Below are 66538 nucleotides of genomic sequence, written 5' to 3' on the forward strand. Positions count from 1 at the left end.
AGGTTTTTCATATTTTTAGTTTTGTAGGGATCATAATACAGACATACTTTTCTTACGGATCAACAGCTTCGTCAACCGCCATGTATTGGTAATAAACCCTTAGTATTACTAATACAGATCGCTTGTTCTAATGAATCGTTTCCACAGTCCTCGACCATATTAAGGTTTCATGAATATAGAAATATGGGTTTGCAGAGGGGAAGGGATTTTCATGTTTTCACTCGTGGCTAAGTGGGTAATAAACCCTATGTGTGGTTGAGAATACAGACTTATTTTTCTTAAGAATGAACAGCGTCCTCAACAATCATTATTGCTAATACATATCGCTCAAAGACTGGACGACCATTGCTTCCTTAATACATATCGCTTGTTCTTACGAAAGGCTTATTGAGTCCTCTACCTTTTTATGTTTTCATGAAACCTAACATAAAGTTCTGTGGAAGGAGGGGCTTTGAACCCGAGATAACAGGAAATTTTCATCCCTACTCTTTGTTCTCGGCCTCCGTCTCCTGAAAAAAAAGGTCGAGATATGCACCAACTCGGCTGCAACCTTCTTAGACGAGAAAGCAAGCCTATTTAAATCCATACCAACTACAAACTCCTTATAATCATCGGAATACCCGAAACTCCGGCTTCTATTCTACCTTTCTGGTCTTTCAATCTGGCGTTATCCGGCCCGTTTTTTCTACATGAATAGTATTTCTTGGTTGTTTTCTTGGTTTCCTATTCTTTCTCCTCGTCCAAGCGATTTTCCTCCCGAGAGAACAGGAATGAATCACGCCCTGTCTTTCTGCCTCCGCGAATTGTGCGTGAAATTGATAGTTTACATTGATCGCAATCCTCTGACACGAGGAAGCAAGCCCATCTAAATTTCTATCAACGACATATCAGCTTTCTCCTCATCGAAAAACCTGTGGTTTACGGCAAAAATGGCGGAGGACTGGTCGGAACTCCCACATTCTCTAGTGGGCTACGTCGCCGGAAAACTAAGCGAGGTCGACCAGGCTCGCATGGCGTCGGTCTGCAAGAACTCTCGCTCGGCCATGGACAGCTTCTATCGCCCACCGGCAGTCCCCTCTCTCTGGATTCTTCTTCCACACTGCGGCGAGAACGCAAACTACGAAAACCGCCGCGACTTCCCGAGCTTCTCGGAGAGCATGTCGCGCACTTATTCGTTCATGATGGACCATTCAGCCGTGCCTGGACGACGGAAGCCTACGTTTTGGGGTCTTTGAGAGGCTGGCTTATCCTGGACGACGCCCTCAGCCGACTCCATGTCTTCAACCCCATCACGAGGAAGACCCTCTCCTTCCCCTCGTCCTGTCCCTGCCCCTGCAGACTTTACAGGAAGGCCATCTTCGTCCACACAGAAGAAGAGAGAGGCCGGTCTCCGTTGCTTCCCATGGGGTACGCCATCTCTCTTTTGTTGGGGAAGAAGAGTGGACCGAGATCGCGCCACCCAACCCCGCCATTCAGTTCCGAGACATCGTCTACCGCGATGGATGTCTTTGTCTTGGACGTAGGCGACGAGGTCTGAGTTTACAGGCTTGAGCAGCACTTCAAAGCTCTTGTAATTTCTCAGACCCACGTTCCCCACAGCAGCAGCACTCCTTCTGTGAACGCTATAACACTCAAATTCCTGTTCAAGAGGACGCTGCATGGACCTCGCAGGAGGAATAGGTACGTACGCGGTAATGTCACGGCATTTGCTGTGAAGGCCTTTGGCGGTTAGCAGATGAAGAAGAAGCCAGACGGACGGCGATGGAGGACGGCGGCCGAGGCTGCCCATGGAGAAAACCGCCTGAAAGAAATCACTGTCGCTCAAGAACAAGAAGATATGAGGGGAAAATGAAGAAGATTGGGAGAAGGGAGAAAGCCACCGGAATCGGTTAAGATCGTCCATTTAACATTGGGTTCGTCTGTTTTTTATAATGTATGGATTAAACGTTTTTCTGGTAAGTTTCTAACTTAACCTCAGTTGTTGTAACTAAATATAAGGGCCATGTTACCTGAATATATTTTTTGTTTTGTAACTCCACGGAACATTTTGGAGATTGATTGATAAAATTAGAAATCATTCTCGCTCAACAACAAGAAGCAGTTAGTTCTTAATAAGAGAAGGAAGAAAGACCACAAAATCGGTTAAGATCGTTGTATTTTCACAAGAGATTGGACGTTGGTTATTTTGTATTTATAATGTATGTAGTTGCCGTTTTAATTTGAAGTTACTAACTTAATCTTAGTTGTTGTAACCAGAATATAACGTATTTATTAAGATATAAACCTATCCGTTAAAATATGTTGTATGGGATGAGAACTGGGTCCTCGCTGATGATAAGGATATGGAGAGAAATGAATAAATAAATTTCCGTACACTTTTGCGCAACAACAAAAGAATGAGTTATTCCCTATTCTGTGGGTCTGAAATTATTGAATGCGAATTAGGTTGTCCAGAATGAAGAAGACAGGCCATATTATGGGTTCAATGAACGAACGGGACGAAGTTAATGATTCATTTCTCGCGCGTTTCTTGGCAATAAAAATGCGATTATTTTCTGAGGCTGAAGTTTTCCGTATTATGGTTAACTTGGGATTTCACTGATTCACCTTGATTTCTCTGTGTGGTTAAGAATTTTCTTGGGCCATTTATTCAGCATTTGTAACTATGAAACGCTACCTTCTTTCCAGAGGGACAGCCAGAACACATGATTTGAATATATGTTGAGAAGTTATGTATCTTCACCGTTATTTTGACTTTATCTAAGACAATGACGGTTATTTTGTATTTATAATGTATGTAGTTGCCGTTTTAATTTGAAGTTACTAACTTAATCTTAGTTGTTGTACAAAATAACTAACTTAATCTTAATCTTAATCTTAGTCGTTGTATTTTCACAAGAGATTGGACGTTGGTTATTTTGTATTTATAATGTATGAAGTTGCCGTTTTACTTGTAAGTTACTAACTTAAACTCAGTTGTCAGCTCTCTGAACTGCGTCACAGGCAGCGCCACCAGCCCGTCGTTTCCGAGCAGGAGGGCGTGCCCGTTGAGACTCTTTGTGTTCGCCCACTGCGCCTGCCCCCGCGGGCTCCTCACCATGTGCAGCACTTCGAAGCTCTTCCTGTGCCTTTTCATTCCCACGTTTCCCCGAAGCAGCAGGACTCCGTCTTTGCCGCTACTGCCGGGCAGTCAAGTAATGTACTTTACCCAACTGTAGTGAGTTGCGGGCGCCACCTTGATCACTTTCTCCGCCGCGGAGAAGGGCGGCGGCCGGTAAATGCGGTCGACGCCGATGTCGTCGATGGCGCAGAGATAGCCGTCGCGGTAGGCGATGTCGAAGAAATGGGCGGTGTAGCCGAGCGCCGAGAGCTCGGTCCAGTCTGAAGACGAAGCAAATAGAGTGACAACGGAAACTCGCCAAGCAGCTTGTAGGGACATTAATAAAGATTAGCGAATAGTAAAAGAAACACGTAACATATGCTCGTTAGAGATTCGAGAAATAGGAAAATATAAGGTTAAAGATAAATAGGATGAAATATAGAAAGGGCACACACAGATAGGATCTAACGCCTACGACTTAATCAGGACATAGCCGTTATACTAGTTATTGCGGCTATGATTAAAACGGATTGAACGATCTAAACCGTTCGATCCATAGCCATTATAATAAGGGGTTATATCACGGTGTGGCCCGAATTTTTTCGAAAATTCGAGTTACAGCCCTTACGTTTTTTTTGCCGCGACACAGCCCGAAGTCCCATTTGGTCCACAGCTTGTGACGTGGAGTCTACGTGGCTGCCAGGTGGAGTTCCGGCGGAGTCCACCTAGGCGGAATCCACGTGGCAGCCGCGTGGATTCCACGTCACTGCGCGATTTGAAGAAAGAATGATTTTAGCCCGCCCAATGTGAGTCACCCGGGAGAGAGCTGAGAAAGGCGACGAAGGAGAAGGAGACGGTGGAGAAGGAGGAAGAAAGGGCGCGAGGGAGAAGGGGCTTCCGCGCAGATCAACGTCGTTGGCGCCGGAATCGTTGCGAGCACGCCCTCACCCTCGCCCTCCTCGATCGGCTGAAGCGGCCGCCCTACTCTGTCGCGTCGACGGTCCTCACCTACAACACCGTCATCAACGCCTGCTCTCGGGCCACGGAGGTGCCCTGGGATAAAGAGGAGATGGGCGAGCTAAATTCATGCTCTTCCATACCCATTCGTTCATTTGCGCTTGCTGTTCTAGGGTTCATTGAAATTTGATCTTCAATTCTTCTTCCTCGCCGATTCTTTTTTGCTTTGGGAAGAACACTGACTTCCGATAATGATGTCAAAGTGGCATCATCTGTTGATAATTTTGTTAGTAGCAGCGAAGAACCTAGAGAAATTTCAGAAATGACAAGGACATCATCTGACGAATCTGATCCCAAAGAGGGCAATGCTCCCCAACAAGATAAGGAGATCTATGACCAAGATAACTCAAATGTTGGCCAAGATAACTTGGAGGTGGATCAGGGGAAAAAAGAAAGCGTCTGGAAAGGGAAGGATAATGATCATGCATCTGAGCCGGTGGATACTTCAGGCACCAATAAGATACATGACCATAAAAGTGACAGAATGCCTGAGAAATTGCTTGAACAGCTTGACGAGGTTCGTTTATCTCTTTCCGTTTGTTGGCATTGGAATTTGAATGATTAAATGAATTCATGGATGATTCTAAAATGAACTTTAAATTGTATTTAAAATGCTGTTATTCGATTCTAGATTCAAAGCCAAATACTTTGGAAAATTGGCTTTGATTCACAAGAATCACTAGCATAGTTTTCTAACATTGTTTAGCACAGAATAAGAAACATTTTATCCAACGTATTGACTTTGATGAATTTGAGCCTTTTGCTGCTAAACAATGATTTTTCTTGTTGTCAGGCACAGTTTCTGGTAAAAAGTGCAGTCTCTACTGGTCAATCAAAAGAAGCAAGACTAGCAAGGGTGAGTTGGCTGTGTACTCTTAACCTTTTATCGACTTGTTTCTTGTTTTCCCTTGTACATTTCTAGACTAAATCCAAAAATTTTCATTTGTTGGTTGAGTGTGCGTCCTCTACTTTTGATATCTTCTGTGCATAATATAATGCCAATGCCACCCAGTAGGGAACATTGCTGAAAAAATATCTTCAGTCTCAACTCAGTTCTTTCTTTTATCTTCAACATATTATTTTCCTATCCTCTTCCCCAAATTTTCGCACCTTATTTTAGGAGCCAGCCCTTCGTTTTTACGTTCTGACCATAGTTATTTCCATTTATTTTATTCATTTAACGTCACAATGTCAGTCTTCTCACCTTGATGTCCTAACTAATGCTTGGAAACAGGTTTGTGCCGGGCTATCATCTCGGCTTCAGGAGTACAAGGCTGAGAACGCTCAATTGGAAGAACTCCTCATGAGAGAGGTAGATTCTTCAACGACGGATTTGCTTCCATACTTGCGCAAATGTAGATTCTTCAAATAACTTCTTTTTATTTTTTATCTGCTGTTTATCAGCGAGGACGCAGCAGTTCATATGAAGCTTCCATCAAACAGCTAGAACAAGATTTATTATTGGCCCAAATGGAAATGAGTAAAGTGGAGTCAAGTATGGGTGATGCGCTGACCGCTAAAAATGCAGAAATCGAGAAGCTTGTTGGTTCTATAGACGCTTTCAAGAAACAAGCATCAACAGCATAAGGAAAACTTGTGTCCTTACAGGTTTCTTGTCTTTACTCTTTTTCCTTTGTAGCTTATGAATTACATTTTAAGACGGCTCCACCATCCAAGAGACATCTATACTTTTTCTGTCAACTGCCTCCACAGGGTTTTGTGGAGCACTTTTGAATGAACTTTTCCCCATATTAAATATGAACCTCGGATGCAACATATGGACTCACTTGATAGAGTGCTCCTTGATATTAAACTAACTCCACTCTTAGATTACACTAGTGTCTCCCTTTGTAGGACTGTTCTTTGGCTTTGGCTCAACTGATTGAAACAATTATCGTTCATTTTAGTGCGTTCTTCTAATAATTCATGTAATGATTGGAAAAGATCTCATTTGCAGAACTTCCCATTTTGAACCAGGCAAATATGGATGCTTTGATGAGAGGTCGTGAACTTAGTGAGACAAGGGTGATACAGGTAGTTCACTGCCTCTATTATTTTTTAAACTATACTTGGGACTAACGATATTTTTTGAACTGCAAAATATTCTTTGACTCTTCTGTTCGTCATATTTCTCGTCTTCTCTTTCTTCTCTGACAATCTTATTTTATTCGCCAGGCGCTTCGTGAAGAGCTCGCTGCAGCTGAGCGCAGAGCAGAAGAAGAGAGGATAGCGCATAATGCCACCAAGATGGTCTAAGCAGCATCTATGAGAATGTCTTCTGTTCACTTCTTTGTTTCTGTTTCTTGGTTTAATTTTACACATTTTATTTTTGAATGCAGCCGTAGAAAGAGAAGTTGAATTGGAACACAGAGCTGTGGAGGCCTCAAATGCACTTGTAACAATGCAGGTACGTCGTTCTAATATTCCATTTGAGGGTATCTAGGTGTATGTGCTGATGAAGTGGCCACCGCTCTTGTATAATGTGAATTCTCTTTGGGTCATTCTGACCATTTTGCTCTGCGCATTCAAAATTCTTCCACGTCTCAATGTTTCTCTAGTGTGCCCATTGTAACTAGTAAGCAGTTAAGTTGACATAATAATTGATATTACAAGTTTCGAGAATGCCTAATATAAATATGCATTATAATATCTGTGATTATTGTGGTGCTTTACAGCCAGGTTATGCATATATGATCAATTATAATAAATTTACTTAAATTATAATGCACGTGATGCATTCATTGGGTCTGATTCAGCTAGAAGAAGGGGGGGGGAAGAATAAGCAGGAGAGATTGTGTAGAGGGCTGGCCAATATGGGAGAGGCTCCATATGCATGGGCCTAGTCAATACCGCAGAAGCTTCCTAGGAAGTATTCAGGCGTTGATACGGCCACTGCATTCTGTGCCAGGTGAGACGAACAACTATATTGCACCATGCGTTTATTATTAATAAACAGCATTTCAATAAAGTTAAACATTATTCTTGATTGGCAATTTGAATTTAAAATATGTTCTTGCTGGGTGAGAGCAGGGGACGGTGAAGGAGGCATTGAAATGACGGGGAGCATGTAGCTTATCAGCTTATCAGAGAGCTAATGACGGGGAGCATGCAGCTCGACCATGCCTGGAGGTTGACCCAGCACGGACCGGAGGTGGCCCGGAGGTGGACTGCTTGGCTCGACCCTTCCCGCCCCCTTTGATGTGCCCCTGGCGTTCAATGAGGCCATATCAATTTTGCCGACATCTCGCAAGCATGATGGATCACTTGTATCGAATTGTGAATGAGGACGTATCATTTTCGCAGACTTGTGAATTATATTCTGTTCTGTGACTCAATTTTGAGGTTGCGAGGAACATAATGAAATATGTTTTATTGGAAGACAATTTCTTGGTTTATTGGAGAATACGTACTATAAGTAGGCATGACACTGGCCGATTTAGTTCGTAAGAACCTATTGTTTTACTGTGAAAACATGGGCCACGACGAAGAAGAAGGGCGAACAGGAAGGACGAATAAGTACCGAAATGCATGGATTAATCAACGGCGATTCAGAACGGCGAACATGAACGAGAATTCTGTGGAATTGGATAACAAAGTTTGTATTATCAACCGAGAACTGAATCCTGTTCTACAAATATTTGTTTAGGGCGAGCGATTAATAAGCTTGAGCGCGTTGTGTTTCATAGCCGAATTGCAACTTCATCGTCGATGGTCTTCGACAATTGGCAGCTATGTAGCTTCCTGAGATCCCTACATGATTAGTGAAACAAGTTAATTGGTTAACATTCGGAAAAAAACGATGACACATGTAAACAAAGTTAGACATAAAATTGAAACTGTACCTGGCCTCCAGCTTCCATTTTCGGTTGGGTACATGTCTTCCGATTATGCCCAACTTGGTGGCAGAGGGAGCACGTCATGTGCATGCCTCTCCTCGACAATCTATGTACTGTGGGTTCTTTCTCAGCGACGTCAATCCTCCTCTTCAGCTTGGGCCTTCCAGGTTGTCTCCTCACAAGAGGAGGGAATACATAGCTCCCATCAACTTCACTCCATAGGTTTTTGCCATTCATTGGCGGGATACCATAAGTGTAAGCTAGTTGGTATACGTCTTTCTTGAACCATTCACTGAAAAAAATGATGGGGTCCTCCTTGACCCAATGAATGCAACATATAGCATGGGCGCATGGAATGCCCCTTAACTCCCAATATCTGCAACTACATGTTCTGTGAAGTACATCGACCACAAACCTGCTTCCCAAGTCTGTGACCTCGAATTGATACTTCCCTGCATGCCTAAGAGTGCATCTCTTGGACTTCTTCTTGTTCTCTTCGACCACCTCCCTTATCCGAGGGCATAACGTATCAGTTCTATTTGAAAATAACTCCCTTTTTTTTGCTACCCTTTGCATTATTGCACCTCTGACTTCCTCCAGCATGTCGATGATTGGCTTAGACCTGGCCTGCATGATGTAGTTGTTGAAGCACTCGCAAATGTTGTTGTCGATCACCTCACACCTTCTGTCCTCATTAATGTACGCCCTGCAAAACTTCTTTATACCTATATCTTCGAAGTCTTGAGCAGCTTGTGGGTTCACACTGCTCATCTCCCTCATCAGCCATTGGAAATCTTCGTGCGTGGTGGCCTTCGCAGCTTTCCAGAATAAGTTCTTCAAAAATGCCGTGGAATGTCCTTTCTTCTTCCAATTCGCGTAGATATGCCGAGCACAATTCCTATGCTCCGCATTGGGCAATAAGGAGGACACTGCGTTCTCTAGTCCCTGCACAATGTTAGACGGTACGCATCTATTAATGTACTACACGTGTCTAACAGTAAGCGATAAGAGTCCAAAGAAATAAATTAAGTACCTTCTGCTGATCGCTAATAATCGTCCAGCCATTTCCGTCCACCATTCCTAGATCATTCATCAGTAGCTGAATAAACCACGTCCACGAAGATTGATTTTCACCTTCAACTACCGCCCAGGCGATGGGGAACATTTGATTATTCCCGTCCTTGCCGACAGCACTCAATAGTTGGCCTTTCAGTTCGGTCTTCAAAAAACATCCGTCCATTCCAATGACTCGTCTACAGCCTTCAAGGAACCCTCTTGCTATCGAATCGAAACATATGTAGAGCCTCTTAAACCTAACCAAGGAATCTGGGGTCGCTCTATCGAGAACCAACTCAAAAGTACCACGCCTATTTACCCTCTTTAACTCGGCAACATATGCGGGAAGCATGTGGTAATGGTCGTCCAATGTTCCTAGAAGCTTCGTGCGCGCCTCGGCTCTGGCTCTATAGCATGTTTGTTTTGAAACAGTGATTCCGAACAGATCATTTATTTCCCGCATCATATCTGTCACCTTCATATCCAAATTCATTCGAATTTTCTCCAAGAAGTGTTTCGCAACCCAGTGATAATCAGCTTGGCTATTCCTCGGCGTCCTGCTGCACATATGAGTATCATTAAGCGTTTTCACAACAAACGCCTCTCTCCTAGCATCCAAACTAGCATATATCCTCCACGGACAGTTTCCCTTGCAGACGACCTCCACTTTCTGGTCACCGGACCTCGGAAAAGTGATGTTGAATCCGTTCCAAATAGCGTGGTCCTTCACAGCTGCCCTAAATTGCGACGCCGATTCAAACTTCATGCCCACTTGAAATATAAAACTCTCATTGGGGCATCTCGGATCATACGTATTGCCCCTATATCTGTACCTTCGATTTTCATCATCGTCATCGGTACTATCGGGGGTTAACATATCATCCTCTGAATTGTCATACTCGCTATGATCTACCAATTCGTCATTCCATTCCTCACCGGAATATTCGTCTGGTGCACTTAAATACATGTCACTTTCCTCAACTTCCTTACAGATATCATATTCTGAGTCATCATCGCTATTATACTCAAAACCGAACACCTTGCACTCGTCATCGGCCCTGTTAAGTGACGGATGGTAAATAGTAATAGAACATGCATTAACACCATAAATTTTCGTCATGCAGGTTTTATAAAAAGATTATACAACCCACAGACATATTTATAACTCTGCAGAGAGTTCAACGCCAAAAAAAGTACATTACCAATTTTAAAAATAATTTGAATCATCAACGCGAAGAGGGTTAGTATTGCGATGTGCAAATATATCTCAAATAACATTGGAAATAATTAAAAATTAAAATTATAAGACGTGCAGGACAAATAGAGATAATAAAATCTTACATTACTTGAATCCAAGCGTCCACTGTCGAAGAAGAGAAGAACGCCTAAAAGCGCAAAAAATAGATGACTATGATGAGAAGAGGACAACTCTTCATATTTTTCATAACAGAAAGCAAAACAAATTCAAAATAAATTAAATAGGGATCACACTTCTTGTTCTCACCAATAAGTATGAGAAAGAAACACCATATCCTCCGTGATCAATAGAGAAACACCAACATCTTTGTCATGAAAATAATCTTATTCATCCAAGAGATATAAAGAGAGAGAGAGAGAGAGAGAATAATGATACACATAATAAGAGAGAATTGCACGAGTGAACTCAAAACATTTATACCAAGCGAGAGAAAGGAAATGCGGGAGAGATAACTTATACGAATGCAAGAGAGAGAACGACACAAATTTAAAAAATAAACATGGTAAGATGAAAAGAAGAGAGAGAAAGTTAACTTTTACACCGAGTCAAAAAACGCAGCTCACCGTAAACATCATTTATGGCAGAGAGGAACTGAAATTTTGAAATGCCATTGTATGAGATGTTTAAACTGATAGAGAAAGTTACATGAGTGGAGTGTGAAAGTTCTACATGAAGGCAAAAGTAACAGTCATAAATAATCTTCAATGAAGAGAGAGAGAGACTAAAATTATCCAAATGTCATTGAACAAGATGTCAAAACTGATAGAGAAATTTAAACGAATGTAGTCTGCAAGTTTTACACGGAGACAAAAAACAACAGCCCAAGCGAATCTTCATTTAAGAGAGAGACTGCAATTTCCCAATGTCTTGTTAATCAAAAGAGCAACTCAAGGAAATCTTCCTTTAAGAGAGAAAGAGATCGTAAAATTTTCAACTGTCATTAAACAAGATGTGAAAAATGAGAGAAAGCTGCAAGAATGGAGTTTGAAAGTTTTACATAGAGACAACCAAACAGCCCAAGGTAGTCTTCATTAAAGGGAGAGAGACTGCACAGCTTTCCAAATGTTACTGAACAGAATGCTAAAAATTAATAGCAGCCCTGGGTAATCTTTATTTAAGAGAGGGACAGAGATAAGAACTTTCAAAAGTCATTGAACAAGATCTTAAAATTGACAGAGAAAGTTACATATGGGCTTCAAGAGAAAGAGAGAAGATCATCGGTATTTTGAGAAGCAGTAATGCATGTCCATTTGGAGAGAGAGAAAGAAACCCACATGTAGCTAAAGAATGCGGTAAACCATGAAATCTAGAGGGAGACACAGAAAGTTACATGAATCGAAGAGAGAATGGGCTTCAAGATAAAGATAGAAGATCATCGGTATTTTGAGAAGCAGTAATGTATGTCCATCTAGAGAGAGAGAGAAAGCAACCCACACGTAGCTAAAAAAGCAGTAAACCATGAAATCTAGAGAGAGAGAAAGCAACCCACACGTAGCTAAAAAAGCAGTAAACCATGAAATCTAGAGAGAGATAGAGAAAGTTACACATAGCTAAAAAAGCAGTAAACCCTACCTCGTGGAACTCCCGTAGCCAGGAAGAAGCTCGCAACGATTCCCGTAGCCAAGAAGAAGCCCCTTCTCCCTCGCGCCCTTTCTTCCTCCTTCTCCACCGTCTCCTTCTCCTTCGTCGCCTTTCTCAGCTCTCTCCCGGGTGACTCACATTGGGCGGGCTAAAATCTTTCTTTCTTCAAATCGCGCAGTGACGTGGAATCCACGCGGCTGCCACGTGGATTCCGCCTAGGTGGACTCCGCCGGAACTCCACCTGGCAGCCACGTAGACTCCACGTCACAGGCTGCGGACCAAATGGGACTTCGGGCTGTGTCGCGGCAAAAAAAACGTAAGGGCTGTAACTCGAATTTTCGAAAAAGTTCGGGCCACACCGTGATATAACCCCTTATAATAACGTTATAACGGCTTTCAGTTTTCGAATCTTACTATTTTTAGCAATACCATACATTATATAGTACGCACCAATGTAGTAAATCAGTGGATAACAAAGATCTTGTGTCTCTTCTTTCTCTCCCTCTCTATCTCTCCTTCTTCTCTCTTCTCTTTTCTTTTCTTTCAAGCTACACTCGCGCGCTTACACAGTCCTTGTCCCCGGCAGCGACGACGGCCAGCGATGACAGCGTGTTACAGAATAGGAAAGCCACTGTGGGCACAGACCAAGAGTTCTCTTCTTCGCGGTGGACTCTGCAGGAGGTGCCGCAGTGCACTCTGCAGGAGGTGCCGCAGTAGTCGCCGCAGGGCGAGGGGAAGGAGATCGTCCTCCTCGTGATGGGGTTGACAGAGTAGACCGCGCCGGCCTTGTCCTCTATCATCATACATCCTCTCGAAGACCCGACGACGCTCAGATCCGTTGTGGAGGTCAGCGCAGCGTGGGCCGTGGAGAAGGAATAGGTACGCGAGAACTTCTCTGAGAAGCTCGGGAAATCACAGCGTTCGTCATAGAGCGTCTTGTCGCCGCACTGAGGAAGAATAATCCACAGGGACGGGGCCGCGGCTGAGGAAATTTGAAGTGCTGAGGATGGTGAGGAGCTCGCAGGGGAAGATGTTGTGGGCGAAAACCAAGGGTCTCGACGGGCATGCTCTCCTGATCGGAAAAGATGACATGGCGGTGCTGCCCGTGGCCCAGTTCCCAGAGCTGAAGCTCGACTGCTTCTTCAGCATTGAATGGGATAAACGCCGCAGAAATATGAATCTCGTCGAGACCAATCTGGCGACCTGGAAGGTGACTTGGGAGCAGGTATCCTTTGCTAATGTCTACGTGGACTGGTTTATTCCAAATCGCGAGGCCTGGGACTGTTGATTCGTAGTAACATAGATCTGTGTTCTCACCGTTGCCAAGATTTCTCAATAAAAAGATTTCTCTCTGAGTTTTTTCCCGGCATGCCCTGATGCCGTAAGTCAAAACTTTGTATGTTCACGTGCTCTAGAACCCTACTTTAACTATTTTGTTTTTTACTAATATGGTTTTGATTTAGTCAATCCATGAAGGAAACAGTATATTTATCTACGAAAGTTGATGGTTTTCATTCCGCTAATTAATCTTTGTGTTGAGTGTCGAGGGTATTCGGAAGCACGCTTGGACGAAGAAACGCATAAGATCGAGGGAGAATGAGAGACTTGATCTCTCCACACAAGCCTTCACAAGAGAGAGAGGGAGAGCGAGAGAGAGATCTTGAAGAGAGTGAGGAAACAATACTTTCTCATAATAATGAAATGAACCCTTACAAGTGCTTAAATAAGAAAAACAAGGAAAGAGAAATTCCTACTCCAAAGGGATAACATGTGGTCCTCCTAAAAGAAAGGCCACATTCATAGAGGTATGAGAATAGGGCCACTCCTAAACGTCCTCCCCGTAAGGAGGAAGGGAGGAGAACGTGTCAGCAAGGTGGCTGACGCATCTTCCAACACTTCGCCATAAATGTTGGCTTTCATATTAATATTTGAATTTGGTATTTCGTGGAAAATAGTCACCAATCTTATAATAGGATGTACCGGACAAAGTTTTGACCGTAACAAGTTTACCAGTTGGTTAAGGTTTTCCAAAAACACATCCGGAAAATATCATGATGGTTACTTTTTATCATGAGAATAGAATACGTTATTTCCGATGGCTTCTTCCCAACTGATATGATTCATATCAAGTCTTTGAGACCTTATTATGCAGCGTAGGGTGAGAGCGAGCGTTCGGTCTGTTCTGTTTGAAACATTTGAAGTCTATAAAAACACTGCACTTTGAACTTTTCTCATAAGAAACGAGCTATCGGGGAAGAATAAAGAGACGAAGACCTTCATCATTGGCGATTTCACATAATGGCTACCTTGTTTTGTGATCTTTATTTCCACAGTGCCTTTCATGTATTATTTATCGTCCATAGAAAGTGACCTTGTGCCTAAAAAAAGTCCGAGAGTAGGAAAGAAAGGGCCTGACAAGTCGTATCAGATCATCCCTTGATCGGTTCTTGAGCTGTATTTTCAAACATCAAGAGCAGGATGCAATATATTTCAATTCAAACACAGCTGATACAACGTTATGGTACGAGTGATGTATTTGTCCAAAGTAAACATTCCACGACCTAACTATAAAAGTAGTGATTTGGAAATCTTGAGTGAATCTGTCAAGATATTTTATTTGCTAAATTTCAAGAAATCTGAGAGGTTATTTTAATCTATGCGTTGTAAAAAATATGTTTATGACCATAAGAAGTTTTCTTTCTAATCTTATTTAAGTCTTTCTACGAGGGCAGGGTAACATTTATTCAGCAAATCGATAAAAATTAATTGGCAAAACTACATCAGCTATGTTCTCGTAATTCATTGAAAAGACGGTTAGCCATGCATGAAATTGAAACATTAAACATGCCCAGATTTGAATCCTATGAACTACTAAACGCTATTTTTTACTAGTTGTCAACACTCATCCCTGTGGTTCATTTGACGACAATGAACGTCTTATTAATAATTAATGTTGACGCTCTTAGTGCAATTACATCATACTCCTATGAAAAAATAACTACATTAGAAGTCGTGGGAAGTCCAAGAGTTGAACAGAAGGGACATTTAAGAATACTATTAAGTTTTCATTGTATATACTGAAATATCAGCGTATGACAGCACTGGTTATTTTTTAAATCACAAATTTATTAGAAGGCTCGTAGAGCGGGAAGTACTGCACGAATACGCCAAAACATTATTTTATTTGACGAATGTTATCCAATGTGATAACATACTTCAAATTTAATTATTTTGATTTGCATGTAATATTTGAAAAGGTTGATATATTTTTTAATTTCAATATAATATTTGCATTCGTCCAAATTTTGATATAAATTTTAGATTGCATTTCACTCTTGCTTGTGGATATATTTTTACTAAGTTGTTTAAATTATTTGATCATTGTTAAAAACTGCAATGAGTTAATATAATCAGTGACCCATGAGTATGAATTGAATGCCAATGTCAAACCAAGTCAATTTACATGGATTCCATGATAGTTTTATAGGTTACCAATTATATTTCAACTGGGTTAAAATAGGTTTTTTATTGATTTAAATTTTAAAAAAACTCAGAAGAAATCCCTAAAAATTTATTATTCAAACATGGTCATTCTAACATCTAAATTTTATAAAATGAACTAAGATCCGTATCTGTCATTTTTGGTGATAAAATAATTCAAAACATTTATAAAACCCGAGAAAGGTGTATTACATCTTTGATTCAATTTATGATATTTAAAACAGCAAGAGAATTCTGAAGTTTAAAGTGATTCCTCCTTGTGGATAAACCCCTTTCTTTCCCTATACATATTATAGAGTAGTCAAGTGGAATTTTATATAAACCTTAAATGTGGTTCAGCCTACATCAAAACAATAGCATAAACCCTACATTTTGGACTTATCAACTGGCGCCATTGCCGGGAATGGGCCCTTCGGCTGGGTGGCCCAGTCCAAGCCAGTTCAGACTAGGGAACGGCACCCGCCATCCGTCACGTCACACGTCACGGTGAAGGATGATGTCACGGTGATGGTGACAAATTTGGTGCCTTGTGACGGTGATGGTGACGGGGCTCCTCGGACGTGTGAGGTGACAGGACGGTTGTCACGAATGATGGTCGGATTTTAGAAACATTTAAAAATGATCAAAAAACAATCTCAATCTCTCTCTTGTTCGCTCTCTCCCACTACATATATATCAGACAAAAAGACCAAGCCAAGATTTAAGAATCGAGCCATGAGGTTATTATTTTGAGCAAAATTCAATTGTAAAATACGTTTCTTGCAATCGGATTGGGGTGGAGAATACAGATCTCTTCACCAAGCTCTATGAGGGGAGGGCATCCAGCATCGCATTTCATGTCCTCGTGCCCACCACCAAAATGGAGTTGCAGAGCGCAAGTATCAACATATCATTGAAACAGTCTTCTCAAGGATGCATCATGAAGCTATTCCACAGTGATGCTGGGATGAATCACTGGCAACCGCATCTTATCATAAATCGTCTTCCCATGGCACAAACTACACTTAAAATCACCCTATGAGTTATTGTATACTCAACCTCCAAATTATTCTTTTCGTAAATGTTTTGGATGCTTGTGTCTTCCTAATCTCAGGTCGTATGTTGTCTCAAAACTAAGCTCTTGATCCGAATGATGTGTCTTCCTTGACACAGGGCTCATCATCATGGCTACAAATGTCTCAATCTTCGAACTAATCGAATTGTCATTTCTAGAGAAGTTATGTTTGATGAAAACGTGTATCCCTTTTCGTCTATGACTGCCTGCGTAACACCTTTGCCCAATAACCAACCAAACTTTGCTACACCGCAACAACTCCCAACATCAATTCTGCCCAGCTTGCCAATTACCTCAAGAGGAACCCTCCTTCCACAACACCTCATCAGCTCAGCATTTTCAGGAAAGTTCAACCACTATATCTTCTCCACTTCCTGATGTCACACCATCTAGAACACACTCTTCACCTAAAAATTCATCACCACCAAATTCTTCTACACCTCGAAAATGTTTCCAAAAAAATTCTGAGCTTTACTCTATGCCTAAAAAATATCCACTCTCATCATGTTATACATCTTCCACTGCTCCAACAGAACAAAAAACTGCTGTATCAGCTCTTCAAAATTCCCTCTGGTGAAAATCCATGAGCGACAAATATTCTGCTCTTATTCAGAATCACACATGGCATCTCATTTCTCCACATCCCAACATAAAATTAGTTGGGTACAAGTAGGTCTTTTGTACAAAACTCAAACCAGATGGGTCTATTGATCGCTACAAGGCTCATCTAGTTTCATTAGAGACATTTGAAACATCTGATTTTCTATATTAAGCTTGCTAATAAAAATAAATTTTAAGTATAAAAAGTTAACTCTCTTCTCCATAAGAAAATAAACTTTTCACAACTAAAATTTACTAACTAGATGAAACTAAACTCCTCGCTTTTGCCTTACTGGCAGTGGTGTCCCTAATAAGCTGAAATATACCATAATTAAGTAGCTTAATCACTATTGTTGTTTTTAATAAACTTATAAAATAATATTTATTATGAACCCTCTATATCAAGATGTAAATTATACGTATAGGGGTCATCCACATGGAAGCAGAGTTCAAGGATTCAATTCAAGATAATTAAAATGGAATTTTTATAGATGTAATCTGGATTAGACATGAAATCAGCTCTACAAGATTAAATAGGGATGATCTCTATTGATTTCATTTCTAAATAAAAGAGAAGATATTTAGGTACCATATGGGAAATAATTGAGAAGAGGGAGGTATGAGAGATGAGATAATATGAAGAGAATACAGGCCCTCACTTCATTTAACTTGGTCCTCACAAGGATATCCAGAACCATAAGTGTAATGAGACAATAATAGTACTTAATATAGGGTTTTTAACTAATAACGGTCGGTGAAGAATGTAGAGATTTAGAGGGAAATCAAGGGCAGTTAAGCAATCTAATTTGTAGGGTATTTTCATGTCTGATAATAGAATCTAATGAGTAGCTAACTTATTTCTTCAATCAAGACAATGGCTAGTGCATTTCGCCCTTGACAAGGTGATTTAAAAGAACACAAATCAAGATGAATGAAGAAAAATACTAAAAATCAAATAAAATACCACGATAAAATTTGATCTAAGGTGAGCTCCCCTCTGAATGCAGACTATGGTCAAGCATCCAATAATAAAAAAGAGAGAAAATTAGGGATTTATACCTTGGGTAGAGGGTGAGACAATTCCACTTTCCCCATAAGTATTACTTATTGTATTTAATTTTGGGGATCCTCTTATCGATCCATCCATCCGGATGGAAAGAGGATTTAATGAAGAACTAGCCCTCAAAATTTGAGTTCCATCCGACGGTCGGATATTCAGATGTTAAGGTTTGAATCTGGAGCAATGTAAGGAGTTTAATCCTTTTGGCCTTCTCTCTCTCTCTCAATTAAATTTTCAGAAAAACCCCCTCTGATTTTGCAAAACTTTATTTGGACGCCGTCCTATAAATATTTGAATATATGCCCCTCCAATCCTATTTCACCTGGAAAATTGCAAAAAAAACCTATGTTCTTCCAAAACAAGTTAAAATACCGAAAACTTCAATAAAATAGGAGATTTACGCCTGCAAAAACTACCTAGAGCAGTTCTAGAGCCCTTTTCTTCATGTTCTCCACATAATAATTTTTAGAAAATTCCAGAAAATTCAGTAAAATCAGGAAATTTCAGGAGAATATACTAAAGACAAATTTGTTTCATTTTTATTATGACAATATGCAATTATAATCATTTGAGTGCAAATAAAAGTGCAATATGTATAAAAATGCAATAAGTAATAATGTGCATTGCATGTTATCACCCTATTATATGATTTAGTTTCTAAATTAATCATAGACATATAACTAAATATAATGGTTAAATAAAGATATAATACTAGCCGTTAAAATATTCCCTATTCAGATTTAATCATATCCATCTATCATATGGGTACCTCTTAAATTGTGCTTATTCTTGAGTATAATGTGTCCTTGATCTTCCGGGAGACTCATAAACTTTGAGGCCCAGCTACTTCAAATAATAATATGGCATGGGCAGGTGTTTGATGAAAATATTATATTGATATTCATTCAATATTTTAAAATAATGAACCAATTCATCACATCTCCAAAGTATTCTTGCATAATCCAAGCCAGACTGCTTGATCCAGATGTATCCGAGACTGAAAGGGATCATTTAGCCCGGTTTAATCATATGATATAAAGCCTTCTTTGGTTGAATAATCTTCTGATAACTGGAGCTGAGAACTGGATTCTAGCTACTTTGATTAACCCACATCTTAAACCTTTTTTAAGCACCTCTTCATTTCCTCAACTCAAGCTATTGATTCAATCCACAAAAAAAGAAAAATTCAACTATAGTGCTCTCTTAGTCTTACTAATTTCCAGCCCTCTAAAAAATAAATGCATTCCCTATGTAAAACTGTTCAAATTTATCTGAATTCTCTCAAGGGAGAAGGTTTTCAGGTTACTGGTTCAAAAAAGTAATGGTGTTACATTCACATATATTTAAAATGTTGTATCCATCATACTCTAGTTAGGTAATTTTCCATGTCAAATTAATCACCAATGAATTAGTAAGTGATTTCATAAAACAGTTTCCATTAAACATGTCTAAACGAAGTATTAATCTAGATTCAGAAAAAGAGATGAAATCTAGTTTTCAGATAATCCTATGAGTTGCATAACTCAGTTTTTACTCATGATGAGAAAATAAATATTAAATGATCCCACAAGATTTTTACAATTTTCTTTCCTTCAACCTGGGAAATAAAAATTTAGTTATTATATGATATACATTTTGTTGTGAATTCCATGTTTTATTTATATGTAATAATATATCAATGTTAGACATATTTTCAGACACGATTACAAAAAGATTAAAACATTTTCCTTCAAATAAATGTTAAAATGCTCCCCAAGTAATTTTTCCAAAGTATAATTCAGTTTTTGCTCTCAAAGAGACATCTATGTTGAACCTTACCAATATCCATTATTTTTTGTTGGATATTTAAAGACAAGAATTCAATGTCTCATGTTTACCCAGAGCAAGACAACATTAAAGACAAGAATAAAAGATTTCTTCATAATTCATGGTCCATTTCATGGCTTAAACACGACGACATAAAAATAAGGACTTTAATTTAACATAAATGAGAAATAGAGGAAACAAATTACTTCACCTTCACATAATAATTTAAAAATGGCATCAATGTGCTTCCCTAATTTTTATTTCACGAATAAGTTTGTGCTCCATAATAAAAAGAATCAAATTTAAATTTTAAGCACAATTAGCTGAATATATTTCACATTTTATAACTCACATCTCATTATTTCATAACTCCTCAGAAAATTCTAATATAATATATAAGACACAATTACAAGCCAAGGAACATACTTTGGGTTATTCATATTTACTCCCTGCTATCTTAAGAGAATGTTCAACCTTCTTCTTCCATTGGCCTTCCTGAAAAGATACCACGAGTCATATTTAAACATATATTTCCATAGCTAGAGCAAGATTTTTATAATCTTCTGAAACATAAATCAAGATCCAAACAAACACTTAAACATATATTTCCATATATTCAAACATATATTTCCATAACTACAGCAAGATTTTTATAATCTTCTGAAACATAAATCTAGATCCAAATAAACACTTAAACATATATTTCCATATATTCAAACATATATATACATAGCTACAGCAAGATTTTATAATCTTCTGAAACATAAATCTAGATCCAAACAAACACTTAAACGTATAATTCCATATATTCAAACATATATTTCCATAGCTATAGCAAGATTTTTACAATCCTCTGAAACATAAATCTAGATCCAAACAAACACTTATTTAGTTCAACCTTAGTGGCACATTATTTTCAGGCTAATTCTTTAGTGCACACCAAATCATTCAATTAATTCGCTATGATTTCCTGAATTATATGGAAAAGACAAGAACAATGTAATGTTGAAATATGAAAGACTCCACTCCGTTAACATTTTATCTGATCAGGTCATTAAAACTATAAGCCTTCAGTATTGAAAACAAATCAATAACATCACTTAACGCATTCATTAAATTTTTTTTGGTGATAACTCTCATTCTTATGACAGATAAAAACCTTAGAAATATGAATTATCTTTGGATTCGAGTTCTTGCCCACGAAGCTATGGAAGCGAGAGAGATTAGAATAAGTACCCGGATAAGTGAGGAGTTAATCCCCAGCTTCCATCATCCAAGAAAAAGAAGACGAAAGTGATGGCTGGCTATATTTGTTGATCCTATAGTTAGGAGTATAAACTTACTCTCGCTTCGTCTTTCTAAAGTACCAAAGCTTCTCTGACAACCCTACAAGAAGAAATATCCATCAGTGTTGTGAAATTTGAAGAAAGAAAATATCTTAAAACTACGAGTTTAACCTTCCCAAATGAGTTAGTTCTGGCTCTTCGAGAAGCAACTCCTGTAGCGGTCTTTGAGTCATTTCCCTGATAACAGAAAACACAAGGCATTAGTTTACTTTAAAATAAAAATTGCCGGGATTTTTAAGTAGAGCTAATGTAAGCCGATAATTCATGTTGAATATTTTATCAAAGGCATACGAAAAGTGAACAGACTCTGCATAAAGGCTGGTTGAGACCTACAGATCTCGGCAATTTCCAGAGTAGAAGAAAAAGGGAATGATGTTTAAAAATGGATTAATAATCCATTTTTAGCTTTTCAGATATGCATCGATCTGACATTGCATCTGGGTTAATAAGAAATAAATCAAAGCAGGGTTAGGGTTTTATAATCTGATATCTGTAATTCTAGATGTAGCCTGCAGTTTTTTCCAAGACGAAGAGTGGAATAAAATCACAACTGTACGGACTAAATCTTGTGAGAAAATGATCCTGGGAAGCTGCCAACATGGGTTTGACTCATAATAAATAAAGGTTCTTTGAAAATTAGTGTCCTCAAAAGATCACAGTTCCAAAAAATTTCCTCTGAAGTTTAATCCTTCGGAGATTCCTGAAGAGATTCATATCCCAAAGCATGAATCTATGTAACACAAGCAGAACAGGACGACAGAGCTGGAAATAAAATTTCAAAGATGAAACAATGGGAAAAAAATGTATGTTGCCGTATCAGGAAAAAATTATTATTCAATCCCACTATAAATAATTCCAAATATTTAACATCGAACCACAAAAGTTTGAGAGAATCCAGAAAAATTAAAATAGTTCTCGCTGCAACGTTTGTAGCCAGAATTTTCATCCAACGAACTTAATAAATTTCAACTTATTCTACAGTCCACGAATGAGTAATGATTGCATTATCACACTTAAGAGTTCAAAAATAACAAAAAAAACTGCATAAATCAACAGCCAAATAGTTTTAAATAAAGAAGACTCCTGTCAAGTGAAAGACATGCCATAGTCAGAGAAATGTCTTCCAAAAATACTAAACACAACAAGCAGAACAATCTCCCGCGATCAGGGTCACATTTAAATAATCCCATGAAAAGCCCATATATCTAAATGCGATTTTTAAGCCCATATATGTAAATGCAAAAACCCATTCATTAATTCCCCAGCATAAAATCAGTGACTAAAGGAATCAAAAAGGCTTTGAATCTGTCACCCGAGTTGACATAAGAATTCCAGAATTCAACAATTAAGAATGCCAAGTTTTTCATCATTCGTAATAAAATAAACATTAAAATAACAAAACACATTTTAGATTTTACTCCTAAAAAAATCAAAAGTACTAAGTAACTTATCTTTACTGTGCAGTTCCGGATATTGTACTGATTCTTTTTGAATTTAAGGGGGGCCGGCGGAAAAGGGGATGAGATTGATTAATGTAGAGGTTATACATAGTCGAAACCCACCGATATGACAACCAGATCAAAGATGATTCTATCACAATAAAGATAGTTAGAACTAGGGCTAATACCGTAATTTCCTTCCTTATATTTCCTATTCCTTATAAATAATGGAAGGGAACTCTCTAATCAACCAGAGTTTGATCTCTTCTTTCTCTCACTTCCGCACTCTTTATCCTTCCCTATGGAGTTCAACAAGTAGTTCAGAAAGTCCACCTGTTATCAATAGAAAGCCTTTTAAAGAATGAAATCCTCCTAAGATCCAAAATATGCAACAAGGAAAGGAAGTTCTTCTCGAAACTTGAAACACAAGTAGAAAAACCTTCAAAAATCAAGGCCGGCTTATAATATCTAGATTAAAGCTGTTGAATGAGATCATAAACATGTCATTTAACTAAACTATATTCCTTGTTGTTCAAAAAGCTGTTGAATGAGATCAATCACCAGTCCAGCCGTCGGATATCATCGAGAATCAAATTGAAAACAAGGTGCAAACGATTTAAACACAAATATACAATTTTAAGGTCCTTTCATAAAAAATTAAAATAGATATACGGTTTGGCATGTCCCAATTAAGTGTAATTTTGATGTTGACAGTTTGCTGAAGACGCTGTCAAACGTGCATACTAAAAGAAAGTTTCTGTCAATGTCATCATGACGGTTAACTGGACTGGTCAAGGTTGACATTGAGTAGGGCAATGGCATTGATAGGATTGACTATGTTTTAACACAAATTTTACTTGATGACACCTGATATTGACAGACTATGTCAACGGCCTGTTAAGTCCCTCCATCGTAAACGTCAATGTCATTCACTCCAAATTTTGTTCAATTCATTGGTCTGACAATACTGTTGACTAGTGACAAACTCTAAATACATCTTCAACACAGGCAATGTGAAGGCATCATTTTCCCAGAGATGTTATACAGAGATAAAGAAACTCACCTGTTATCGACAGCAAGAAGTCGGTTATGAAGTAGATAGTCAGAACCCACATATGTGACAACCAGAGAGCCAGCATCTGGATGAGGCCAGCTCCGAGAAGTTGGAAACCGAAGAACAAATGTCCCAGGCTCTAATGCCCCCCTTATGCCTTTAAGTGAAGCCTCAGCCTCCTCTTTTGTGATAATTCCTTCAATCCAAACGGGAGAAGTGGATTCCCATAGCCCCCTTATATGGTCCATAGACAATGAAATGAGCACTGGGTATAACCAATGCCACATCCGGTCAAAGTCCTCTCGTCCCAGGTCATCACTGCATCCAGAGATTCTTCTAAGAACCTCAAAATCCTAGGAAAAGAACAAATAGTTAAGACTACGGAGGAAAATTAATGCATTATTCTCTTCTGTAAAGGTTGCATTTCTCAGTCATTGCTCAGAAGAAACTTGAAAGATCTCTCTCTCCCCCTTTCTCTCTCTTTGAATCACTACATGTCTCTATCTGAAAATCTATTTCTCTATAACTCTCGCTTCCCTCTGCCACCCTCTCTGGCAACCCCCACCCTAGTAATCTCTCTCTCTCTCTTTCCCTAGTAATCTCTCTCTCTCTTAATATAATTCACTCAAACTTTAGCCCACTCTTCACTGATTTTTTTTTATATATATAAATGAAAATCATCTGCATTTCAGTGGAGATCCAAGAATGGGCTGCACCTTCCCAGAGAGGCCTCTCCTTGTAGAACGAGAAAGCTTCCTAAATTTTCTGTCAATCTCGGGAACCATATCTGACCACCTCACATGGTTGTCATCACGGGAAATACTTCTCCATGAATTGTCTCCCTCGCTTATGAGTTTCTTTGAAATCAATATCTGGCGCCTGATGGAAGTAAAGCAAAATGTTTGGAAGAAAATTTCATTTTTAACATATTCTAATAAACACAACATGAATGAATAAGATATGATACATACCGATGATGATAACAGCCTGTAAACAACGAGACCTGCTCTGCAAAATACATTATGTCTTCGTCACAGGCAAAAGATAATACATCCCTCAGAATAAGGGATCTCTCCTCTGTTCCCTCCATACAGTATTTGAAAACAATTGCATCAGATATCGTTTGCCTAAAAGCTGAATTTCTTGCATCAGTACTCTCAGAATCTGATAGAACAGCCTCCTGTCCCCCGTTAGCTTCAAATCTTCCACCCTGCATTTCACGTAAATTCTTAAAGATATTACATGAGAACAAGGGTTCGAGGATGATGACAAGAATCTATGACAAGTCAGTCTTCCCATCATCATTGTCTGTAGACAGAATGACGAGGACGAAATCATCATCGTCATCCTAGCAACGAACAAATGACAAGGAGATGACAACTCTTCACCGATGTTCCTAATCTGAAAGAGTAAAAACAGAGTGTGATGATAGAAAGATGATGAATCGTCATACACATCTATCATCAATTTGGAGATAATTCCAATGACAGTGATGGAAGATTATGAGAACAGCTCTTCACTGCCCCTGGTCATATGACAGAGTAAAACATAGTCCGGTAGGAGGAAGAATATGAGTTATCATCCCCATCAATGATCGATTCGCAGGCAAAGGATGATGACAAAGGCAAACTTGTCATCATCATTGATACACAATTCTTGTATCAAGATCTTGAACAGAATATGATTAATGAAAATCCAGATTCAAGAATTCCAATTGAAGAAGAATCATACAAGAACTCTGAATTCTATCTCTTGTCAGTGAATAGTAGGACGGAAAGATAGGTAAAAGTTATGGAGGATGGACTTGTCGTCTCTCCCCCCTCAATGGAGGAACCACCCCTCAACCTATCCTCTCTCTGGCCATGGAAGACTCCCGCTGCTATGGCCTTTGGTCCTCTGACCATGCTCATTGGTTTCTGATCTACAAGAATGACTCTATGAGTCCTTTCCCACACAGGTTATCTTTTTTACAGGATTCCGCATGTGCGATGTTCCTGCACATGTCCCATGTGGTGGCTTTCTTCCCTTGAAGCACCAACAGTACGTCCATGTTGAAGAATGTATTGTCAATCCAGAGGAAATAAATGATGTGTATGATGACAACAGGTCATCATCATCATGTCCATTCCTGAGGAGACAGAATACCTTAATAGGGGCTCTAGAATTTTTTAAAGCTAAAATAAAACCAGACATACATTGATTGTCATGCTTTGGAAGTTCTCATTAGCTTCAGCTCTGGCATGTGAGTCATCACGGAAGTAATTGAGGTTCTTGGAGGGGCAGTTGCTCTTGGAATCGCTCTCGTTTGACAGCTGCCGCACATCATTTTCTCCAGCTGAGTGGCTTCGTTTTCTCCCTTGTACAACAGAGCCCCTACTATGGCGTGTCCTTGATATGCAGCGGATTGGAGGGGAATGCACTTCTAGAAAAGGGTATCTTTGTCCACCTGATGAATAAATATGGACACGAAACAACCGGTTTTCACATTTTGAAGAGAGCTGCAGAAGAAAATATAAGGAAATGGGAGTCAGTTATTAGACTTTGTTGTATCTCAGATAATTTACAATAAATAAAGAAAATAACAAATTTGTCATTGTTTCTATTCAAAGGATCTATATAATTTTGATTTTTATCATTAATCAAAGTTGAAAACCACATTAGATCAACTTGCACAGCAACATGTAAGCACAAGAAATAGAATGGATCAACTTGGAAGTCTACCATACATGGAGACTGGATATAATATTTTAATATAGAAGTCCACCATTAAAACAATTCTGAGCAGATAACCCAAAGAGTGAAGAGAGCCTGCTTAACCCTAGAAGAATATCAAGAAAGGCCATTAAAAATCTTTAATATAGAAATTAAAGGGAGGATTCAAGTATATATAGTAGTTTGGAAGTGGAAGATGGATCTAAGAAACAAGTGAAGAGAAAATGCTAAAACTTATTTTACAATAATGGCTCTGTACCTTGTATAGGGATAGGAACATTGACAAAGGGAAATTACACAAAACTCCTGATTCTAAAAAGTAGAACAAGGGAACTTATAAGATCCCAAACTACAAAATTGTTATGAATTGTGACCATCCGAATTTGAATGGTACCTGAGATATTTTTAGCTTAATTGATGCCTGTCCATCAACAAGTCTAATTCCTCTTTCTGTCGAAGCAAATTCAATACCGTCTTGGGTAATCAAAAGTGGATCCTCCAAACTGTCTAGCGCTTTTCTGACAGTTGTGCCATTGTCATCATAAACCAGGGAGGCAGCAAGCTGAATGGTAAAATACAGCAAACATAAGCGAGAAATTTCTCACATAACTCTTCAATGAAAATAAATTGAAATCGGAAAGAATTTCAAACCTCAAAATCCTTGCACACAGTACGACCTGAGGGGTCCACTAGAGCAACATCTAATGAAAATTTTCTCCGACACGATGCCTAGCATAGAATGAATTCAACAGAAATTTAAAATCAAAACCTGACTACATGAACATTATTTTTTTTCAATAAATCATACAGTTTCTGCCCCACAATTATTAATTATTTTCACAGAATTGAAATTGGACATAAGTATAAATGCAAGAAAACTGCAGTGCCCTACATAAAGTTTAGTTCCAACATCTACATACCACGTGATACGCTATAAGAGTATCAATGGGAATTGTTGACGGAATTCAAGAATAGTCGATATAATCCGACAGTATCAACCAATGTTGAACAAGAGTGAGTACTGTGAGAATAATTCGGAGATACAAGATCCCAGATGGCTTCTCTGTGATGAAGCTCCTTCGATCACGATCTGGACGACCCCGACCAATGGTGAAGCTCCTTCCTTGATCGCGATCTGGACGGCCTCTACTTGTGGCGAAGCTCCACGGATCTGACACCCCTTCCAGATTGACAGGCTGATCCCTGCCTTCTGGCCCTCCCAACGTGTCGCCATTGATCTCCTACTTTAAGAAAAGAAAGACTTACTTTCCCGATCTCCACCCCCTTTATTTATAGGGATATGCCCTTCTCGTCCAGCTTGGTCGACCCATAGGGTCAGCGGTCGGTGACCGCTCTCTGTTTCTTCTTCCTTATGTACTTCCTTGAATAGAATTTATCACCACGCAAGATGCCCTAAGTATTTCTAATATTTAATAACATTAATCACAAAAAAATATACACTTTAAATATTTCTAAGAGATGGACTTGTATGCTGAACTTGAACACTGTCTGATCATGCTAATCGTAGCACCGTAAAGGAGACAAAGATATCACAAGATGAAAAAAAGGGATGAGTGGTGTGTTCTTTTCAAGAGCACATACCAGTTTGATAAATAGTATTGTATCAAGAAATCAAACACACAAATATTTCCAAAAATGAAAAAAGCATAAACAGATTGAGTAACCCGTAAGAATGGTGGAATTCCAAGAACCAGATCAAGTATAGGATAGTGATGAGTCTTTGAGAATCTCAGAGGATTTTTTTCTTTCCTGGACAGCGGATGCTCTCCTGATGCTCAAGGATTTGGTTTGTTTGCAACTGTCAACTTCAGGAGCTTTCTTCAAGAAATTTCTGGTCTAGTGTCATGGTCATCTTGATCAAGAGACAGTTTTGGCTCAGTAAGGACTTCTCGAGCAATTTTTGGCTCCTCCAGCAAATGATTTACTGTGATAGAGTTGCAAGCTCCCTCATCTTATTTATTGATCTTGATAATGCATCTGAAACCATGTTTTTCTTCTCCGCTGTTCTATGTATTTCTATGTCAAATACCAAAAGATTTGCCAGCAATTTATGATAGTGTGACAGTACTTCTGATTGACAGTAACTTTATACTAAATTGATCAGTATAAGTGATTTTAAAGGGGTTTCTTTTTCTATCTCTCTTACATCTCTTCGTAATGGCCCATAAAGATGGGTCCATTTCAGATTCCCTCTCCTTATTTTAATAAACATCATGTAATCAATCCTAAAACAGATTATGAGGGTTGAGCTTCTGTCTGATTCCTTTGGAGACATTGCCTCCCTCTCCATTCTTGACTACTTCATGGTATCCGAGCCAAATCTTGGAGTTTTCCTCTAGATTTGATCGCCGCTCTGTCATCAAGGGTTGGTTCTTCTGTCCCCACTTTAATACAAAAGCTCCACCATCATTGTCGCCTACTCTGCTGGCATCAACCCTGATGTTGCAAACACCAAATCTGCGGCATTGATCTTCTGCTGCCTCATATCATAGCCTCTAATGACTCCACAACATCCGCTGCCAATTTTCCGCAGGGTTTATCTACTTTATTAGCATGGGACAGGCCATAGCCTTCTTGATTTCAAAACACATCAGCAACTCAAAGGGAGCAGCGAGATCCTCTCACCATTGTGTACACGAGGAGTATCAATGTGATCTCTCTCCAATCGTGTCTACTCTTCTATCTCGTGTCTTCTGCTATTCTATGATTCTGCATATTGCTGCTGAACTTGTTTCCTTTTTTGAAAGATATCATCTCACTGGGAAATTTTAATGTTTGTCAACCGCTTCCTTATTTTCAACCCCCTGAATGGGAATGGCCCGTGTTTCCTGAGAATGTTCTGCAATCAAGGAGTCCATCACAGGGACCAGAGGTGCTGGTCAAGTGGGTGAATCTAACAGAATGTCAAGCAATGTGGGAACGTGTGTATCTCCTTAAAAACAAACTTCCTGACTTCCAGCTTGAGGGCAAGCTGAATCTTGATGAGGGGAGTGTTGATACATTTCACAAGATCATACAGAAGAAAGCATAAATGCATCACCAATCAGTTAAAGACATGTGCATTCAAAGTGGCACGAGTGGAGACATTTCTTCAAATAAGTCAGAGCCATAGCAAGGCAGGGAATAGATATTTCCTCAAGAAAGCTCCTGGAGTTGCTGATTGCAGTGCAACTGATGCCTGCTGCAACGGGAGAGCAGCTGGTGTAAAGATAAGGAGCGATTACTCTCAGATTACCTAACAATAGCCTCCATCTCATACTTAATCTGGTTCTTGGAATTCTACCTTACAAACAGATAATTCAACCATAACTGGCTGCACATTTTATTCATACAATCTGATCAATCCAAAAGAGACCGAACACAAATCCTTGCGAAAATCCCTTTTAAGAATGTGGAATAGAGTCCAAAAATCAACTGATAATAGAAGAATCTAGGGTCAGGTCTGGGCCAGATTAGGAGGGACAAAAGGTGATGGAGAATGGAAGATGGATGAAGGGAATGAGAAGAGTCAGGCGACTCCTCCCCCTTCTGGTTGCAGGCCTCTCCTGTGTAACAGCCCTCAGCGCCACAGGTTGCCAAGTTGGATAACTACCTTCTTAAATATAAACCCTTCCCGTTACTTCCCGTAACCCTGAATGTATAGCAGCTCATTGCACACGAACCACCTCCCCAGCACGTGCTTCTTGCTGCCGTGCCTTCCGCTTCATTCTCCTTCGATAAGTTCTTGAGAAGAATGTATCAATAAGAAAGCAAAATTGTATGGGCAATGGGACACAGAAGTAAGGGGTCAATCAACATTTCAAAAATGTTTACAAGGAGAGATGTTACCTGACAGACATTCTACTGCGGTCGGGGAACTTAACAGCTAGCAATCCAATGAGTCAGTATGATATTTACTAATGTGCGTAAAAGATAAGCCATGAATTTATCGACTGAATAAAATTAAATAATAAAAAACAAAATAATGAATACATAAAACTTATTCAAAGCCATTTATTTCCAACAGCTGCTTTATTTAGGTTCTTTATCTGAGTTTTCATTTTCTCCATGATAAATAAATTTAGTATATAATTACAGCACAAATGTAAAATCATTTGAGTAGATGAAAGAGTGCCTCACCTTTCCACCAACAATATTCCACACACCACTGCATTCCTCATCCACGGCATCAGGAACCCGTGAGCAATCAAGAGACATCATTATTGGAAGATTCTGTGTAAACTTAGGTCAGCATAAGTATGAACTTGTGGGCAACCAAGGTAGCTTCATATTCATGGGTACCTTTGATGCTAAATCAGCTACTATCTGGTGAGATGAAAGGGGGAAAATCTGAAGGTCATGGATATAGCCCTCCAGTCGCTTGTCAGATCCATCATTTCCTGCCAAGCTTAATCCTTCAAGCATAACCTGTTCTGGAATCATCAAAATCGATGATAAAGACCTCTCTCCAATAGACTCTCCTTTGATGTGAAGAGAGATGCCACCAATAGATACCTGAGAATGTGTCATTTTTCAGGAGGGGTCTAGAAACAAAAGTAAATTCAATGAATCTAAAATTCTGACAGTACATCGAGAGTACTGAAGGATGATTTTGTTACTTTTGTGTATGCATAGAAATCATTGCAAATTTTATTTCCCATTGATCACAGATGTACAAGCTGGACGTTATTTAATCAAATAAGGCTCAGCGCCTGCAATGCCTCATCTAAAACACTTTAATGAATTATGGTAAAGGGAATATGGGTGCTTTCAGAGAACAGGCAAACAAATGCAAACAAAGAAACTATCAAAAAGAGAAAATAGATAAATTTGGTAAAGATCAGCAGCATAATAAATGGTTGCGTGAAAGTGTGCATCTAATCTTAATGTATCTGTAAAGATAATGACCAAACCATATGGAGGTGTTCGAGTTATGATCATTCCATCTCTTCCTTTCACTTATGCTCCTAACCCAGACATAACATACAGTTCGACTGGTTGAAGGGCCCTCTAGAAAAATAAAACCCTTTTATATTCAATGGCTACACAAGAAAGTTCGGGAAATAGCCTTAATATTTGACCTGCCTGAGTGTAAAATTGGTTGCCATAAACATATGTATCATGATCCAAGTAGACCCACACACAGGCGGCATCATGTGGCATGGTCCAAGTGGACCACACACAGGTTGGCCACTGAGCTACAGCCCAAGGCTATGGGCCTCCTTCTAGGGAACCCCATGTAGCTAGTGCCTGGATAATTCACTTACTTGAGGATAGATGACCAAGGTCCATTTATGATGGGGCATGCCAGTCCATTCCATCAGAGACATCGTCGGGTCCACCATCATCGTCATCGACAACCCGCCGGTTCACGTCCCGCTCGACCGGCACATCAAGGCGACAGTGAAGACATCCAGGTTTAACAGCCCGGGTGAAAGCACGACCGCACCATCGACCGTTTTCAATTTTTCGCCGGCTCGTGCTCGTTTTATTCATCATTTTTACCGTATTCGTGTTTTCATTTTCATCGCGTAGGTATCTGTAGTGTTGTGTTCGTGTTCGTATCGTCACATGTTGTGTCGAGTCATGTCGTCGAACCCGCGTCAAATCAGTTTGTATTTTGTGTTAAAGTGGGGGAGGTCCTATGTTTAAGCCCCCCCCCAGTAAGGGCACTTGTGCCCTTACTAAGGGCTCCCCTGCCCTTAGTAAGGACCATTGTGCCCCTATATATGGGGGCACGATGGTGCCCTAGCGGCCCAGACCTTGTGGAATTATCGTGAATTACATTTGTTCATCCGTTGGTCTCAACAAGAAGGGAGAGAGAAGAGGAGGTTGAGGAGGAGTGTCGTTACCCCAGCGCCACCCCCGTTTTCTTGCGCCGTCGGCCACTACCGGCGTTCTGCCGTGTGCAACCCGTGCATGATAAAGCCTCGTGCGCACGCGAGATTCGGCGAGACCCATATGACATCGACGCCGTTTGCATGCTCCACGGATGTGGTATCGCGACGCACATGACGACTGATCGGTAGAACCGCTGAAGCCATGGTTGTCCTTGCCTCCACGGATGTGGTATCGATACACCCTCTGGACCCCAAGGACGCTGACCCGGCATCCACTCTGCGCATTGTGAGAGTTGTCCGCCCGCTGTCCCATCCAGAGCCTGTGCCACCCGCCAGCTAGACGTTCCGAGACTTCTGCTGTCCGGTCTGCACCTGCCGAAATGCCGCTCGTGACTACGCCGCGGCAATAACACACAACAGCTGCTGTGCCTCGCCCACACCGAGTCCCACCGCATCCACCGCCACCGCACATGCACGTGCCGTGCCGTCGCACGCGACCGCACTTGTGCAGCGTCCGCGCCGCCCGCATCTGTCGCTGCCGCCGGACATGCCACTCCCATGCCACGGTCTCGCCTCCCGCAGTGTCACCTCCGCGTCGCCGCACTATTGCTGCCACGCCACCCGTCGCCGCGCTCCGAGTGACCCTCATCCTCGTCTCCGCTCTCCGTCCTCCCGCTCCTGCGACGCGACATCGCCGCCAATCGAGCCAAGCCGTACCCCTCAACGGCACTCCTCCGCCTATATGCCCACTCCGGCCCGTGCACCGACAAAGACACCAACGATGAACACCGTCACCGACAAGGTACGTCGTTCCCCTTGCTCATCAGTTATATTATGTCTTTCAGTATATTTTCGGCCGCACTCCACCGCGCTCGGGTTAGAATTAGGTGAGAGATTATATATCGTGAAAACTATGTCTCGAGTGAATTCCCTGGTACAGGTTGAGCCGGTCCGTTACGTGCGAGCGTCAACGGAGTTATTCCGTTCGACGTCATAGTCGTTGTCGTCTCTCCGATGAGGATCAGAAGGTCACCGTCACCCTCCTGGTCACCCACCTCAGAGCTCGGGGCTCGATGAATCCCCACTAGTCGGGGCCTGCGTGTACGTCCGCCTAGGATTCATCAAATCACGTAGTTACATCCCGTTTGGAAATTATCCATGGGACGTCACTGAAGACGACCGACATCATCTACGTATCCAAGCATCGTCTCGGTACCCCACCGGACGATGTCCCCGACGACGTCCGACATCAATTTCCTATCTTTATCATTTTATGTTAATGAACTCAGGCGCATTCCTTTATTTTAATTTTTTTCTTCTCCCAGTTTTATCTGGCTCCTACATTAAGGTGGTCATATCCTTTCTAATGATTGGAAGAGGATCAAAGACCTTGTCACATCATATCATATGCTCCTCCCTTATTCAGTTAAGTCTCTCTCTAGACAGCTCAGTTTTGTGCTGATGGAGGCAGACATTGCTGCCATTCATTCTGAATTCTGAGAAGACCACTGATGCTTTGGCACCCTATTTGAAGCCAACCCTTGGTGCCCACTGCTGTTTATGCTGATATCCAACCTTATCAATCTCAGGCTCATTCCCTTTTATATCAATCACCACCAGTTCACATGACCCTTGGTGGAGTTGATTGCATGATTCACCGCCTCTGCCATCCGCACAGCCGGCAACAGATCCACCATCACCGCATCTTCAGCTGCAACCAGCATAGGGCCCCCCACTTCATCCAGACCCATCTTGTCTGCATGTATCGATATCATATCCACACTTGCAGCCAAGACCTAAGCATAAAATATATCAGGACGTGTATGAGTAAGATACAGCAATTCTCAATAAGCTGCTGATTTATAACATGACCATCAATTTTTCCCTCTTTTTTTTTGGAAGAAAATAGGGCAGGCCACCCGGAACCGGTGACCACTAATTTTTCCCTCTTTTTTTCCCTCTTTCCCCAAGAGCCAGACAATGGTTGGAATCTATAGGGATACTCATTGCCTGACAGCCTGCATTCCAGTCTGAGTAAGTAGTTCAAGAATGTAGGTTCTGCTGACTGAGAAATATTCAACCAGAACTACCAGTAAAATCAATACCCATGAAGTACCACAGATTCCCAAGCATTTTGATATCAAATTAAAGTGATAACTTAGTCTCCATCAGATCATTCTCATTAGAATCTTTTCAACAGAAAACAGTATTCAAAATGTACAAAAAGGGTAGTTACCAGCAAATTAAGAATGTTTTAAGAACAATGTATGATCATTATTATGATGCCTGAATTAAACCCCCATCCTATGCACTAATGACTGTTTAAGGCCATAATAGTATTGGTGGGCATCTCAGTCCATACAGGGTACAGCCACTGCTAGACTGGCATCAAAATTAGAGGGGTTCGGAGTACATCTTCCAGTGATTAGGAAGAGGATCCAGGTGGAGAGAAGCAAACATTGTTCACACGCATTGGAGGGCATAAAACAATTAGATGGTCTGGACAACACGAACCCTTAGGGGAGAGGAGGCAAAGCAGAGAAAGAACTAACAATAAATTATCGTAGCGGAGGATTTTACTTTGGATTGGAGGCAATGGTCAAGACAACTGGGGCTGAAAGGGGGATGCCAACACTCCTTTCTTCCACCGGACAGCAAACAGAAGGAGACGATCAAACCAATTATTAAAATATAAGTGGGAAAGCAAGGAATTGTTGGATCAAGGGCATTAGGGGCTGCTCTAACAGAACATTTTCAAGCCTTTTCCAAACAGATTCCCTCAAGACACTAGAAATGGGGTGGTAGAGGAGACATCAAAGTGATGGGAAGACAACAGGTTGATGCCATCAAGGGGCTGAACAGAGAAGGCACGCTGGGCCCTGACGGATTTATTAGATCATCACGGCCCAGTTAGGGCTAATTTTACTAACTTATGGGCCTGAGGCCATGTACGTGTAATAGACTAATCCTAGGGATCTAATGGAAAAACTAACCTAAAATGGATTTAAATAAAGGCCCAATAAGGGCCCATTAACGACCCACTAAGGACCCATTAAGGGCCCAATAGTGAGGGGCCCATTTAGGGAATATATTAGGTCCATTAAGGACCTAATATATGCTGGGACTGATTTATATCAGGCCCAGCCTCCAACAGCTATAAATATAGCTGTTGGAAGTCCTTTTTGAAAAAGGAATCTTTTCTGCAGCTTTTTCCAACGGTCAGTTTTTGACCGTTGGACAAAAGCATTAACCTCTCTCTCTCTGTGTGAAAATTTGTATAAAAGGGGCATCTGTTCAGCAATAAAGTTAGTTCATTTTTGCCCCAATTTTTCTGTCTCTTCTCCACATTCTCAGAAATTCTCTCTTCAGTCCACTATCTCATCTTTTCCTTCAATTTATTACATGGTATCAGAGTGTTTCCGATCCTGAATTCAGCAGAATTCAAGAGTGCAGTGTGATTGGAGGCTTCTCAGAGAGAGTTATCTCCCTGATCCAAGTGCTCCTTTGCAGTCTCTTCCCCTGTCTTCCGTCACGAAGCAGGACATCAAGTGTGGGTGGCTTTCTCAGAGGATTTCTCCCTGAGTTAGTGCATCTTCAGCAGCTGAAATTCCCTGCTCTTAATCCAAGAGGCAGGCCCCTTCCTTTTTGGTGAGAATCTACTCTTATTTTTGGAAATTATGGGTGGGAAAACCAGAACCAGAATGGCGGCAAAAGCAGAAAAGGAAGTGGAAGAGCTTTCATCCATGGCTTCTCCGGCAGCCAAGGCTACTCCCACAGCTCCAAATGCTCAAGTTACTGCCCTCGTCACCGCCCCAGTCCAGACCAGGCTTGTTTTGCCCGATCTGGACATGAAGTACAATGGCCTTAACGGCCAAAAATGGGTGACGATCGCTGAGAGAACCCTCAAGGCGATGTACCTGGGCAGACACTTGTCTGATGAGGCGCCTGCAGAAGAAGATCCGCGCAGTGAAGTCTGGGAGTCCGAAGAGGCTCTCATCGCGAATTGGATGATCAAGAACATGGAGGAAGAACAGCGAGATGATTATCTCCTGATCAACTGCGTTCGAGATCTATGGCAGGAAATTAAGAAGTCGTGTGCAGAAATGCACGGCGATTTTCGAGTGTATGATCTGCGAGAACAAGAACGTACACTAAAGCAAGGGAGCTTGACGATCTCCACCTATTCTGCACGACTGAAGGCCATTTGGAGAGAGCTGGATGTCCTCTGGCCCACAGGTGATAAGAGTTCACCCTCTTACACTAGAGAAGTCAAGTTCAGAACCCTTCAGTTTCTGATGGGTCTGAATCCGGAATATGAGACTCCACGGAGTCAACTGCTGCATAGGGAACGATTCCCTACATTGGCAGAGGCAATTTCTGAGCTTCAAGGAGCAGAGAGCCGGAAGAAACTCGGCACTAAAAATGGTGAGGCCCCCACCCCTAATGCAGCAGCCCATCTAGCCAAGAAGGAGCCACAGAACACCTCTGCGCCATCTCCGGCACCCCAACATCAGAAAGCGACACCGAAGGAAGGTAATACTTCGGACCTAGTCTGTGGATATTGCAGGAAGACCAGCCACATCAAAAAGGACTGCCGGAAGCTGGCGTGGAAGGAAGAACAGATACGGAAAGGCACCTGGAATCCAGGGCAGCACAAGAAGGCCTACGTGGCTAGTGAGGGGGGGGAACCTCTCTCTACTGAAAGAAATGAGGCAGGAAGCGAAATCCAGAAGATGATACAGTCTGAAGCAAGCAAGATTTTACAGAAAATGAGCTCCACATCATTGGTACAGTCGGGTAAGCACTTTGCATTTACTACATTTAAGAATACTACGTCAATTTCGGCATCTTGGGTTTTAGATTCAGGGGCGACAGACCATATGTCACCTCACAAGACATTGTTTCAAATCCTATGAGATTGAAACAAAGGATCTTAAAGTATTTACTGCAAATGGGGGAATCTTAGAAGTAGCAGGAAGAGGGACTATCATGATTAAAGGAAAGAGATTGGAAGGAGTGTTACATGTATCAGAATTAAAGGCAAATCTTCTGTCTTAAATTCAGTTGGTAGATGATACGGGGTGGCGGTTTATTTTAGACTCTGATTCATGTTTTCTCTGTCTAAAGGGCACCGGGCAGAGGATTTCGTCTGTTAGCAGGAGAGGAGGGCTTCTCGTGCTAGACGATCTAAGGGAAGATGGGGAGCAGAAGGTGACCTATGCTGCCCAAAGCGAAGAACGAGTCATCCTTCTCCATAGGAGACTAGGAAACCCCTCATTTCATATTTTGAAACATTCACATCCTCAATTATTTAAAGGAATTTCGTTTGAGCACCTTAATTGCGAAAGTTGTCAATTCGCTAAACACAAACGGTCACCCTATCCAAGTACGAATCATAGGGCCCTCTCTGCATTTGAATTTGTCCATAGTGACATATGGGGACCTTGCTCCATATCCGGCTTGGCACATCATCGGTGGTTCATCCTATTTGTGGATGATTTTTCTAGATATACGTGGGTATATCTACTGAAATCTAAGGCTGAAGTCCCATCTATTATTACTCTGTTCTGTGAAATGATTCACAATTAGTTTGGTAAGAAGGTTAAGAACTTCAGATCCGATAATGCTAGGGAATACTTCTGTGGAGAAGTTAATCAATACATGGAAGCAAATGGGATAATTCACCAGTCATCTTGTGTGAATACCCCTCAACAAAATGGGCTTGCTGAGAGGAAAATTGGGCATATTATGTCATCTGCCAGAGCACTTCTATTCCAGGGAAATTGCCCTAAGAATTATTGGGCTGAAGCAGTAGCAACAGCCACCCATCTGATTAATAGGACAGTATCAAAAACATTGAATTTTTATGCACCTATTGACCTTTTATCTTCTGAATTTCCAAGTGTTTCTTTGAGAACTAACTGCTAGCCAAGGTGTTTGGTTGTACAGTGTATGTCCACGTACATCATGCAGGAAAATTGGACCATAGGGCCATGAAATGTGTGTTTCTGGGATACTCCACCACTCAGAAAGGCTACAAGTGTTATCACCCAAACTCCAGAAGGTTCTTCATTTCATCAGACATTAAATTTGACGAGTTTCGAATGTTTCATGATGAAACAGTTAGGTCGGATCTCTATCTGGACTCCAGTGAGACAGACATTGAGGATGGTGAGCCCAGCCGAATTCCATCACCGGAACACAATGAACAAGAATCCGATGAGAGCACAGCTCCAAGTCCGGCTGAGGAGGAGGAATTCCATACACCAGAGGAAGTTCCAAGTGAAGAAATATCCCCTGCTATTGAGGATCATCCAAGTAACAATGGGTGGTCCATTGCCATCAGCAAAGGTGAGCGAAGGTGCACAAAAACTAAACTTTATCCAGTAAGCAATTATGTTTCGTACATCCGGATATCTCCAGAATATAATAGAGTTGTTCCAGCATGGATGACAGTATCGGTCCCGAAGAGCGTCAAAGAAGCTATGACCTACCCCGAATGGAAGAAAGCGATGGATGAAGAAATGGAAGCACTAGAAAGGAACAGTACTTAGGAGTTGGGCCCACTCCCGGCTGGAAAAAAGGTAGTAGGCAGCAGATGGGTATTCACCATCAAACATCACTTGGATGGATCAATTGCTAGGTACAAGGCCCGACTGGTAGCTCAAGGATACACACAGTCCTATGGTATTGATTACAATGAGACATTTGCCCCGATGGCCAATCTAAATACGGTAAGAGTTTTGATTTCCCTTGCAGCAATACTCGGATGGAAACTATACCAGTATGACGTTAAGAACGCTTTCTTACATGGAGACTTAGAGGAAGAGGTATACATGGCACCACCCCCTGGATATTCCTTGAGTAAAAGAGCTGGGGATGTATGCCATCTCAGAAAGTCGTTATATGGACTTAAACAGTCTCCCAGGGCCCGGTTTGGTAAGTTTTCAAAGGCCATGATCGCAGCTGGATACCTCCAAAGTGAGGGAGATCACACCCTCTTTATAAAGGATGGTGAGGAGGAAAAATTAGCAGTTTTAATAGTGTATGTAGATGACATCATTATCACGGGAAATGACCATGAAGAAGTCCAGAGGCTTGAGAAGCATCTTTCCTCATCATTTGACATCAAAGCTTTAGGGCTTTTGACATATTTTCTAGGAATTGAAGTTGCATATTCAAAATCGGGGATTTTACTCACTCTACATAAGTATATCCTGGATTTACTAAAGGAAACAGAAAAATTGGACTGCAGACCATCAGCTACTCCAGTCGATGTCAATGTGAAGTTAAAGGCAGAACAGCATGACAAAGATGCCCCAATCAACAAGTCATCATTTCAAAGACTCATTGGCAGGTTGCTCTATCTGAACCACACAAGGCCAGACATAGCTTTTGCTGTGAATTCCCTCAGCCAGTTCATGAACGACCCACGAGAGTCACATCAAGGAGCAGCAGATCGGATTCTGTCCTACCTCAAGGGTTCTATTGGACAAGGCCTACTGTTCCGATCAGGAGGTGAGCCTAGTGTAGTTCTTTTTACTGACTCTGATTATGCAGGTTCCTTCGAGGACAGCCGATCCACATCCGGCTATTGTAGCTTCATTGGAGGTAACCTTGTTACATGGCGCAGTAAAAAGCAGAAAGAAGCTTCCCTTTCGAGTGCTGAAGCAGAGCTTCGAGCCTTAAAAAAGGGCGTATGTGAAGGCATGTGGTTGAAAGGCATCTTACAAGACCTTCATCTATACCAAGGCAAAGGTATGACTCTTTTTTCAGATAGCAAGTCGGCCATTGCCATGGCCAAGAACCCGGTTCAGCACGAACGCACCAAACACGCACGAGTGGCTAGACACTTCATCAAGCAGAGCATTGATGATGGCTTCATCATCCCACAGTACACTCCCACCTTGGAGCAGACTGCAGACATTTTCACGAAGGGGATCCCAGGACCACAGTTCCAGGCCTTGGTGTCCAAGTTGGGCATGATTAACATCTATACCCAACTTGAGGGGGGGTGTTAGATCATCACGGCCCAGTTAGGGCTAATTTTACTAACTTATGGGCCTGAGGCCATGTACGTGTAATAGACTAATCCTAGGGATCTAATGGAAAAACTAACCTAAAATGGATTTAAATAAAGGCCCAATAAGGGCCCATTAACGACCCACTAAGGACCCATTAAGGGCCCAATAGTGAGGGGCCCATTTAGGGAATATATTAGGTCCATTAAGGACCTAATATATGCTGGGACTGATTTATATCAGGCCCAGCCTCCAACAGCTATAAATATAGCTGTTGGAAGTCCTTTTTGAAAAAGGAATCTTTTCTGCAGCTTTTTCCAACGGTCAGTTTTTGACCGTTGGACAAAAGCATTAACCTCTCTCTCTCTCTCTGTGAAAATTTGTATAAAAGGGGCATCTGTTCAGCAATAAAGTTAGTTCATTTTTGCCCCAATTTTTCTGTCTCTTCTCCACATTCTCAGAAATTCTCTCTTCAGTCCACTATCTCATCTTTTCCTTCAATTTATTACAGGATTCCCAATCTTTTTCTTCAGCGAATTTTGGGAGATGGTTGAAGTGGAAGTTGTGGGCACGGCGGCGGAATTTCGACAAGGTAATTATGGCTTAACACGCTTAAACAGGTCTCATCTCTTTATCTCATTCAAATGCCAAGGGGCCACTAGGATTGGTAACTTCCAACCAATATCGCTCTCAAATTCCATCTACTTCATCTTGGCAAAAGTATTGGCAGAGTGACTCCAGCAAGTGATTGGCAATTTGGTCGGACCCTTTCAATCCACGTTCATCCACAGCCGATAGCTGGTCGACAATGCCGCAGTGGCCGCGGAAAGCATAGCAGCGTGACATAGAGAGAGCAAGAAAGGTTTTATGTGGAAACGAGATTTTGCTAAGGCATACAACACTCTGGATTCAATGAGGAAGAGAAACTTGCAGATAGAATGGGTGAAATAGGTGAGAAGGTGCGTGATGTCACATTCTTTCTCGGTCCTAGTGAATGGCAAATCAGAGGGTGGATGTATTCCCCCCTAAAGAGGAGTTAAACAGGGATTTCCATTGGCACCGCTTTTATTCGTCCTAGCAGTGGATGCCCTGGCCACCTGAATAGTAAAGGTATGCACAAGTAGCAAGTTGAAGGCTTTCTAGTCCGAGGGTTTTTCAACAGGTACACCACTACTTCAATAGTAAAGGTATGTACAACGGTCACCACTTCCAGATGTTTTGATCATTTGATAATCATATTTAATAGCATGCAAGTAGAATTCTCATCCTTGGTTATTGTTAAAAGATAGGACAAAAGATATTTTGATTTTGTTTTGGCCACTTAAATACAGTGGTTTATAAAGGTCCATAGATACCAACAATATGGGGCTATTATCGAAGTTACAATGAAAAGAAAAGTATGAAAGGGGCAGTACTTAAACAAAGAAAAGAATATCTGAGGACTGAAATACAAAAACCAATAATCGCAAGCAAAAAACCTCTGTAAAGTATAAAGCCAAAAAAGCTGTCAACATACCTTACAACAAATATGGATCCATCTACCATCAATTCGTCCTGTTTTTGCAGGTGAACTTGACAAACTTTCTTTAACCATTTTATTTGTAGAGAGGTCTTGGTTGTGTGAGAGTAAGAATGGAAAAAGTGTCAGCATTCCTTCATCGTTCAAACTCAAGAAGGGAGCTGCATTCTTCGAAACTGAGTGTGTCTGCATTCATACCAAGAGTTATATTCTCAAAACTCGGGGAATCCAAAGAATCAGCGGTAACTAAAAAAATAAAATAAGGCAAAGAACAAAACAAAAGTTGATGGAAAATAAATCTTGCAATATGATATTCGGCATCATTAGGTGAAACTGACTTCTCACTTTTGTACAGTAACCAGTGGACATTCTTAGGATATATGCACATGACAAGTTGTCCACAAGTCAGTCAATGACAAAACTAGGAACCCAGAACAAAAAAAAGACACTACTACAGTCTTCTTATTTGGATTTTGTAAAAAATATTGTTGGAGAAATGACAGTGACTTTGTAACCTTGAACCAAACGGCATTCCTTCTTGGTTTTCATTTGTCAAGAGAAAAGAGGGACATGGAAATGAAAATTAATGGATAACAATGAAAATCAAAGTGAGCCAGTCATTAAAAAACAAATTATTTTTCAACGTCCATTAATCATAACCAAAAATAACTAAAATGATAATTTTCATCTGTTAACGTAGAAACACTACACAGAATAAGCTGAATCCAAACATTGACCTTCAATAATTTGTAGCAGGATTAGGAACTGTTTAGAAGGCCGAAAAGAACTCTGACAACTTTATCTCTATTTTGATTTATTTATCCTATTAAGGGAATTAGGTATTGCGTCACTATTAAGGGCGTTAATTTATAGCAATGGCGAAATTAGGAGTTGCTAAGAAGGCCAAAAAGAACCCTGACAGCTTTACTGCTATTGTGGTCCATTTATCTTATTAAGACCGTTAGGGGCTTTATCACTAGAGTACAATTAACCTTCCCATTAAAAATGCGCAGCCCTGCTCTGGAAGGGCAGGGAAAGTTGAAGGGCAAGTTATAGTTTGGCTGAGCATTCTGTAGGTAAGTTTGATGGGGGCGCATCACCGGTAACTGCCATCCTCATCCCCCCCTCACCCACCACGACTCCTGACTCCCCCCCCCAACAGAAACACCAAGGTTCCTGCCATAAACCTCCTACTATTGTTTCACAAAGTAAATTTTCCTAACTCCTTTATGCAAAAGTACAGGATGTAAAAAGATATCTCCAGGACAGTGGGGGGTAAACATTGTGATCCAGAGCCACACAGTTGATAATGGTGTACGTTTTCTTTTTTGAAATAGTGGTGAAGTGCATTATGATTGAATTTTTGTTACTGCATGTCGACCTGCCAGTAACAGCTCTGAAGAGCTATCAATCAGAGTCTTTTATGACTGCTGGAGCATATTGCAGCTCTTCCAGATTCACCCAGATTCCTCATTTGTGCTTGGGCTTTTATGAGTTTCTAGTTCTGATACACCTAAGATTTCCTCATTCCGCAACCCTTCAAAGTGAAGCCTTGATCAGGGGCCGACAGTTGATGATGGTGCAGTTTGTTCAATTGTCAGTAGTGGCATGTTGACTATCAGTTAAGCTATACAGACTTACCCATCACCATGACGGTCCCATGCTGCTTCCTGTAGGCACCCAGAGACCAAGGTTGAATAGCCTTCAGGTCTAAGTTTTTTATCCTACTAAGGGGAAATCCAGAAATATCACAACATTTTGCAGACTCTAGAGCACTGAGACCTTAGAACACAGTTTCAGGGTTTAACTCGACCTTTTAGTAATGAAATGATGCACAATCACGGGCTAGGTTACTGGCACATTATTTTATGAACAAGCCTTTAGGCCAACCATTGCACAATCATACTGGGTCATGCATAATTTGGCCCACTAAAACCATACATATGTTGACTGACCGACCTGGGAGTGGCGAGGAGCCAGTTTTTCGGCCAAAACTGCATACCGCATTCTGCGGGGACAGGGGAGTCCAGCAGACCGCTCCCTCATACCCCGAAGTCGAATACTGTGGAGGCGGCGAATCCCACTGAAGGTGAAAATCTTCGGCTGGCTTCTCTTGCGGCGTAGACTGGTGACGCGACAGTTCCGTCAACGCTGGTACCCGGGGAATACTGCCGAATGTGTCCTATGCTCCGGGGCGGTGGAAGACTGTGGCCACCTGTTCTTCCGATGCCCGACGGCCCAGGCTGTGTGGCAGGCGGCCGGGGTGGGTAGCGTTGACCCCGCTACTGAAGAGGACTTTTGGAACTCCATCAGTGGTGGGCTGTTCCGCCGGGAGCCAAGTGGCAACGGATCTTCGCCCACCTTTGGGCGATATGGCTACACCGAAATGAAGTCATCTTCAAGGGGAGGCCTCCCTCCGTCGATGCTATTCTGCACGACGCTAGGGGATTGGCAAATTTTTGGAAGAGAGGTGGCTGTGGCCCCCTGATTTCGTCCCCCTTGTAATGCATGACTTGATTTTCTATGTCATTATATCAATGGCAACGGGGGGTCCCTATTCTGGGGGACTCTCTCTATTTTCCTCGAAAAAAAAAAAATATGTTGACTAACCTAAATGAAACAAAGCAAGCATCTACTTTTCTTTCTGATCCTTAAACTTATCCTTCACTATCTGTGATCCGACCTAGAAATCTCAAGCATGACACCTTTCATTCCATTCTGTGCCTTGAATAGGCAGATAGATAATTAAAATTTTACATAAAAGACCCTATTAAAACTGATTGAGCATTCTCCCCCTGTAATCAAACATGATTCCGCACCGGCCACTTCTAGCTCAATTTCTATTTCTCTGGTCCTAGCCTTGCATTAGAGGTGGAAATATTTTTATTGTCAATCACTTTTTGGCAATTAAAATATTTCCACCTCTAATGCAACTTCGTAATAGAGTTGAAAAAAATCTTACTAAACTCCCCTGGGAACATCCAAAGCCTGAACTTTTGTAAAACCATACTTGACTAAACTTTATCAATATAATTCATCTAACAATTTGTTTAGTCATTACATAAAAAATTGAATTGAGTGATGTGGGCTTAATAGCAACCAGAAATTCTTCTCTTCCCTTCTGTCAGACCTTTCAAGTTGATCATCACCCCCCACTTAAAAGTTGTATAAAATGGCATGCCTCATTTCATTTACTATGTCATACGGGCTCTCTATCTGTCAGTCTCTTTCCTTAGTGAAATGTATAGACCAGTTTGCATTTTCACACATCAAAGTTGCGGAAATGAACACTTTCCGAATGAGGTTCAATATGAAATTGGATATCCCTCTTATGCATTATGACCCAGAGGCCTCAAGCTGTGGATAACGAATTTTTTAGTAGTGGAAGCAAAACCGTGAACATTGCAGGCACTGAGTTGAACATCAACAATGTAGCTAGCATTGGTATGTTTCCGCATATAACCCAAATTTTGAATGTGTTCGTAAATATGAAAAGGAGGAAAAAAGTGCACGAAATATAGAACGAAAGTGCTTCCCAAACAAAATATATATATATATCAAAAAGGAGAAACAGATCCAGATAACAAAACAATCCACATTACAAACAACACTAGGACTCGCTAACTATCAAAGATACGAGCTAACACACACCAACAGATTCAAAAAAAAGGACCAAACAGAGAAACAGATCCAGATAACAAAACAATCCACACTACAAAAAACACTATGACTTGCAAACTATCAAATATATGAGCTAACACACACCAGCAGATTCAGAAAAAAAGGACCAAAACGGAGAAACAGATCCAGATAACAAAACAATCCACATTACAAACAACACTAGGACTCGCAGACTATCAAATATACGAGCTAACACACACGAAAAGATTCAAAAAAAAAAAGACCGAAGACGAGAAACAGATGTAGATGACAAAACAATCCACATTATAAACAACAATAGGACTTGCAAACTATCAAATATACGAGCTAACACACACGAACAGATTCAAAAAAAAAATACCAAAACCGAGAAAAAGATCCAAATAAGAAAACAATCCACATTACAAACAACACTAGGACTCACAAACTATCAAAGAAACGAGCTAACGCACATAAATGGATTAAAAAATACAAATCAAAAAGGAGAAACAGATCCAGATAACAAAACAATCCACATTACAAACAACAATAGGACTCACAAACAATCAAAAGTACGAGCTAACACACTCCAACAGATTCAAATAAAAAAGACAAAAACCGAGAAACAGATCTAGAAAATAAAACAAAAAATGAATAAAACCTGTTCGATAATCACTGCAGGTGGAATGATCGGGCCTTTGAGGTACATCCAGAAGCATAAGCAGAAGCCGTCGTCGCCGTCAACAACTCCCCCTCCGCTGACAACTCGCTTATCTACGCTTATTTTGAGATCCTTCAGCTCAGAGTACTCCCCTTCCAGCTCCTCCTCCGCCATCTTCTCCTTCTTCCTCGCTCTTCGGAGCTCCAACTTCTAGAGAGAGAATGGGAGAGAGTAGAGAGAGAACGTGTGGAGGTTGGTTCTAAGTACGAGTTCGGCGGCTGATAATTAACGGTTTTTCGAGGTCTCTATCAGTCATCCTGACCGTTCATCTTGTTTCCTTTTTGATTGATCCAACGGTCCAGAAACTGCCACGTCATCGTCCCAGACTTTCGAGGGTTTTAGAAATGGGAGAGTAAGGTTTGACGGATGACGCAACGGATGAACGGGACTGCTCTTCGTCGTTTCCCGTCCAGTTGACTGTTTGGACGGATGACGGGACGGGTAATTAGGGTTCTCCATCTTTTTCTTCTCTTTTTTGTCTTTTCTTCTTTTCTCTTTTTCGTTTTTTCTTCTTCTCTTCTTTTTCTCTTTTTCATCTTTTCTTCTTCTCTTCATAATAAGAAGTTATTATTCACTTTTTCGTCTTTTCTTCTTGTATTCTTATTTTATTATTATTTTCTCCTTTATTTGTTATTCTTCTCGTGTTCTTCTCTTTTTCATTCATTATTATTTCCTTCTTCAAGTTCTTTTCCTCCTACTCTTAATTTCTTCTTATATTATTCTTGTTTTATTAATCTTTCTATCTTACTTTCCTATTATTCTCTTTTGCTTTTCAATTGATTGATGACGGGACAGAAAATAATGGAACGGGACGTAAAATAATGGAACGGGACGTAATATAATCGAACGGGACGTGACAGTATCCTCTGTTTCCCGAATTCACGACAGGTGATGACGAGGGACTGAATGGATGACATGTCATATGTTTCGTTCTGTTCTGTTTCGTCCCTGATCGTGACCCGTCCTGAACTCAGGAAACAGACTAAAGGGCTTTGTGCATTCTGCCCTGTTCCGTTCCATTCTGTTTTGTCCCGTCATCGGCTGATCTAGGTTTACAGACTGTAAAGGGCAGAAATAAGCCCCCAAGTGTGTGAATTTCCTACTGCTCCCTCCCCTAAATTCATGGATTGAGTGCAGGAATTTAACATTACTGAAATTGAGTAAGCACATTTTAAGTTAGGATGAACTTATAGTATAATATAAAAAGTAACACTGCTAGAGTTTTTGTTTGGCAAGATTAGTAGAATAGTTCTGGTGGGCTTTTGCTACTCTATTACCAAAGAGGAGGTGTTTTGTAAAGATTTTCGTGTGGTGATTCCAAATATTAGTGTATTTTTGCATAAGACCATAAATGTATGTATTTGACTTTCAGAAGTTGAGCATCACATTGGAATAATGAATTCACATTATTTCTGAAAGACAACAGTTATGTCAAGGTGGCATGAGCTTGTATCTTGGTAAGAATGTGATTACATGAGTGTTTCTTCTTTGAAATAGAAATTGCCACAATTGGGAAATTACCCAAATATATATATTTTATGAATATTTTTATTTACCGAATGCAAAAATTGTTGTATTTTCCCTTATATTATGTCTCCATTTACTCCACCAATGGTAACGAACTAACCATGTGTCTTTTAAGAATATTACGAACCATAAATGTCATTGTAAAATTAAATATATTGAAAAGGCATGTGGAAAATGAAGGAGACTTGTTTTAATAAAAACAGTCACCAGGAGTATTAAGATGATAAAATAAATTCACAATTTCACCCTTTACGTATCTCAATAATAAGTCTCATTTTTTTAGTTGGAACCAAAAGGAATGAAATTAGTGCAGCTTGGCGAAGAGGAAAACCTTGATCTGACAATAGTAAAGCTAAATGAATATTCAATAAAAAATACTATACTCACATATATATTAAGAAATTCATTTAAATTTATATTGATAAGATGTCCTTAGACTTCAATTATTGTTTGTTAAATGGGAAATATGTGTGTGTGACTAATAAACCAAAAATAGGGGTAAATTTTACTAAATTTTAATCCCTTGTCATTGTCATTTTCAAGCTTATACAATAAATTTATAAAAACCCTACTTAAGAAAGGGAGGTAGGAGAGATGAAACGAATAGAAGAATATGGGGCTCTAAATTGGCTTCTTTGATCCAAAGAAGAGGGTCAAAGGGGTCAACTAGAGAGGTTCAGAGGAGACAATTTTGATCTGTTTTGGTTGTTTCAGTAGGCTTGGTAATTAAAAAATAACTACTCCATTGGATAATAAAAAGGAAATTTTAATCTCCTAGAATGTTAACCCTTCTATAAGTTTTTTTATAAAATAGCTAGGAAATCTCTCAATTTATCATCTCAGTCCTAGTCAAGGCTTGTACATTCCGCTCAAGCCAAGCGATTTAGAAGTTCAGACATGGATCAAGAAGAACAATTGGGAAATTCAACTAACAACACCCAAAATACATCAAAAATTCAAACACAAAGAAGGAAAAAGTACCAAATAGGTTGATCCAAGCTGGAGCTCCTCTCTGTCTTGCAGCTGTGATAGAGCACCATCAAGAATGAGCTTCCCCTCTCGAAATTTTGCTTTTATACTTAGGTTACATGGGAAAATTACCATTTTACCCCCTTTTAGTAATTAATTTTTATCTATCAATGTAAGATTGATCTGAATAAAAAAAATCAAGACGAGCAAATCCATAAAAAAATCATCTCAATCGGACTTCAGGATCAAAAGTTATTAATAAATCAATTTTAAACCAATTTAAGCCATTGGATTTAAATTCATTTATTTATTAATTTCTTTTTTTTAACACGCCATGAGGTGTCGCCCTCTCATTGGCGGGCGCATTTTGAATTCTCTTTTTTTCAGAAAAGTCCTTTAGAAAGCCTGGCATTACTGTTGAATGCCGCCCAAAAGTAATTGTGAATATGCCCCTTGCGCATTCTCTCTCCTCTGATTTTTTTTCCTGAAAACCGTTAAAAAATACTGCGTAATTGCAATAAAACCCTGTAACTTTTTGATAACATCTTTACGCCTGCATACATGACCAAGAGCAATTTTAAGGGCATAACTGAAACTATAACTTAGGAAAAGCCCCTCAGACTTTCGAAATTGCTCTAAAACTAATTTTTCCATATAAATATATCCTTTTCCTATTTAAAAATCCATTTCTTCCTCAAATAAATCCCACAAAATCCAATAAAATCCTAAATTGTATGAAATTCAGTAATTCATCCCCACACTGATTGACCTCAAAAGTAAAATTTAAACCTGCCATTTTCATTTAAAAATAATTATTTCCAGGTCAAATAAATCCCTTTAAATTCATAAAATTAACAGAAAAATCAGGGAAAAATCAGAAATCACTCGAAAATAGTATTTTCATGCAAATATATGATAACAAACCCTTTTAATCTCATTGAATGCGTACAATTGTGCTAAATTTCTTGAAATAAAGACCAAAATTAGGGTGTCATCAGTGACCCCTGTTTATGAAACGGATTCTCTTAAAATATTTAATGCAGAAAAAAATTGATAAACATGAATTACCAATATTAATGCATATAATCTGATGAAATGAATGCAATTGATTATACAATTTATGGGGTTTACATCAACGTGATTCGTTTAATTTATTGGATTCATATTTGTTGTTTCCTCCCTTTTGAGTCTAGTAAGTTCTTATTAAGTCCACCTAAGTCCTGCGCCCCGATACATCTTATGAAATTTGTTCGCCTAGACTGAATGATATTAACCTGCAGAATATCAACAATATCAAGTAACATAATGATTATTTTTTTCCCATACCACTACCCTCTTCTCTAGTAGTGAACACTCACCATGTAAATATTGCAGACTTAAATGACATTTTTTTCCCAAATTTCTGGTTTATCATGTATCTAGATATTAAGATATGAAGACAAATAACTATTTTTTGATGTCATAAACAACTACTTATAATGATAAATGTTTAGCAACCAAACTATTAATAAAGACTCAAGACAGAATATATGAGCACTGCCTTAGGAACAAATAAGTTACAATATCCAAATCTATTTTAAAAAAAATATACCACTTAGACACTCCAAAAAAATATACCACTCATTGAAAAGGATCACAAATAATTATTATGAAAATATGTAAGATCACCTATACTTGAGACTAAGCTGCTTGGCTTAAGCTACTTGAGATTGAAGATCAAGCCATTTGGTAGAAGCTAGCACAAAATAGTTTATTGATGAACGTTGAAAATTCATGTCCTAGAATTTCTCCAAAAAACTTTTCATAATATTTTTGTTGTGTTAATCTCGTTGTGAAGTATGGGAAACTTTAAAGATCATGCAGATAATGCAAACATCATGGATAAATTTATTCATATTTATAACTGGGAACTCAAAATGAAAAGTGCATATATTGGGTATTATATCGTGCATGCTATATCTGGGATAAAAAAAACACCTAGATGATTATAGCTTCGTAATCAATACAAATATTATTCCATGTAGCCATACCAGTGCAAGTAACTTAGTTGTGCCACTAGCATGTCCAAAGTCCCAATAGTACACTCCAGGAAAAAATAAAATAATATTTAAGCATCACCGCATTAAAAGACCATGTCACAGAGATCACTAGGGAACAACATGTGCGGGACGTGACGCCTCGGACACGATGGGAGGGATGACTATCCGTGACAGACGGTGACATGATGAAAGTTTTTTCACGTCACCGTCCCATCACAAGTCAAAGGATTTTGGAAAAATCTGTCACATTTGTGTCACCATCATGGTTTGCGGCGTCCCTGTCACATCCCCGTCACCGGACGGCGTCAGCATCACATGTGACGGGAAAAATAACCATGTGGAGGAGAGAAAATTGGAGGGGCATGTCACCAATTATCTTTGGATGACAGCCTTTTCCACAAGCAAATTAATGCAGGGACTTTTTCTGCAAAATGCCAAGAAATCTAGTTAACAACGCCACGTGGTGAAATCTCGGCCGTCAACAAGCTTAAATCTAATAATTTTAAGCTTTTTTATCATTTTTAAAAATCTGTCACGACTGTCATCCATGACGGCCGTCCCGTCATATCACTTGTCCGAGGCCCCCCATCACCGTCACGCCCAGTTCAGCATCCGTCACCGTCACGTCACCGTCACGCCCAGTTCAGCATCCGTCACCGTCACGTCACCGTCACACCAGTTCATCATCCGTCATCGTCACCGTCATGGCCCCCTAATTTCGTCACCGTCACCGTCACATCATCCGTCACATCATCCGTCACGTTGCCATCACCGTGACGTGTTATGTGATGGACGACGGCTGTCGTTCCCTAGAGATCACATCATATTTTAACTTCCTTCTGCATGTTCCAACTGTTGTGAGGGGTTCTTAAGAGGAAAGGCTGAAGGTCTTGAAACATTGAATATATTCCAGTATCCGTTAGAAGACATTCTAGATACTGAACCATCCACTCGTTATTGGATAGTAGCAGCGCTTGTGATTATATATTTTTAAAAATATGGTCATTTTTGAGAGACCATAATTAGGGGGAGTATTAATGAATTAGTGAAGTTTTCAACAGGAGGAGAGAATATCCGCTAGGCAAAATTGTTGACAAAAGATTGAGAGTATAAGTATATAATCATGTTTATGAAACAAATTCTTTAATATATATAATCTATATTTTTTATTTTTTATGAAACCCAAATAAATTATGGTGTTGGGAATCAGAAATTTTATCTCCTAATCACTTAAAAGAAAACCCTGAAACACGCCTTACAAATGCACCATTTATCATTTATTATATTTGTGTAATTATATAACTACAATAATTATTTTCAAAGTAAATTATGAACATCGGCTCAATCCAATTGCTCATAAATCTTAGATGACAAATCAGACGGGTATACTTATTCTGATTTCTACGAGCTTGGAAAGGCCTGACGGGTAAATAAGTTGATATATTTCAAATATATAATTGGTGCTATAAAACCATAATTATCAATTATATGCCTGATAAATTTCTCCAATCATGGATTGGGAACAGGGATAGGAGATAGAGTGTTCAGGACGTTCCCAAATCCAATATTTTGAATTATCCAGTTATTTTATATTAACATGACCAAAATGATAATAATTGATCGTTATGGAAATTCGGTAATATCAAAATTAGGATTCCTAAAGTAAGGTTTGTGAGTAATTAAGGTTGACTCACACTAATCATAGGTAACGGTCATGTTGGTATTGTCCACAGAATAAATCTGGCTCTTGTAATTTGTCAATTTGGCAATTCAGAATTAATTAAAAATACAGATTTGAAGATTTTATGATAGAATTGAAATATATAGTATGTTGCAGATCAGTGATAAAAGTCTTATTTCCAGGTCTTCGATGGCCGAAACCATTAGAACTAGAGATGGTTGTGTGTGAGCAAAAAATATAAAATACCAGTTTCTCTTATTAGGGATTTAATCATAAAGTTATAGAAGTAATTATATATTTTTAATGCAAATCGAGTTAATGATTTAGTCAAGTAGCATAAAATATAAAAGGCAATAAATGTTCAATATAATTCGATCAATGCACCTTTGTTTGCCTTGGACTTGAAATCGAGGATAAAGATCTATTTTTAATGTTTAATCCACTATAGCTAAGATTTATAGCGTCATTCGTATGTTACATGAATTATTTATGTAGATTTCAATTTATCAACTTTTAGCATTACCCTACAAACTTCAAAACTAAAACTTATTTAAGGAGACCCTCTAAAAGACAAGTAATAGTGAATGTTTTAAACTAAATAATTTTTTTCTTCAAACTTTGGTCACCATAATTTCATGCTAAATGAATCCATACGTAAATAAACCATGTCACTCGTGTATTATGATTGCAGTTAAATTTCATGGCTCTCAAAATACTAAAAATCAGCAGAAAAAATACACTTTCCTTAATGACAATAAATTAAACACCATTGATTAATAGGGTAGGCACCTCCCAACCGCGCATTTTTTTGAGAAAACTCCAATGAATGTCTTAATCAACATTGATGGCGTTGACCTTTTTGGCAAGATTTTTACTAAGTTGGTGGGTGATATTGACTATGATAATACCCTGTCAGCATCAAATAAGGTCAACGATAGAGTATTCTAATGAACAAACACCAAAGATCAGAAGAAAAAAAAACGTTAAACTTCCTTGATAGAAGCAAGTTATATCGACAGCCCTTGCCAAAATACTCTGGCAAGAAGAGAGTTTGCCCAACACTTCCACTGTACAACCAAAACCTCAGTGGGGCCGGAACAAGCCATAAAACCATACTATAATCAGCATAGATAGATGGATAGATAGATCATGCGACTGCGAGATGGGGAGGGCGGAAGAAGAGCTATGAACCTGGTCACTTTGAAGGGGGGATAGACGACGGCAGACGGAGGAGACGACGAGGAGACGAGGACGCCACCGCTGCCACCGATCTTTAGTCGCAAGTTATGTACATAATGGGTGAGTGATGAGTTCCTGCAGAGCAAGGTGAGAAGATCTGCTGCAAGACTATACTTTGATCAGAGGATATGCGAGGCTACACGGCCAAGACCGCGCCGCCGGCGGCGAGGATTTCGATGCTGGCCGGCTCCTTCTTCTCGGCTCGAGACGGCGGGAGCTTCGTCGATGCCGCCAGCCTCGTCTCCCTCGCCTCGTCCATCTCTATCTGCTCCTGCCTGCACTCCTCGCTGCAGAACGGCATGTCTCCTCTGCAATTCACCCACAAATTACATCAGAAGTGTTTTATTTTATTTTTAAAACATATGAGGCGGTCACCCGAACAAATCGGTAACCACATTCACATCAGAATTATGAACTGAGAACGGATGCAAACACAGTAATCTAAATTAAAGGGGGGTTGAGATATGTTCCAGAAATCTAAATTACATTAGAATTATAAACTGAGAACGGATGCAAACACAGTAATTTGCATAAAAGAGGTGTTGAGAAGATTATGACAATGTAGATGCAAGAAACTCATCTTGGATCATCTTCTACTACCATAATTAGGCATTTTACATCTTTGTTTTCCTCAACCTTCGCATGACATACGATTGCAAAGCAATTCTAGGATAAATTTTAGAAAAAATTGAGAAAATTACTACATTTCTTTCTTTCCTCAACCTTCGCATGGCATACGATTGCAGAGCAATTCTAGGATAAATTTTGCATAGATTCGAGAAAATCTAGAGGACTCTTGGAATAGATGATGCATTATCAATCATACCCGAACCTCGCCTCGATCTACCTCAAAATAAAAGAATGAACCATCGTTTCCAAGAATTTTTACACTCAAATTCAGAGATATCAACCGATTTCTATCGATTACCTTGGGATGGATGATGCATTGTCAACCATCCTCAAACCTTGCCTCGATCTACCTCAAAAAACACCAAAAAAAACCTCGTTTCCACGCATCTGTACGTGAGACTACCGCTATTTCGACCGATACTCTATCCATCGCGTTGGAATGGATGATTCATTATCAACCATCCTCGAATCTTGGCTCGATCTACCTCAAAACAGACCAAATAAAACATCGTTTCAACGCAACTGTGCGTGAAAATACCGCGATTTCGACCGATCGTCCATCCGTTCCTAACCATCTCTGAACCTCACCTCAATCTACCTCAAAACAGACAAAAAAAAACATTATTTCCACGCAACTGTACGTGAGGATACCACGATATCGACCGATCGTCTATCCATTATCAACCATCTCTGCACCTCACCTCGATCTACCTCAAAACAGACCAAAACAAACATTATTTCCACGCAAATGTACGTGAAAATATCGCGATTTCGACAGATCGTTCATCCACTACCAACTTTCCCCGAACCTCACCTCGATTCTCCCCAAAACACATCAAAACAAACATTATTTCCACGCAACTGTACATGAACATACCGCGATTCCGACAGACCGTTCATCCATTACCAACTCTCCCCGAACTTCACCTCGATCCACCACAAAACACATCAAAACAAACATTATTTCCACGCAACTGTACGTGAAAATACCGCGATTTGGACCGATCGTCCATCCTTTACCAACCATAGCAGAATCTCGCCTCAATCTACCTCACAAAACGCCAAAACAACCATCGTTTTCACGCACAAGCGCACAAAAACACCGCGATTTCGACCAATCGTCCACCAGCACCAAGAAAAGCGCGAAAAAAAGCTCGTTTCCACGCACCTGTACATGAAAATGTCGCGATTTCGGCCGATTGTCTTCTTGCAGAGGAAGCAAGCGTCGAGAAAGTGCTGCGGCGGTCCTTCACACATAGATTCAAAGAAGAACAACCTCGCCGAATAGCTCTCCCACCGCCGCTTCCCCGCAGTCGCGGACTCATCTCCTTCTTCTCCTTCGTTCTCCGCCATCGCCGGAGCTCCGCCGGAACCCTAATTCGGAACTACTCCTAAGAGAGGAGCGTACTATTTATAGGCCCTCTCCGGAGGCCCAGGAGCACTTCATACGTAGCCATTTACACGCTTTTCCTACACATCTGATTTAAACCGACTTCTCCACCAATCAACATCTTTGTTGAAAACGCACTCCATCTCGGTGCGTAGCACCGTTCTCCGGCAGCAGTTTGTACGTAGTGATTTGCATATTTATAATGTCCGTCGTATCTGAAACGATTTACTGTGGCCGTGCACCGTCCCCGTGCGTAGCGTAAAATATCGATAGAAAGGTCAGTGGACGGTGCCTGTCCGCCAATCTCTTTCGTTGAATTTAAAAATAAGTCGTTTTTATTGGCGTTCAGATTTTTTAAAATGTTTCGCAGTGGTAGGTTTCGTAAATAAATGGAAGTTGGGGCCGGGATGTCTTGTGTACGTGGCTGCCTGCCAAATTTAATTTTTCAATAATATATTCTTTAAAAAAAGATGTAAAATTGGGCAATTGGTTTTACCCTCAGATAAACCTGAGTGCACACTGGCATCCGTCCCGTCCCGTTCCGTCCAATAGTTGATGGACAGAGGCGGAGTGCTTGAGAGAGGATCGATGACTGAATGGTGACGATGACGAAAGGGACACGTGTCCCCTTTTAATTAATTAAAAACCCGGTAAAAAGCGATTAAGAGGGTAAAAGAAATTCTCACCCAAGGTTGGTCTTCTTAAGATATTTTAATTTAAAAATTATTTTTCTGGTTGGTCCCAGGGGAATCTGCTTTTCATGCTGTTTTGCTGCCTGCCGAGGTTTTGGACATTTCTATTTTGAGGCAATAAATAGCTTTTTAATGGAAAGTAGTTTTTTTCCCTCTTTTGGGCTATTATTATTTTAGGGATATAAAGTCTGACGGGGGCACCTGTTGACTTCCCTTTCCAGGTGGTAGCTTTTTATTAAAATATTTGGTTAAAATAAGCCCTCTTTTATTGTGGGTTGAGACTTGAGAAGGTTCTTTATACTAGTAGCCTTTGTAAATAAAGGGAAATACAGGGTCCAATATGGTACCATTGTTGTAATCTTTGTCTTTTCAACTTCTGCAATTAATTTTTTGAGGTAATTAATTTTTTCCTCGAATAAATTTTATAGAAAAATATTTCTGTCAAGTTTGCAGCTATATCAATGCCTTCTTACTATAGCATTTGACTTAAAATACCATCTCCCCCTTCATGCACGTCGGTTATCTATGTGTTTGGCCTCATAAGAGCTAATTATGGGCTATCTGTGTATAGGTTTCATGTGGGGTTTCATGTTGGGCTCCATAGTCTATGTGGGTTGTTTGTAAGGCATAGTCACTTGCCGGTTGTGGTTAGCCATGAGCACTCCTACACGTGTACGCCTGTGGTTGGCTTGTGTGCTGGTGCTGATGGCACTTGGCTTCTCTTTTTATTATTATTATTTTCAATCCTGTAAAGTTAAAATAACCCTTGCACGACAATTAGGCTTGAAAAAGGTAAACAATCTCGAAACCATATTTTGAATAGAACTTATGTGCTTGTAAATTGAGTAAAATTATACTGAGAAACATTACTTCAACCAAGCGGAAGACTTAATCCCTGAAATGAGAATTCATCTCAAAATGAAGATAATTGCAATTAAAATGAAGCCAACAAGTTTTTAAGATGTATAATTTTTAATATCTCATTTTGAGTTCATCAAGATTATATTATCAAATCATTCCAATACTTAATGATCCCTCGAACCCTTGGGAAACCGGTTTACATTATTTAAGTAATAAATATTTTACAACCTGAACAATATCATAAGTACGTTTTCGGCGTTAGGATTAGGCATAAGCTAGAGGATTCAAATAAAACAGTCACCGGGTATATTTGTGTCGCTAAAAATAGTGTAGGAAATTATACAATGTCTTTTGAATGACATTATTTGTAATTTTGATTCGTTAAATTCTCTTAAGAGCGTCAAATCAGCTGTAATCGACGGAGGAATGAAATTAATTTTACTATCATTTAATTTCATAGAGTTAACATTGAATCAATGTATTTATTGAAAACCCCAAAATTTCTACGCATTTTCTTTGGTGTGAAAATTATCTCTGGGTTCTTGAATATTTCAAATAGACTTAATGAATCAAATCATGTCATTAAGACCTTCCAAATATGTGAAACACAAAATCTATAATTATTTTTTTTACTAGATCCACAAAACATGAGACAATCAAAAAGATAAAAATGACGAAGAATAAGAGTTAATGGATTTTAGAAAGGGGCCTACTATTTGATCATGACTAAAGGTTGATAACTCGACATGGTGTCGGATGTCGTCGGGGACGTCATCGGGTCAGCATCGAGTATGATGGCACGGTACCGATAAAGGGTAGTGGTATCGAACGTCGACAGTGTCGTCGTCCAACGTGTAACCCTAACGCGTCGATGTAACTACGGTGCGAAGATGAGAGAATGCCCTACGTGTTGTACATGTAGGCCTCGACTCGAAGGAGAAGCTGAGCTCCAAGCTTTGATGTGTCGCCGAGGGATGGCGACGGTGGCCTCTCGAACCTTGTTGGAGTGACGTAGGCGTCTATGGCCGAACGATGGTTATCTGTTGGGCTCGCACGTCATGGTCGATCTCGTCCGTACCAGTAAGACACTCAAAGTCGTTCGTAGTTTTCTCTCAATACCTCTCTCACCTACATAGCCCGAGTGCGGTGGAGTCAAATCAAAATTATACTGCAAGGAATAAGTAAACAAGCGTCAGGAGAGGACGACGTAAGTCATCGGCGGGCTCGTGGTGCAGAATTCGATGATAGTCAACGGCGGTCGAAGCGAGTGGGCGGAGAAGCGGCGGAGTGCGGACACAACAGCTCGATTGACGATAGCTCGCAGGAGCACTTGGTAAAAGGTTGGAGGAGAACGTGAGTGTGAGTCGGTGGAGATGGCGTCGACCGATGGTGTGATAACCAATGAGGCCAACCCCGACTCAGTCGGCTGCGATCTTGACAACGGTGACAAACCGCTGAGGGAGTGAATTGCAATCCAGGACACCTTAAACATCCGATCGGAGAGGTGTCGTCGGTCACATTCACTCGTTGAAGGATTTGATGCTGGAGGCCGTCAATGGAGGGGGGCCTCTGCTGCAGCACCCGTGGTCCACAGGCAGGGAGTTGCTGGTTGAGATAGGCTGCGAATAGGGGAACTCCTCGGAGTGGGCGTAGAGCCTGATCAGGGCGGCCACAACCCAGGATAACTGACCATGGTCGTGTGCGGCCTTCCACAGGACGTAGAAAGAATATGCGACCAGTCCTACGCGGCCATGACATTAGCATTGCATTTTGAGTGAAATTAGCATTGCATTTTGAGTCTGATTCAATATCTGTATTTTAATCTTTAGTTTTTATTAGATTTGAAATAATTCTGCAGTTTTAGATTTTTAATTTAGGGTTGGATTTCACATTTTCGCCAAATTCTTCAATTTCTCTCTCTAGGTTAATTCGTCTAGTTTCTCTCTCAATATTTCAAAATTGATTATTTGGAAATTTAATTCAATATATAAAAACCCTAAATATAAAATTTCATCAAAAAATTCATCCATCTTGAAGTCCAATTTCAAAATCCCTTTCTTGATTATTAAATTCCCAATTTTAATTCATAAAAATTGACTTGAAATTTTATAATAATTGGGAAATTAATATCCAAATTGGTCTGATCTTATAATTAAAATTATCCTATTTTGAGTGTTTTGACCGAAAATAGTTTAAATCAAAATTAAGTTTTTACTTAATTTTGATTAATTAAAAACATATTTGATTATAATTAAGGTCTATTAATTGCAAAATTAATTCACTCTTGAATTAATTTATTAAAACTGAATGAAATTCTTGCTTGCTGCCTCCCTGTGGTTCGAACCCTTGCTTGCTCTATATTCTGTATTTAGTGATTAAGGTTATTTATAAATTTTATTGTATAAGTCTAAACGTTAAATCAAAGACATATTTACACATCATTTTTAGGCTTATCACCCTTATAAATCGGGCCCCCATTACACATAGAAAAAAGGGGGGGGGGGGTTTAAAACAAAATAAAATAGGAAAAGGGGGCAAAGGAAGGCCACTTTCCCTTGATGATAAAATGATGGACGGACGAAACACATAGCCAGCACGACGAAAACACAACAATGAGAACGGGAAAACGAAACACAAACACAACAAAGGACAATGAAAAACAAAATACGATAGTCTAGCAATTTCACCCGATCTCCGACGACAGTGGCGGGTGGCGGGGACAACGTGGTCGACGATCCTTGATGGCGTGTGCCATCATGACAGGTTTTGCATAGATTGCATCTTTTCATGCCAGGGAAAAAAAATTGGGCATACCCTAATCTACATCTTCCATTTGAAATGATATCTGACCAGCTGTGTGTAGTGGATATCATGGTCATATGGATCTCATTGCGCGCGACTTAAACATTATCAAATCATTAAATCCCAAACACTATTAGAAATCCCAATCATTAAATCCCAATCATTAAATCCCAAACATTAAATCCCTTCATGTATAACACTATTTAAATCCTAAAATGAGTAATATAGCCATGTATTAGACAACATAGGATTTAATAAGGTATAGAAATATTAAGGGGACTATAGGTCAGAAAAATTGAAATTTCTTGTGTGCATAACATATTCACTTGTGCAGCCATTATCAGGTGTATATGCTTGTACAGTTTAGTGGTTTGCATGTGCTTGCAAAATTTCTAGCCTGGCTAGTGCATCTCACTCGATCTACAATTTGATATTTGAGGTGGCAGCCCTGTAGCCCATTTGCCTAGCAAATGGCCACTTATGTGCGTGTATCTAAATTATATCTTTTACACAATATTAATTTTATATATTTTATAGTTTACTCGTCCTTAATTAAGGGCAGATTAAATTTACAAAACCTTAAAAATTATTAATATCCCGATACAAAATTTTAGAATTATTATTTAAATATTCCATGAAAACCATGTTAAATCATATATCATAGATAATCAATGATGGGTACTTATTATGCATGCATGAGTTATTTGGATAATTATGAGTTAAATTTTTTGGATTTTGTGGGAAAGGTATGAACCTAAGAAGTGGTGACTTAGGCCATTCTTTGAAAAATATCAATTTTAAGATGTGAAACTAAGTGAGATATGTGTTTCTTATCTAAATAAAGAGAGATATGTGTGAGAAAGGCTAGTCCTTGTAGTTTTCCTGTGAGTATCCAGCTCAATGCTTTGAAAACCCTAACAAGAGTTTCTGCAAGGTACCCACAAGAAAAAAACTTGGAAATAGGGAGTGGAAAAGGGTAACAATAACATAAATATTTAGGTGAATCCCTCATTTCCTCAACTCCCAAAGTCTTCCACAGATGATTAAATCGCAGGCTCCTACAAGTGAGCCCTTAAAGCCCCCCTTAAAAGTTTCCCCAAGGCCTTACAGGAAAGACTCAAGTCTGTACCCATATTTTTGTATTCAAGCATTCATAGGAGTAGTGATACAAAAATATAATTAATAATTATGTATCAAATATATTAATCAAATTGTAACATATATTCCATGGATAATCTTGTCAAACTGAAATGTATTACAATAAAATTTCCTTTAATTTTACATCCGCTTTATGTTGTCACTCTTCCCTCTAGTTTTCTCATTCACGTTTTTTTCTGTAATGAAAATTTGATTAATCTATTTGCCTTCTCAGATTATAATTGACTTGTCTTCTCAATCCAAGAACCAGATGCCGGGATTATAAATTCTATGATTCTCAACGAGAACAACTTTTTTGGGATCAAAAATAAAAATTGATCTAAATAATCTATAGGATTCAACCTTGTCAAATACATTATTAACCGCACACTTGATTGATGATTGTCTTTATTTCTGTCAGTTATTGAATCATGCACATATGTAGATATATAAATTTTTTTATGTAAAATATATTTTTTATATTTTGAATATCATTGATAGCGTGTACTATAGGAGGAAGTCTTTTTTATTTTGGTTTCACAAAACCTACACCAAAAGACGAAAAGAATTATCCCAAGTGGATTCCAATTGATTTCATAATAATGATCATGGTTAACAAGATCTTAAAAACAGAATGCAAATTTTTCATAAGCAAAACTTTATCTCTTGCTCGTTGTAGTGAATTTTTTTCTGGGTTCGTAAGGCCTTGATATAGACGAACAACTCAAAATGATTTGTAGCAAAAGACTTTAATGAATCGTAATGGCATCAAACAAAACCATGAAACAAATCACCCTAGCATGGATGGCATCTATGATTCCTTCGGTCTTCGAATGAGCTGCATGAAGATTCTCATGTGCGCAGCATCTAGAAGTATCCATGATGTCCTCGACATGTAAAATCTCCTTCATGTTGAAAAGCTCCATTCAACCCTCGTCACCATGGTTACATCATCTTGATTACATTTTGAATGGAGAGGAGCCATGGGGAAAAGGTAGAAGAAGGGGAAGGCCCCTGAACAATTCAAGTCTAGGCGAATTTTGTTCAAGGCCTTCCCCTATTTATACTAAGCGTGTATTTTTCATAAAAACCCCGAAAACTTAAGTATATCTTCCAACGTCTAAAATACCATTTTCCTGTGACCCTCTAGGCCTATGTATTAGTCTAGTTAACTCTAGCGGCCCAACAACATTTATTAACATTCCAAATTATTTAACTATGTCATCATCTACATTAATTCATTTCATATCGATTTAACCAAATCAATCATTTGAGTCTCCAACCTGTGGCGTGCCAAGCTACACGTGATGCAGAAGATACAAAGGAGTGTGTATCGACTCACTCATAGAACCTATTTGTCATCAGTTTACGGTGTACATATAATCCCTTATTCATTTGATGCTCCAAGGATGATTTAGGGTATGATAAATTGTCAAACCCTAATCGATCATCTGAGTTAGAGCTGATGCGTTCAAAAATCATCAAATAACTCTTTTTAAATATTTCTCTGCCTTAGCCAAGTACTTCATTGTGTCGTCTTCTTTGAGTTGTCTCCTCTCATTCTGAGGGTGGCCGATCCCATCTTGACCACTCAGTCATCTTTGTGAACTTGTTGATGCACCCGAACTAAGACTGTTTAAAATGACATGATTAGAGACTTGTAGGTCCTATTTAAAGTACAAATATCCGTCCACAAGACGTCTTTGGTGTCTCAGGTCTAAGGACCACTTACGAACCGTGACTTCACATTAATGGCTATGAGAATGCCCATACTCGTCATATGTGTGAGGCTGGATAGTGTTATTCTATCTGGATACTTCAATGTCCTTCTCGAGTATCCTTCGAATAGGAATATTACAAACACATGCTTAAAGATTACCGATCTTCTCTATAATGATTCCATCATAATTCACTAAGTCCAATCATGTATTCATGGACTTCATTACAAGCATCACACATGCACTGTAATGAATCTGTTCAATTAATGAACATGGAATGAGATATGGAAAGTGTGATTGGTTTGTCGGCCACATATATTTCCTTCAAAGTCAAGACCAAAGGATATAAGGAAAAAAATATAGAGTAAAATGTAAAATTATTTTCCACTTAGAGTTCAACGATTCTTTAAGATCCAGTATGCATATAAAGTGTTCATTGATAGGTAAATTAGGAAATTTGAACACAATTTACAATTATATGTTGAAATGAATACACACATCTTTCATTTCACAAGATATCTTTATAAGGCCTGATATACTAGGTTTCCTCCTCCTGTTACACTCCATAGGCTACTGACAACAGAATTTAAGATAATGTCATACGATGAGAAAAACCAGAATAAATGATTAGTAGTTTACTTATGCTAAAGATAATTAAAGCAAGGGAGGATGTTTGGCTCCTAATAAGTGTAGACTATAGATATAAGTCTATCTACTAAGTGGAGATATTATATGATTAGATGTGATTTATTGAGGAAGTGGAGCAGCAGATAACCAATGGATTCAAATTTATAGTTTTGAAGAATCATGGTCAATATTAAACATAATTAAAAAAAATGTAAAATACTCACCTTTATCACCCATATCCAATATATGTAAACTAGTAGCGTCTTTATTGGGATTCCATTATTCCAATTATAAATATATTATAAACTAAAATGGAAAAGCGAGAAAAGTAAATATATTATCCTCAGATAGAAAGAAAACTGAAAAAAGATCAAATGAAAGGAATCATGTATGGGTAATTGAACCCTTCCTTTAAGAAATGAGTGGTATTTCCCAAAAGAGTGGATCTTATGGGTTTATATTTTTCATTGGTTAAATTATTATCAAGTATATTGTCCAATTATTTATGTGAAAATAAACAAAGGTAAGAAAAATGAGAGGGAAAAAATGTTAAGTCATTATGGCTTGTATCACAATGAAGAGCAGCCCTATGACACCTACCACATTCAATGTTAACTTGGATGATAACAACTGAATGACATCACATGCGATTAAATGTATTGGTGTTCGTTTTCCCTAATTATTCACATTATTCAATGAAAACACAAACTTCAGAAAAATATGATATATTATGTTACTGGTGGCTAGAAAGGACATCTTCCTGATTCTCCCATTTTGTTTATGTTTCTTAATTATATGCAATTTTCATTTGACTGATCATATCATAAATGTTGATCCTTAGTTGAATTTAGCATATGGTAGTGATAGTGAGTCATATTTTCATCTTTTTAACTACATGAGGATTGCAACAATTTTGTGAAACCAAGCCTCTTGAATTTTGCTGTGGAAGAACTAACCTAGATTTTGTTGAAATATATGTAAATGAGTAAAAACTTAGAATCGTCAATAATCATACATGGTGTTCATCTCTCTCATGAAAATGCCATCTCGCTATCTATGTCTCTCTAACATATAATTCTATCTCTGGGAGTGAGAAAGTAGGAGAGAGAGTGAGAGAGAGTATTGAGTAATCAAAGCGTGTGATTTTTAAGGACTCTTAAGGAGCAAGAACCACTCATCTCATCAACTCACCTAGGAAAAGAAATAGGGATAAATAGATAAAGAGAGTTGAGACATCCATGTATTTCTTAATTATCTCTAATAAGAAGCATTCATCTGAACTGTTGTCTTAGGAAAACGAGAGAGATATGACACATCAGAAGCAATCTTTAAAGATCTTGAACTACATCCATAAGCAGAAAGAGGAGATTTCATGATATTGAGAAAGAAGCATCCATCTGAGATACTCTCTTTTTGGATGAAATAGGAGATAGAGAGAGGGGAAGAAGAAAAGAAATAAAGAAATATAAGATCAGGATAGTGTGTTTTTTATTGATCTTGAGAATTAATTGGGGTTCATGTGAGATTCTAAGACAGCAAAAAAGAAGAGAGAAATGAGACATTTAAGAGTACTTTTCATGATCTTGAGTAAGATGCATTCATCTGAGCTACTCCCTTTGGCAAAGACAGGAGAAAGGGAGAGAAAAAAAGAAACAAATAAAAATTAGATCAACGCAGTGTGTTTCTCATTGATCTTGATGATTAATTGGCATTCATTTTGGCTACTCTGGCAGCCAAAAAAAGTTACATCTATATAAAAAGAGACTGAAAAAAGAATTAGAGAGAGTGAGTAAAAGAGTGAATTAGAGAGAGAGGGAGAATGAGAGAGAGAGAGTGAACTAGGAGAGAGGGAGATTTAGAGAGATTGAAAGAGAATTAGAGAGAGAGAGTGAAAGGAGCTAAATAAGTGCTAATTTCCTCACATTTTGGGCTTTTAATGTTTAAATTTGAAGAAGAATTAGTGCTAATTTCCTAATTAGAATTTCCTTAAATTTGAAGTTAAATAATTAGTTTGATAAATAATTAGGTCAATAGATACATTTTAAACGGTTTTAAAAAAGAGTTTTAAAAGAAATTAAATATTTAATTGACCTATTTTAATAAATAAAAAGAAAGTAAAGAATAAAACATATTTTAGAAATGAATAAATTAGTCTTTATACCTTAAGAAACAATGTTTACAATTTATTTTAAGTGTTTTTTTATAAAACTCTTTTTTTATTGAAACCAGCCCTTATTGGGCCGGTTTAAGCACTTAGTGTTTGTTAAATGTGCAGGGAAATGCACCGAGCAGCATGTGGACCACTCAGAAGCCAGAGCCAGGCTTCGATGCGTGTCGCGCACTATGTCAATCACGATGCGCAGCACACACTGCGCGACGTGGACCAATCACCGTTGACATAACTCCGTCGCGTGCAACGCGCGACGTGTACCAATAGAAAAACAGATCGAAATGAAGCCTTCGAAGCGCATTCCGTGAGTTGCACATGCACGCACCGCCATGCGCACGAAGCCTGATGCTTCACCGTACGATGTGGACCAACCAGCTTGCTCTGTACGCCCTGCGTGAAAAGCAAAACAAACAAAGTTAATAACCGAATTCGAAGAACGAGTTCTTCCGATTACGCGACAATGAAAAGGGGAAAATGAAAATTGAAGGATTGTTATTGATTCGAAGCTCGAGGAAAGAACACCTAGACTCCTCGAAGACTCAAGAATCATCCAGGAGCAATGTGGAGCTCTATTTGGACAGGAATTTTGCAGATCCGTCACTGCATTTCTTCCTCAAATTCAAGCTAAAATCGGTGGAAAATGGGGCATTCGTTGCGCGGAATCAGCCCAGATTGATTCTCCAAGTATCCCTGGTACTTCTAGGTTATTTTTTCTTTGACTTTTCCCTTGACTTTACATTCAATTTTAGCGAATCGTCAGTTTCGTTCATGCCCGCCATTTTCCCTTAAATTCAGATTTTAATCCCCTTAGTTTTGAAATTAACCTTATTTTCAATTTAATTAGTTCCATTTGAGTTTAGATTGACCATTTTTTGAATGATGTTTGACTGTTAATT

General features: G+C 39.6%; 3 protein-coding genes and 1 long non-coding RNA gene across 5 annotated transcripts; 2 read left to right on the top strand and 2 right to left on the bottom strand.

The window, feature by feature from the left end:
• The first annotated feature begins 3902 nt into the window (after window positions 1-3902).
• LOC144710391 (golgin-84-like) lies at window positions 3903-5719 on the top strand. Its single transcript, XM_078584139.1, has 4 exons — window positions 3903-4634; window positions 4911-4973; window positions 5352-5429; window positions 5522-5719. The coding sequence occupies exons 1-4, from the start codon at window positions 4380-4382 to the stop codon at window positions 5702-5704; spliced, it is 579 nt and encodes a 192-aa protein (XP_078440265.1). The 5' UTR covers window positions 3903-4379; the 3' UTR covers window positions 5705-5719.
• A 402-nt stretch (window positions 5720-6121) lies between these two features.
• LOC144710120 (uncharacterized) lies at window positions 6122-6510 on the top strand. The gene is made up of 3 exons (XR_013583218.1): window positions 6122-6151; window positions 6293-6367; window positions 6457-6510. It is a non-coding gene; the product is annotated as an uncharacterized LOC144710120 (long non-coding RNA).
• Window positions 6511-20201: 13691 nt separating this feature from the next.
• SHB (SH2 domain protein B) lies at window positions 20202-46341 on the bottom strand. Its single transcript, XM_078584236.1, has 13 exons — window positions 46101-46341; window positions 41798-41986; window positions 30723-30935; window positions 30561-30653; window positions 27072-27149; window positions 26815-26982; window positions 25904-26206; window positions 24680-24918; window positions 24425-24587; window positions 23718-24061; window positions 21327-21392; window positions 21106-21255; window positions 20202-20364 (listed from the first exon to the last, which is right to left on the bottom strand). Exons 1-12 carry the CDS (start codon window positions 46272-46274, stop codon window positions 21228-21230), a joined length of 2058 nt encoding a protein of 685 aa, XP_078440362.1. The 5' UTR covers window positions 46275-46341; the 3' UTR covers window positions 20202-20364; window positions 21106-21227.
• Window positions 46342-53341: 7000 nt separating this feature from the next.
• LOC144710416 (FCS-Like Zinc finger 3-like) lies at window positions 53342-55640 on the bottom strand. 2 transcript variants are annotated; one of them, XM_078584177.1, is made up of 3 exons: window positions 55414-55640; window positions 53730-53923; window positions 53342-53647 (listed from the first exon to the last, which is right to left on the bottom strand). In XM_078584177.1, exons 1-2 carry the CDS (start codon window positions 55596-55598, stop codon window positions 53752-53754), a joined length of 357 nt encoding a protein of 118 aa, XP_078440303.1. In that variant the 5' UTR covers window positions 55599-55640; the 3' UTR covers window positions 53342-53647; window positions 53730-53751. The 2 variants fall into 2 exon arrangements, with proteins under 2 accessions (XP_078440303.1, XP_078440302.1); XM_078584176.1 differs by lacking the exon at window positions 53342-53647 and having other exon boundaries at window positions 53649-53923.
• Between the last annotated feature and the right edge of the window lie 10898 nt (window positions 55641-66538).

This window comes from Wolffia australiana, chromosome 12 (genome assembly GCF_029677425.1).
Source record: "Wolffia australiana isolate 7733 chromosome 12, ASM2967742v1".
NCBI classification, from domain to species: domain Eukaryota; kingdom Viridiplantae; phylum Streptophyta; class Magnoliopsida; order Alismatales; family Araceae; genus Wolffia; species Wolffia australiana.

Bases quoted from the DNA above. Each gene is read 5' to 3' on its own strand.
- LOC144710416 (XM_078584177.1), bottom strand. From the start codon at position 55,598: ATGGCGGAGAACGAAGGAGAAGAAGGAGATGAGTCCGCGACTGCGGGG. The intron at 53,924-55,413 runs GTGCGTGGAAAC...GGTGAATTGCAG, and splicing joins CGCGACATTTTCATGTACAG to AGGAGACATGCCGTTCTGCA.
- LOC144710391 (XM_078584139.1), top strand. From the start codon at position 4,380: ATGACAAGGACATCATCTGACGAATCTGATCCCAAAGAGGGCAATGCT. The intron at 4,635-4,910 runs GTTCGTTTATCT...TCTTGTTGTCAG, and splicing joins TGCTTGAACAGCTTGACGAG to GCACAGTTTCTGGTAAAAAG. The intron at 5,430-5,521 runs GTAGATTCTTCA...GCTGTTTATCAG, and splicing joins AAGAACTCCTCATGAGAGAG to CGAGGACGCAGCAGTTCATA.
- SHB (XM_078584236.1), bottom strand. From the start codon at position 46,274: ATGGCGGAGGAGGAGCTGGAAGGGGAGTACTCTGAGCTGAAGGATCTC. The intron at 21,393-23,717 runs GTGAGTTTCTTT...TTCTGTTATCAG, and splicing joins CTTCTTGCTGTCGATAACAG to GGAAATGACTCAAAGACCGC. The intron at 21,256-21,326 runs GTTAAACTCGTA...TTCTTCTTGTAG, and splicing joins GAACTAACTCATTTGGGAAG to GGTTGTCAGAGAAGCTTTGG.